The sequence below is a fragment of the Cebus imitator genome, unplaced genomic scaffold (genome assembly GCF_001604975.1).
Source record: "Cebus imitator isolate Cc_AM_T3 unplaced genomic scaffold, Cebus_imitator-1.0 Scaffold599, whole genome shotgun sequence".
In the NCBI taxonomy this organism is placed as follows: Eukaryota; Metazoa; Chordata; class Mammalia; order Primates; family Cebidae; genus Cebus; species Cebus imitator.
Genome location: NW_016107914.1, coordinates 796528 through 855716, shown reverse-complemented (window position 1 = coordinate 855716; position 59189 = coordinate 796528). Strand labels below are relative to the sequence as shown.

General features: G+C 50.7%; 2 protein-coding genes across 2 annotated transcripts; one reads left to right on the top strand and one right to left on the bottom strand.

Annotated features, from left to right (window-relative positions):
• Positions 1 to 25875: 25875 nt before the first annotated feature.
• Positions 25876 to 43143, bottom strand: LOC119469206 (paraneoplastic antigen Ma6F-like). The gene is made up of 3 exons (XM_037734292.1): positions 43106 to 43143; positions 31149 to 31360; positions 25876 to 28810 (listed from the first exon to the last, which is right to left on the bottom strand). The coding sequence occupies exon 3, from the start codon at positions 28737 to 28739 to the stop codon at positions 27075 to 27077; it is 1665 nt and encodes a 554-aa protein (XP_037590220.1). The 5' UTR covers positions 28740 to 28810; positions 31149 to 31360; positions 43106 to 43143; the 3' UTR covers positions 25876 to 27074.
• ZFP92 (ZFP92 zinc finger protein) lies at positions 41351 to 51417 on the top strand. Its single transcript, XM_017516659.2, has 6 exons — positions 41351 to 41563; positions 43373 to 43613; positions 47874 to 47924; positions 48230 to 48356; positions 49732 to 49836; positions 50134 to 51417. Exons 3-6 carry the CDS (start codon positions 47892 to 47894, stop codon positions 51123 to 51125), a joined length of 1257 nt encoding a protein of 418 aa, XP_017372148.1. The 5' UTR covers positions 41351 to 41563; positions 43373 to 43613; positions 47874 to 47891; the 3' UTR covers positions 51126 to 51417.
• The last annotated feature ends 7772 nt before the right edge of the window (positions 51418 to 59189 follow it).

Below are 59189 nucleotides of genomic sequence, written 5' to 3'. Positions count from 1 at the left end.
CCTTACATGGAAAAAATAAACTCTTCTGTGTTTAAATCACTGTTGCTGGTTGTCTGTTACTCCATTGAACACAGTTCCTAATTAATACATTGCCTGTGGAGGCAACCAGTATTACCCAGTTTTTGTTTATTCTTCTAGAGATGTTCTTTTTACTGTCATTATTTTAAGTATTTTCAACTTTTTATAATGGAAAATTTCAGACATACACAATAAATAGAAAATGATATAATGAACCTCCACGTACCCACCACCTGGCTTCAACAATTATTCATTGGCATTCTATGCGTGTACATGCGCACACACACACACACACACACACATACACACACACTCCTGTTTTATACAAATGCTAGCATACTACTCACACTGTGCTTTGCTTTTCTTTCTTAAATTACCAATGTGTGTTGGAGATGGTTTTATATCAGCATCTAATGTCTTCATTCTCTTTAATGTTCATCTAGTATTCTTTTATCTTTTCACAAAAATATATCTATAGACTCAATTCCTGCATGTGCAATTACTGGGTCAAAAGGTACACACATTTATAATTTTGATAGATTTTGCCAAATTACCACCATAGAAGCCATACCAGGTCCAACTCCCATAAGCAACATAAGACAGTGCCTATTTGCCCACACTCTTGCCAACATTGGGTGCCATCAAACTTTTCTACTTTTGCTAGTCTGATAAATGAAAGCAGGTGGTTTTGGTTTGGATTTCTCTTATTTGGAAGTCATTTGTATTTCTCTCCCGGGAACCGTATTCCTAGCTTTTGCCTGTTTTGCTATTGTGTTGTTGCCATTTTTCTTACTATTTTGTAGGAGCTATTAAATAATAGGAAAATTAGCCTCCTTGTCTCCAAAAGGAATTGCAAATAATTTTCCTGGTTTAACATTTGCCCTGGACTTTGCTGGCAGGAAGTTTTGTATTGAAGAAACTTTTTGTTTTTATGTACTGAATTAATAAAGTTTCTCTGTTTTGGCTTCTGTCATACTTTAAAAGGCCTTCTCACTTTCAACATATTTTTAATGTCCCATATTTTCCTCCAATATTTTTATAGTTTTATTTTTTTTTTATCTTTCAATACGATCCATCCAGAATTTAGTGGGTTGAATGTTATGAGGTGGGATTCAACTTCACATTTTTCCCAGATGGCCACCTACTTGTCCCTACACCATTTATTGAATAACCATCTTTCCCCAAGGAACTGAAATAACATTTCTGTCATATTCTAAATCCTTGTTTGTGTTTGGATGTATTTTAGACTTTCTGGTTTTTTCATTGCTCTGTCATTCTATTCATATATTAGTACTACATTGTTCTTTTAAATTACTGTCAATTTATGTTTTAATATAATTAGTATTACATTAAATATGTCAAACATATATTATTATGTTCTAATAAGTATTAGATCGGTAGGACTAGTACCTCTCTCATTAGTCTCCCTTTTCAGAATACTTCTGGCTAATTTTACTCCTTTAGTTTTCTACACTAATGTTAGAATCATCTTGACAAATTCCAAAAATTGCTGTGGTTGTGTGTTTGGGATCATCTTTAATTTGGAGATTGATGTAGGGAAATTTTGCATCTTTATGAAGTTGACTTTTTCTATCTGAGAACATAATAGGCCATTCCATTGATTCAGGCCTTTTTTAATGGCCCTGAGGAACATTTTAAAATTTCTTTACATAGATCTTGCACATTTCTTGTTAAATTTATTACAATGTATTTTATTGTTTTTATTAAATGGCATCTTTTGTGTTCTAATTTGCTGTTTGTCTCAATGATTTTGTACAAATACAACTTACTGAATTCTTCTTACTCTTCGTAACCTTTTTTAGTAGATTCCCTTAGGTTTTCCCAATGCAGAAACATATAATCTGCAAATAGTCATTGTTTGAATTGTGCTTTCTAATGTTCCAACTTTTCAGATTGTGGAATACAGCACAGACACAAAGGACTGTGTAAATCATATATGTTTTACATGCATTTACTGCACTTTAAAACTCTACAGTTATAAAATGAACATACTCAGCTAACTCCCTGGACCCCAGATCAAGGGCTAGAGCCTTGGCCCCTGCCCTGGCCCAGAGTGTGTCCCTTGCAATCACCTTTTCATTAAATTTTTCATAACTTTTTCCTTGCTTTGCATCAGAGTTTTGCCACTAAAGCCCACATCCACCCTTAAATCACATGATTCCACTTTGCCAGTTTTTGAGCTTTACATAAATGCAACTGTAATGTATGTTTTTTTGTGTGTCTTGTTTCTTTCATGCATCACTGTGTCTTTAAAATCCATCCTTACTGTAGCATATGTAGAGTATATTCCTTTGCATCCCGGTAGAGTATTCCATTGTACAGTGTTACCATGATGTATTTATCCATTTCACCCCTGCTGAGTATGTGGTTTATTTTCAGCCACCAAATGCTGTGATTAACCATTGTATGACTTTCCTGTGGCTTCTGTAATAAAGTACCACAAAGTGGTTGACTTACAATAACAGAAATGGATTCTCCCACAGTTCTGGAAGCCAGAAATCCAAGATCAAAGCATCAGCAGAGCAGCACTTCCCTGAGGGTTTGAGGAGAGGCTCTCTTTCTTGCTTCTTTCTCCAGCTTCTGGTGCTCCAGGCTTGAGGCCACATCACTCCACTTTCTACTTCCACATTCACACAGCCTCTTTCAAACGGCCTCGTGCCTTTATCTTATAAGGACGCTTCTCATTGGGTTTAGGGCCTACATGGATGATCTCCAGGTCCTTGACTTAATTACATCCACAAAGATCCTTTTTCCCAAATAAGATCCCATTCATGGGGCCTAGGGGTTAGGACGTGGACATATATCATTTTGCTGTGGTGGGGGGGGCACCATTCAACCTACTGCAATCGTCTACACACAAGTGTCTCCAGAGTTTGTATATATTTAGCAGTGAAACTGCTGGGTCATAGGGGAAGTGTGTCGTCAATATTACTACGGGATGCCAAGCCTTTTCCCAATGCACACCCCCATCGGCAGTGTGGGAAGTTTCCATTGCTGCACAGCCTCACTAAGTTGCGATTGTGATACTTTTTGGTTTCTACCAATTGGGTGGGTGTGTAAGAGTATCTCCTGCTATGGTTAACTTACAGTTCTGAAATGATAAATGAGGTCGAGCACTTTTCATATGTCTGTAGATCATTTCGGTTTCTTCTGTTGTGAAGAATTGTCTGTTCAAGACTTTGGCTCATTTTTCTATTGTATTCTATGTCTTTCTCTTACTTTTTGTTCCATCTTCTAGTTATGAGAACTTAGTTATATGTTTGTTTCCCTTCTGTTCTCCAAATCTCCCATTAAAATCTTTCATGTTGCCCATCTGATCAAAACCTATAGGAAAGGGAATCCTGGAAAACACAGTTCAGGCTAGCCAAGTTGACACATTACAAAGCCACATAAATCCATTTCTTGAACTCTCGTCAGATTACTCAGTCTGCATGTGACATCCATTTCCTGTCAGGCAGCTGACTGATACAGATGTGTAGCATGTTTTATCATTCAATAAAATATTTCCTAATTCCCATGTTACTGTCCTTGGGCCCTGGGTGATTTCAATGTGCATTTCTTCCTCTAAACATGTGGGGATTTTTCTAGTTATCTACAGTGGGCTTTTTCCTCTCTGTAGTCAGAGAGATGTGCACCATCTCGGAGAAAGTATGTTAGAAAAAAACCTATTCGATTTGGACTTTGGTGGGGTATTTTGAGGAGGGTCCGAGGAAGCTGGGGTTTTCTCTAACCACTGTCAGAGAGTGAGGACAAGCCTATGATTCAGCATCTTAGTAAATCTTTTCTCTGGGGAGGGCAGGCTGGAACAAAGTTAAAGCTGTAATTTGTAAAGAAGCAGCAGTCACCCACACTAGTCAAGCAAGAGGAGGACATTTGGTATTTCGTGGGTTTCACATTGACCTTGTTTTTATCTGCACTGAGACAAAATAATGAAGTGGCCTTGCTTTGTCTCATTTTCTCATGGTCTCCAAGTAACCTTGTCTAAGGTTGGTATTCTGCAAGATTGTTTATGTCCAATAGAAGAACAGCACGGCCTCACTGCGAGCGCCAGGCCAGCTTCCAAATGTCAGGGTCTGCTGTTTATTTTCCCTTTCTCGTGGGTTTCTAGCTTAATTACACTGTGGTCAGAGATCATGCTCTGAATGATTTTAACCCTTTGAAACATGGTAAGATTTGTTTTAAGTTCCAGTTTGTGGTTGGTTTTGATAAATATTCCATGTGTGCCCAAGAGAATGTGCAGCTGCAGTCGGGTGTGATGTTCCACATAAGCTCATTAGGTTAAGCTGCCAGTTGCTGTTCAAAACCGTATCCTAACGGGTATTTTGTTTGCTTGATCTACCAATTACTGACAGAGCTGTGTTAAAATCTTCCAACACTACATATGAATTAGTCTTGCTAAAAAAATAATGAACTCACATCTGATTGACCAATACAGGAAATACAGAGTTGACTACCCTACAGGGCTGCAGCCATTAATATCCAGACTGTTTTATTCAACAAATACATTACAAGCGGGAAAAAAGAGACAGAAGAAGAACTTGTAGATTAAAAGACACTTAAAACAAGGCCAGGCACAGTGGCTCACTCCTGTAATCCCAGCACTTTGGGAGATCGAGGCAGGAGGATCACTTGAGCCGAGAAGTTCAAGACCAGCCTGGGCAACATAGTGAGATTCCATCTCCAAAACAAACCAAAAAAATTTAATTAGCCAGGTGTGGTGGCACATGCCTGTGGTCCCAGCTACTCAGGAGGCTGAGGTGGGAGGATGGCTTGAGTCTGGGAGATCAAGGCTGCAGTGAGCTCTCTAATCTCCCTAAATCCTCACATAAAACAGAACCGATGGCAGAACTGAAACTCCAAAGACAACATTTACAATAGTGCAAAGTGGAAAAGTCTTTCTAATGAGCTCCAAAATACAAGTGGGTGGGTGCAAACCACCAAGAGCCACAAACCCACAGAGCAGCCTCACTGCAGAATTCTGTTTTATGTGAGGATTTGGAGAGTTAGAGAGCTACACCACTGCCATCTTCCCAGAATTTCCTGAATTATTTTGAAGCAAAGTCAAGATATCCTATGATTTCACTCATAGATTCTAAGTGTGGACCTATAAAACATACTCTATTAATATAACTACAATGCCACAATCACAATAAGCCCAGGGAACAAAAGGACAGATAACTGACCTGAGAACAGAGGACTCCAAAGTAGTCAACAGGTGCTTATTGGAAAACCAAGCAGGCCAATTTCAGAGCAGCAGCTCAATGTGGGAGGGGTTTTGCTCAAGGCAATGACAAGTGAACAAAGTGGGTCTTTAGAAAGATCTAGCCTCTGTGAGTACCTGAAACCTGTCAGACAGGGCTCCCTTCTAGGACAGAGCTCCACATAAGGAGAAACGGCTGGAGAGAAGCTGAAATCAAGGAAAACACAGATAGCAGAGCCAAAGGAAAGAGGAGATCTAATTCAAGGGTGGCCAGAGGAATTCAGCCGGAAGTTTCAGAAGGCACACCACCACATTTTTGATTATCAAAAGAAAACAATGAAAGAAAGAGGGAGATGGATGAACTTAGAAAAGCTATCCTGAGCCATGCCTCCTTCTAAAAGTTTAAGAAAAATAATTTCACATTAATAAAGAACAGATTCCTATCTATCTGAAAAGAACAGATTCTTATCTGGAAAGACAGCAAGCACACCAGAAAGCTACGTCCTCAAAACAAATCCAAACTAGAATTATGATTTCCCAAATAAGCAGAAAGAAATTAAAAGAGTAATGCAAGACATGAAAGAAAAACATAAATCAGAATTAGCAAAACTCAGAAATTAGGTGATAGGACTAAGGAAAGAATTAGAAACAAGCTTTTTAAATGTTAAAAATGAAAACTAAATTGGAAGGAACACAAAAATACAACAGATAACGTAATAAGGGACATAAAAGGTGAAAGCAAGGACTTTTTTAGCACAAGAAATAATGAAGATTAAAAGGATTTGGGACAAAGTGACAAATACCAAAGTGACCTTGTGGGTAATCAAGTAAAAATGAAATAATCAGAGTGGACCCTAATCCAATATGAGTCACATCCTTATAAGAACATTATGAGGAAATTGGGGCATAGATGATACGCCCAGAGAGAAGATGATGTGAGGAGACATGGGGAGAAGATGGCCATCTACAAGCCAAGGAGAGAGGCTTGGAACACATCCTGCTCTCACAGCCCCAGGAAGGAACCCACCTTGCCGATAACCTGGATTCATTTCTGTTGTTGAAGCTCCCAAGTATGTGGTACTTTGTTATGGCAACTGGAACAAATCCATCCCTTCCCAAATCTGAGTGAATCCCAATTTTCTGCTCTGTCCACTCTGGTGTTCCACTCATCAATTAAGATTTTATTTCAATGGGCATTTTTACTTTCTAAGATTTCACCTTGGCATTTCTTATCTGCCTTTGTTCGGTGACCTCCTGAATTTCTTCTATGGGTACTAGTCCTCCTTTCTGTCTTTGGAATTTCCCGGGAGTCTCTTTCAGGGCTCTGGACTTCTGGTGTGTTTTATGCTTGCAGTCTGAGAGTTTGTCCTCACAGGGAGAGATCTTTCACAGGGGTCCTAGGCATGGTGGGGTGAGGTGGTGGTCCCCCACTATCTGCAACTTCTCTCTCTACAGTTTCAGTTACCCACGGCCAACCCATTTCAGTTAGCCCAAAAATATTAAGTGGAAACTTACAGAAATAAACAATTCATTTTATATTGAATGAACAATTCAATTAAATAAACCATTTTAAATGGCACCCCCTTCTGAGTGGCATGATGAACGCTCAAGCCTGCTCCATCCTATCCAGAGCATGAATCCTCCCTTTTGTCCAGCCATAATTTCTGCAGCTTCAAACTAGCACAAATTTATTATTCCTTCTTCACTGTTCCATGAATGGAAGATTTGTTCTTACTGCAGCTCTTAGCAACCTCAACATGTATTTTAGGACCATTATTAAGTAAAAGAAGGGTAACTTCAACACAAAGCACTGTGATACCGGAAGAGTCAATCTGAGAACCAAGGTGGCTACTAAGTGGCTAGTGGGCAGGAGGGCATTGACAGCGTGGAGCCACTGGACAAAGGGAAGATTTACATGCTGGACAGGACAGAGTAATACTTCATCATGCTACTCAGCTTGATGCACAATTTTAAACTTTTAATTATTTCTGGATTTTTCCATTTAATATCTTTGGACCACAAGTCATTGAAATCACAGAAAGTAAAACAGAGGAGAGGAGACTATCGTCTTTGGGAAAAGGGTCTTTGCAGATGTAATCAAGGTAGGGATGTCAAAATTAGGTCATTCTGGATTAGCGTGAGCCCTAAATCCAATGACAAGGGGCCTCATAAGTGACAGAAGAAGAGAAAGACAAACCGCAGAGGATGGAGTGAGGCGGCCACAAGCCCAGGATGCCTGGAGCCTACCGGAGCTGGGAGAGGCAGGAAGGAGCCTTCCCTAGAGCCTCTGGGGGAGTGTGGCCCTGAGACACCTCGATTTTGCACTTCCGGCCTCCAGGACTGGGAAAAGATGCACTGCCTCTGTGGTGAGCCACCCGGTTTATGATGCTTTGTTCTGGCAGCCACAGGACACTAAAGCCCATGGTGTATCGGGCAGAATGGGATATCTACTTGCCAGAGCTGCCCAGCCCAGTGAGAACTTGGGGTTGGGAGAGAGGCTGATACTCTGAGGAAGGCTGCCTGGAAGAGGTAGAATCAGGCAGGATCCTGAAGGAAACGAAGGCTTTAATCAAAGAAGCATGAGCAAATGCTGAGTTAAGCAGGGGTGGCGTGTGTCCAAGGCACATATGTGTGTCATCCTGGTGGCTTCTGTGCACATGAAGGAGGTGGCAGGTGAGGCTGTGGAGGAGTCTGGAAAGCCAGGGCAGCTTTAAACCCAAGAGGGCTGGTGTGGCTCCCAGCGTCCAGGGCTCTCAGTGGCTGCAGGCAGAGGGGTTTGAAGATACTGGCAGTCAGGGTGGTCTGGAAGAGAGAGGGCTGGCCCAAATGGGAGACCTATGGCAAAGCCGAGTTGGCCAGGTGGCTGGAGAGGAGGTAGGAAAGAGGTCCTCAGGCCTGAGCCACCCAGCCTGGGGTGTGCACACAGCCCTTTGAACACCAAAGAGGGGCCTCAATTTCATATTGAAGCCAACATGGCTTAATGTGTACTCATCCAAAATAAGCAGAGAAAGCAAATAAAACAGGAAACATGGCAGTTATGAGAGCGCTCCCCTAACCCCCACCTGGCTGGGCCCCAGTGTAGCTCCTGATGGACGGATCCATCTGCCATGTCACCCCTTCTAGACAGCTGTGGCACGCCTTGCCCTCCATGGGCTCCAAATTAGGCTCAGTGGTTCCCAGCTGGGCCAGGGACTTTCCAATCCTTCCCTGTTCCCAAATAAGCATAATTAAGTCCTGGGTACATTGGACTCAACTGTTACAGGGATTAAAGCCTCTAGGAGGGCTACCTAGTTCTGACATTCCATTCAGATTGTGCTGCAACCCTACAGAGAGCAGAATTTTCCAGAGGGGACAACTCACCCCTGGCTCTGTTCTCAGGCATCTGTCCCTCATGTAAGGTTCAGGGTCCATGTGGCCAAGTTCACTGGACATGCGATGGCCTCAAAAAGATGTTCAAGTCCTCAACCCTCGAACCTGTGAATGTGACCTTCTATGGCAAAAAGAGACTTTGCATATGGGATTTAGTAAAGGACCTTGAGATGAGGAGATTAGTGTGGATTATCTGGGTGGACCCCAAAACAGTCACATGTATCCTTACAAAAGAAAGAAGACCAAGTGATGGAATACGGAGAGGTCGGAAGGTGCTGCTGGCTTTAAAGATGGAGGGAGGGTGTAATCACAACAAGCTAAAAAGCTTCTGCACAGCAAAGGAAACACTCAAGAAAGTGAAGAGACAACTCACAGAATGGGAGAAAATATTTGCAAACTACCCGTCTGACAAGGGATTAATAACCAGAATACATTAGGATCTCAAAAAACTCTGTAGGAAAAATCTAATATGTAATCAAAAATGGGCAAAAGATTTGAATAGACATTTCACAAAAGAAGACATAAAATGGCACACAGGCATATGAAAAAGTGCTCAACATCATTAGCCATTGGGGGATCAAATCAAAACTGCAGTGAGTTATCACCTCACCCTGGTTAAAATGGCTTATATCCAAAAGACAGGCAATAACAAATGCTGGTGAGAATGTGGAGAAAAGGAAACCCTCGAACACTGTTGGTATGAATGTAAATTAGTACAACTATGGAGGCCTGTTTGGAGCTTCCTCCAAAAGACGAAAAATTGAGCTACCATAGGATCCAGCAATCCCACTGCTGGGTATATACCCACAAGAAAGGAAATCAGTTTATCAAAGAGATACCTGCATACCCATGTTCATTGTAGCTCTGTTTACAATAGCCAAAATTTGGTAGCAACCTAAGGGTCCATCAACACACAAAAAAAATGGATAAAGAAAATGTGGTACACGTACACAATGGAGTACTATTTAGTCATAAAAAAGAATGAGATCCTGTCATTTGCAACAACGTGGATGGAACTGGAGGTTACCATGTTAGGTAAAATAAGCCAGGCACAGAAAGACAAACATTGCATGTTCTTACTTACTTGTAGGATCTAAAACTCAAAATAATTGAACTCATGGAGATAGAGTAGCAGGATGGCTACCAGAGGCTGGGAATGGTCAGTTTGGGGGACTAGAGGGGAAGGTGAGGATGGTTAATGGGTACAAAAAATAGAAAAAATAAATAAGACTATTTGCTAGCACAATAGGGTGACTATACTCAATAATAGACTAATTATACATTTTAAAATATCTTAAGGAATGTAATTGGATTGTTTGTAATGTGAAGGATAAATGCTTGAGGGGATGGATACCCCATTCTCCATGACATGATTATTTAACATTGCATGCCTGTATCAAAACATCACATTCACCCCATAAATATATACACCTACTCTGTATGTACCTACAAAAAATCATTTTAATTATGGAGGAAGGGGCCATGAGCCAGGGAATGCGGCTGTAGGTGCTGGAGAAGGTGTAAACTGGAGAAGGTATGAACAGGATTCTCCCCTGGAGCCTCCTGAGAGGGTGTGGCCCTGCTGGCATCTTGACTGTGACCCAGTGAAACTGATTTGGGATTTCTACTCCCACTCCACCCCACTGTATGAGCTTAGGGCCCTTCACTGCACTGACTTCTTCTCAGGGCCTTGGAGGGGTCCCAGTAATTTTGTATTTGTAATTTTATATTCTTTTCCTTAAAGAGGGCCCTCCAAATTCATAAACTTTAGGCTCCATAAAATATGGATCCACCGCTGCCCTGCCTAAACCACCTACCAGCAAATGGAATGAGACCCCCACAGGAGGCTTCTGGTGGTAGGTAGAATTCTAAGATGACCCCAATTCCCCATCCCATGGGGTGTAAGTCCCATGTGACACTGCAGCCAGTGAATCTGAGGGAACATCACCCGTATGATTGCATTATGGTACATGGCACAGGTGACTGTAAGAAAGGGAAGCTCTCTTCGGTAGGCCTGACCTAATCACATGAGCCCTGGAAATCTGGGTCTAGAGGCCAGACACAGGGAAGTCGGAAAGTCCAAGCATGAATGGGGTTCAATGAGACAGCAGCTCTCCTGCTGGCTTTGAAGATGGGGAAGCCCAGAGTGGCCCCTGCTGACAGCCAGCAAGGAATGGGACCTCAGTCGTATAGCCACAAGGAGTGGGCCAACGACCTCTATGAACTTGCAAGTGGGTGATTCCCCATGCCTCCAGATAGGAATGCAGCCTGTGAGACCCCGAACCTCGGACACAGCCACTTCACACCCAGCGCTTCTGACCCACAGAAAGGAGTGTTGGTGACAGCTGCTAAGTTTGCTGTAATCTGTCTCACAGCAATGCCTAACTAATCCCTTTACAATGGCAATTTGGCCCCTGGCTGGAGGGCTGAGCAAGTGGCCTCAAGATGGGAGCCCTGCCAGCAAGGGAGACACAAGGCGGGATAAACAGCTGCCCCAAATGTCCCTTCAGGGACACTTCTCTGGCCTCTCTCCTCCTGGATGACATCGGAACTCCTTTTCTGCCCTCAGAACACCTGGCATTTGCCTATACAACACTGTCACCATTTGTAATTGCCATGTCACTGGGAAGTTGTTTTTCAATGTCTAGATCACCGCATCCACAAGGTCAGGAAGCTGGCAGACCTGGGCTCACTGCTGTAGCCCAGCACCCAGCATAGTGCCTGGCACACAGCGGGGGCTCAGTGAATGGGGGTGGGGATGGGCGCATTCGCTTTCCTCCTCTGCTTGTAGGTCCTCAGCTGTGGTTTCGTGGAGCAGCAACGTGGAAGGCAGGGGAACAAGGGGGGGCAGAAAATGCTGAAGGGGGCAGTCCTGGAGTCCACGTGGTGAGGAAAGGAAGCCTGGAAGGGGCTGGGGCCAGGGTGGGCGGGGTCAGGGGCTGTTGGTCTCTCCCGTCAAGGTCATGGGGATGTAGAGGAAGGAGGAAGAGGCTTCCATTGAGAGAGGGTGCTTGGGAATGAGAGGTCAGGGGCAGGTCCAGGATGCACCCGTGAGAGTGGGGAACCAAAGGGGATAAACAGCAGGGACACTCCAGACAAGCATGGGGCCCGGATTCTACACACAGGGGAGGAGCGCAGTGCTGGACATGACATCACAGGGTAGGGGGCGCTGGCCCCCTTCGCTGTCCCCCTGTGGTATGTGGGGCCAAGGCCCTGGATGCATGCCAGCCTCGCCCAAGGCAGGAGGTAGAGGAGAAGGCAGATGCAAAGGCCAAGGGCAGGGGCACAGTGAGAGGCCTCGGGGAGGAGAAGAGCCCATGCAAGCATGCAGGGCCAGGAGGGAATAGTGGGGAGAGGACTGCTGAGTGCCCACCACCAAGGTGAGGCAGGGGGACCACTGGCGTCACCTGGAGGCCTGCCCAGAGGGCTCCAGGTGCAGAGGGCGGGGCCTGCAGGGAGTTTTCCATCTCCTTGGACAAACTCTGAGTTCTGTCTCTGTACCATGAGCTCCTAGACCAGGGCAGGCCCAAGTGGGCTCCATGCATGGTGGTGTCATTAAACAACACCTACTGCACTCAGGCAGGGGCTAGGGGCTGGGGGGGGGCTCAAGACAGAAAGGGATGGGCATCATGCCAGGAAAGAAGTGGGGCCTGAAGTAATCTTGCTGGTGACAGGAGCTCTGAGGACAGCAAGGAACTGTCACAAAATCCAACACGGTAGAGCCACTCATGACACTCATTAATGTGAGCCTCCGTTTCCTAGCACATCCAGCCATTTCAGTCCTGTACGAGGCTGGGGCCCATGTGTCCCTCTGCTGTGGAATACTCTCTTGCCCCACTCAGGTTTCAGATTCACGGTCGCTTGCTCAGAGCCCCTTCCTTGAGTCCAGCCCCCAGTCACCTTTGTCCTGTTGGGTAACTTCACAGCACTTCTCCCAGTCCATTCTTTTCTGATGACCACCTCTGTGTGTCCCCTGGGCTCTCTGGAACCTCACCTGCCCAGCTCACCAGTGTGTGCAGGGCCCAGCCATCGATGAATCAGTGCAGGGAATGCCTTGTAAAGAGGAAATGAAGTGAGGAGAGGAACTGAAGCAAGGTGAGGAAAAGCGCCCAGCACTGCATCTGCTACAAAGTGCTGCTGGCATTTCCTTGAACCATGAGATGCAAACAGATTGTAAGTTTAGGAAAGTTGGTAACCAAAGCAGTCGAGCTGAGAGGGTTTCCTGGCCGGCGGGCTGTAACCCCTGGCCTGCATGGCCACAGCGGCTGCCTGCAGCGCTTCCTGGGCAGCCGTGCACAGATGGCCAGAGAAGAGAGGCGTGAGCTAGGGGGCGACCAACATTGATCTTGAGCTGAGAAATTAGGAAAAAGAACAAAATTTTCTTCTAGAACCACCATTCTCCTGCCTTGGTCCACAGTGAGCTCAGATGGACTAGGAGCACCACAGGGCTATGTGCCTGCCGGGCTCTGGCTGGCCAATTCCATGTATTGAAGTGTACCAGGGGCTCTGTGTCTTTTAAGGGCAAGATTCCATATTCCACTGGAGTCAAACCTATTTCATAGTGCAGAGTCGCTGGGCAACTAGCAATCTGCATGTGGTTTTCACTGCAAATCTCATCTCACATGTCAGATGAGTAGTCTGCTGTTGCCGTGGTGAATCGGTATTATACTGTGACCTTGATTCTGGGCAAAAATGTACGTTGCCTTGACCATGATTACACAAAATACGTTGTCTAGGAAACAGCACAGTTACGAGAACAGGAAGGGCTAGATAATTCTTGGCTTTGACTGGAAGCCACACAGTGTTACCTTGTACCCAGCAGGGTCTCAGCTTTCCTCGGGGGCCTCTCTGCTGTCTGTGTGTGTGACACAGACAGAAAGACAGGACAGAGCCAGGGACAGACAGAAAGGGAGCAACACTGGAAAGTCACAGGCTAGGGTGAGCCTCTGCAGCTGCTGTATGAGAGCTGCTGGGGAGGGGGCCAGGCTTCTGGCCTCTTGCCCAGTCCCTGTCACCCAATGCAGTTCCAGGGCTGGGGAGGTGTGGCACTGGGGGAGGACATCACCCACCTCCAGGAAATGTTGGTTGCCCACAGAACGTGGCCTGGCTCCATCTATGGGAAGCTCTGCAAATACATGTACCACCCTCCACACATCCCCCACACGAACACACACACGACACATAAACACACAAACACACAACACACACATCATGCACACCCTTCACATGAACACACAAACACCCCACACACCACACATACACACACACCACACACACCACACAAACACACCACACACATCATACACACCCTACACATGAATGCACAAACACCCCACATACCACACACACCACACATGAACACACACGCCACACATGAACATGTAAACATCCCACACACACCACACATGAACACATACACACACCACACATGAACACATAAACATCCCACACACACCACACATGAACACACACACCACACATGAACACACACACACCACACATGAACACATAAACACCCCACACATGCCACACATGAACACACATACACACACCACAAACCTCACACACATGAGCACACACCCCACACACACCACACATGAACACACAGACACCACACACCCTACACAGCTCCACACACACCACACACATGAACACATACCACACAGCCCCATGCATGAACACACACACCTCACACACATCACACACACCCCACACATGAACACACACACCCTACACATACCACACACCCTACACATACCGCACACGCCATACATGAACACACAAAAACCACACACCCCGCACCACACACCACCCACACACCCCACATACACCACACATGAATACACACACCACAAACCCCACACACATGAGCATGCAGTACACATGAACACACACGCTACACAACCCACACACAAACACATCACACACACCACACACACACCACTTATGAACACACACCCACACCACACATGAACACACACAAACCACATTCACACACACCACACATGAACACACAAACAGCACACACTACACACATGAACATGCACAACACACATGAACACACACCACACATGAATATGCACACGCCACACACACATGTGAATATAGACATCACACACACAAACACACACCACACACATTACACACATGAACATACGTACCACACACCACCCAAGCCATACACACACCACACATACCACACACATGAACACACACACCACATACTGCACATGAACACACACCACACATGAATGCAAACATATATCCCACATGCACCCCACACTCACCTCACATGAACACACAAACCACAAACACCCCACAGACACCTTCACATGAACACACACAGCCCCTTTTCATAAACACATACAACACACACAACACACGTGAGCACACACCACACACAGCCCCACACATGAACACACACACCCCACATGAACACACACAATACACATGAACATGTACACACCACACATGAACATGCACACACAACACACACACCTGAACACAAACCACATGCACCCCACATGGACACACACACCACACACACACCACACATGGACACACACACACCACACACCCCACACATCCCAGGCATGAACACACACACCACACATGAACAAACACAAATCACACAGACCATGCACACCCCATACACACCACATATAAACACACAAACCACACATGAACACACAGCACATACACCCCACACATGGCACACATGAACACAAACACCCCTCACACCACATGTGAACACACATCACAAATGAACACACACACCACACACATCACACATCCTATACATAAACACACACCACACACCCCACACAGTCCCCAATGAACACACACACCACGCACACACCACACTTGAACAAACAGACCACACACATGAAAACTCACCTCACACAACCCACAGACAACACTCAGACCACACGTGAACACAAACACACCACACAAGAACACACATACCACACCCCACACAGACCACACACACCCTACATATGACATATAAAGACACACTGCATGCATGAACACACAAACAGAACATACACCCTACACATGAACACACACATCACACAACCCCCACATGTGAACACACACACCCCACACCCCTCACCTCCCTACACAGCCCACACCACACACACCCCACATGAACACACACACCACACACACTTCCACATGAACACACACACCACACACACCCCCACTTGAGCACATACAACACACATGAAAACATAATCCACATACACCACATGAACACAAACACACCACACATAAAAACACACCACATCACACACACACCACACACACATCACATGAACACATACACACTGCACAGATGAACACACATAACACACACCCTACACATGAGCAAACACATTACACAACCTCCACACATGAACACACACCCCACACCACACACATATCACACACACCCCACATACCCCATACATACCCCACATGAGCACACAAACCACACATAAACACCCATACACCACACACACCCCACATGAACACATGGAGCACACACACCCCACACACACTCCCCCATGAACACATATAGGAACACACACCCCACATGAACACACACCATAAACACACATGAACACACACCAATGCATACATCACACATGAACACAAACATGCCACACATACACCACACCCACATGCATGAACACACACAACACACATGAACATTCACATCACAGACACACTACTTATGCCCCCACATGAACACACACACCACCTACCTCACACACTCCATATGAACACACACACCACAAGCACCCCCTACACACACATGAACACACCCACCCGACACATGAACTCACGCAACACACAACACACGTAAACACACACCACACACCACACACACATGAGCACACACACCACAAACACACCACACATGAACACACACCACATAGCACACATAGCCCCACACACAAACACACACACCACACATGAACACACATACCACACACACCACACATGAACACACACAACACACACATCCCACATATGAACACACACACCACACACCACACATACCACACACATAAACACACACCCCACATAAACACACACCACACATGAACACACACACCGCACACAAACACATACACACTACCTGCACCCCCACATGAACACACAGCCACATATAAACACACATACTGTATACCTTACACACCCCACATGAACACTCACACCACAAACGTCCTCCACACACCCCCACATGAACATTCACACCCTACACATGAACACACCATACACACACACACACACTACACACCGTGCACTCATGAACACACACCACACATGAACACACACATCACACATGCCACACATGAACACACACCACACACATCACATACTCCACACATGAACACACACCACACAGCCCACATAGTCCCCACATGAACACGCACACCACATCCCCCTCACTTGAACACACACACCACATGCACCACACAGAAAAACACATCCCACACAACCCACACCACACATGAGCACAAATACACCACACACAAACACACATATCACACACACCACACAGACCACACACATCCCCCACACACCACATATGAAGACACACTCTCTACACATAAACATACACGACACAACCCCCACACATGATCACACACACCCCACACTACACAAACCCCAGATACCCCACACCACACACCCCACAAACATCCCCATGTGAATACACACACTACACACACCTCACTTGAACACACACGAAAAACACCCCACACAACCAACAGACAACACACATGAACACAAACACATCACACTCAAACACACACATCACACCCCACACACACCACATAGACCACACACAGTGCCCATGAACACACCCACACAAACACACCCTACACATGAACACACATATTATACAACCCCCATACATGAAAACTCACACACCCCACACCCTGCACCCCCACACAGCCCACACTACACACACCCCACATACAACACACACACCCCACTTGAACACAAAAACCACACACACCACACACATCCGCACTTGAACACATACACAACACACACATGAACACACACACTCTCACATGAACACTCATACCACACACACCAAACATGAACACATAGACCACACCCACACCACTCATGAACACACACAGCACACATGAATACACACACGCTACACATGAACAAACACCACACCCACACATGAACACATATACCACACATGAACACACACCACACAGACCCCCCCACATGAATACACACACACCAGACACACCACACACATGCACACATGCACCCCATGCCAGGGGCAGACTGACATGAGAGCAGCATGTGGAGCCTGGAGTCCATCTGTCTCCCCTTATAAGGCATACACTCGGTCATCACTCTCCCAGCATAGTGGCGGTAGTAAGGGCCCGAACCCAGAGGAGAAGGCTGACAAGGTAGGGCCTGTGCCTGGCAGAGGCTGCCCATGGGGGACAGGTGGCGCTCTACCTGGTTGACCTCCAGTCTAATGTCTTGCTCATACCCCCCACCATGGGTTCTTCCATGCCGGCAGCCCAGGCTGAATCCCTCAGTGTCATGCAGAACCCCACTGCCCCACCCAGCCCCTCTCTCGTTGCTCAGAAACTCCTGCTATCTGGGCTCCTCAGCAGCCCCACCCATTCACCACTCCTCTCCACACTATTGCCACCTCCTCAGCCCAGGCCCCCAGCCCCACTCACTTGCACACAGGAGGAGCATGGCAAATACTTCTTGAATCAGTAACTAAGAAGCGGAGAGAGACCACCATGAGCCAACTAGCAAGGAGAGCAAGAGAGAGAGCGCAGGCTTGCTGGGGAAGGCCGAGCTCCACAGGAAAGCCCAGAGCAGCATTGCGTCCACTCCACATCCCAGCACACAGAAATGCCACCATGAACATCACCCAGACCCAGGGCTGTGAAAGATGAACAGATTAAGAAACCAGTAGGTGGCAGAACAATTTCCCCAAAATGGGATCATCCAATGTGCTCAGTGAAAGAGGCTGGACACAAAAGGCCGCATACTGTGATTCTATCTCTATGNATCCACAGAGATGGAAACAAACAAGTCATTGCCAAGGCCTGGGGCTGGGGAAGTGGGGAGGGACTGCCGATGTGGACAGCGTCTCCTTTAGGGTGACAAAAACGTTCTGGGAGTAGATAGCAGTGATGGCTGCACAACTTTGTGAACATACTAAATACCACTGAATTGTACACTTGAAAAAGATAAATTTTATGGTATGGATATGATACATCTCAACAAAAATGGGATCATTATATGTATATACATTGTGTTTAATCAAAAGTAGTATGCTTATCTTATTTGTGCACAAAGAAGACACAAGGCCAGGTGTGGCGGCTCACATCTATAATCCCAGCACTTAGGGAGGCAGAGGCGGGAGGATCACTTGAGCCCAGGAATTCGAGACCAGCCTGAGCAAAATAGCGAGACCCTTGTCTCTAAAAAAAAATGCAAAAATGATCTGGGCATGGTGGCAAGCACCTGTAGCTCCAGCTACTCGGCAGGCTGAGGTGGGAGGATTGCTTGAGCCCAGGAGGTCAGGGCTGCAGTGAGCCGAGATTTCACCACTGCGCTCCAGCCTGGGCAACAGAGTGAGACCCCATCTCAAAAAAATTAAAAAAGAAAACAAACTGAAATAAAGATGAAAAGATTGTTGAACTTGTTTCTCCACAAGTATTAGTTCCCAAAAAATCCCACTAAAGGAATAAAACCATGAAAATGTTAAGCTCTTTGAAATATTCTGTTTATAATAATTGCATGTTCTAACACAGTGCCTAATGATTCCTTGCTGTAACAGATGAAGAAACCTCTCCTCAGCCTCAATCCTTTACCTGGGATCTTTGTTAATTTTCTATTGTGAAGGTTTCTCACCTTTACATTCTATAGGAGGTACCGATACATAATTCCACAGTTGTTTAATATTAGATCTGTATGTAAATGGATTCAGTGTTCACAATTATTTCTGCATTTGAGTTCTTTATTTCAATACATTTTTTAATTGGCTCAATTGTATCATCCAGTAGTAATTTTTCCTTTTTTGCTTTTGGACTTAAAAGCCAAGTTGGATGGCTCTAACATTCTTGAAGCAAACTGTCTGAAGAATAAACTCGCCCCACCATCTTCTGGCATTGAGAAGTGACCTGGAGAAGTTGAAGCCAACGTGATTCTTTCCAAGTCTGTTTTCTTCTGTTAATTTGTGCTGTTTTTCAGGAATGCCAAACTATGTTTGCCATGTCTATATTTCTATCTTCCATAGCCTCTCTTCTGCTTTGTATTATGTGACTTCTTCAAGTCTTGCCACTAAATCCCTGGATGACCAGTGTGTCTGTGGATGGCTTTCCTGAAATTATCATTGCTTTGCATGGGATTTTCATCCTGGTAATATTTGTATTCTTCTCTTCCACTTTTCTCCCTGAGCTCTGCGACCTCCATTTTATTTCCTTCTGTTTTCTTACCATCCTTCTCTGAACCTGCCTCTCTCCTTTTAGCTGCCTTTTGTTCTGAGAGTCAGGGTTTTGGGACTTTCTCTGAGTCTATGGAGGATTTTTTGTCTGGGGGCTTTCTGTGTTTTTGTGTAATGCTCCCTTGTGTATTTCATCTGCTCTTAGCTTCTGCTCCCTTCCACCTCCTGCTGTTTTTGCTGTTGTCGCTGTTGCCCTTTATGTGTAAAGCCCACACTGGTTTGCAAAGGTGCTGGATTTCGCCAGCATCTTCCCATCGTCTCCCTTCTCCACATCATCTGACTGGGATGTTCTGCCACAGCCATGGCCTGTGGCCTTCAATCTCATTAATCTGGCCGGAGGTTTGTTTTCAAGTGCTCTATTACTTTGGGGACAGTGACCCTTAGCTTGGGGGCGATTTGATTTCTGCTTCAGTTCTGCGGAGGCATTGCTGGCTCGGCTCAGCTTGTTCTCTACTCCCTGTCCAGACTTAGCAATGTGTGGCTGGGCCTCTGGCTAATTTGTGGTCTGAGGTCGCAGCAGCTTTCGATGGTATTTTTCTCTTTGAAGTTGTATTTGAAGCAAGGCCAGCCCGTCATTTTTCTGTATAACTAAAAAGGAAAAGTGCCAAGACCCTGAAGGAATGTTGTTTCTTTAGTCTGCATCTTCTGCAGGCAGATAACATCGGAGGCCATGCATATATATAATATATAGTGCTCAGCTCCAGCTGTTCCCCGGCCATGTCCGTCACCGGGAGGCAAATTGCCAGGAGCTCTGAACAGGAAGGGGACATCTGTAGCCCCTGCTTGGAGGCCACTCCAGGCCAGGAAGACCCAGCCCATCTAAGCTGGGCGAGATGAGGCTTCTCAGGCAACTCTGGGCTGTTCCTTAAACTGTGACCTGGGACGTTGGGTCGAGGACCTTCAATCCACTTGGGAAGACGCTGAAGAGGATGTGGTCTGGAGTAACTCCACAGGCATGGAGAGCGGGCGCCTCACTGTGAGCAGCTTGCAGGAGCCTCAGGAGCATGGAGCAGAGCAGGGGAGCTGAGGCATCCCAGGCGGGGCAGGCGGGGCAGGCAGGGGCAGCAGGCCCCTGCAGGCAGAGTGGATGAAGGTGCTCTGGGAACCAGCTGGACTCCAGCACAGGCCTGTGGGGTGCTGGCTAAAGTTCAGTAGAACTCCCACCTCAGTGACCCAGTGACATGTTGTGGGATCACAGTCATCGCAGAGCTGCAGCAGAGGACCTCAAACCTCCGCAGCCAGGGCCAGCAGGAGCTGCACCGGTCCCCATGCAGGAGAGGCAGAAGGCAGAGGTGCGGGGGCGGCAGATGCAGGTGGCGGTGCGCCTACCCCGACCTCCTGGGCATTTGGAAGAAAAACAGCTTCAGCTTCATTTCTCCTTTCCAAATCTCATGCAGATTTCTCCCGTGGCCAACCCTCACCAAGGACCACAAAGGACAGGACATTCTGAGAAGACTGGTGTCAGTGCAGCCCAGGGACGCCACACACGTGACCCTTGCTGGCCCCTCTGTATGCGCAGCTGGGGACATCAGCCTTCTCCTTCGGAGGCTCCCCAAGCCCCCACATCCTGCTTTGCTGGATGTGCCACCTGCACCGCTCAGCTGAGCCTAATGTCCAGGGATTCAGAGTTCCTGGGAGCCACTGAGCGGGGAGCAGGCCAGTGGGAACAGAGCCAGCAAGACAGTTCTGCACGTACACAACAGTGCCGAGGTATGCCCTGCCCAGGAACAAGGCTCAGGCGGCTTCTCCAGCCCCAAACCTTCAAAACGCATGGAGACATGGGCTCCAGGTCCTACAAGGTGGCCGGTGAGGTGACAGGAGGCTCACCACGCATTTCCTTCCTGGCCGCCCTGAGCCCCGAGCCCCTGCTCACCCAGAAACCTTTGGCTCCCTGGGTAGGTGGCTGCTAGGAGGGTCTTTGAAGCCCTTCTCCAGTGGACTTGTCCCCCAAAGCCCAGTGTGGCCTCTCAGTCACACTCAGGCTCCTATGCCAAACCCGTCTGAAGGAGCCACTCGAGGCCAGTTCCCGAGTGCCCCAAGGGGGAGGCACCGAGTCACTCACCAAGCAACTTCTCCACAGCAGGATCCCAACAGCCCTCTGCTGAACACCATCTTCCCCTCCACAGATGGGAGCTGGGCTGGCACCAGGATGGGCACGGGGCCAGGAGAGCACCCCAGCAGAGTATACGGGGCTTCAAGGGAGGCTGTCCACTCCACAGCAAGGTGCTTCACCCTCTCCGAGCTATGGCCCTCAACCTGCATCAGCTCTGGGACCCGACACTGTCAGTGGATTGGGGGGCTGCCGGGGGTGCAGAGGTTGCCGACGGGCGCAGGAAGGGGCCAGGCCAGCATGGATTTGGACCTCAATCCAGACGGAGGGCACAGCATGGAAACTGAGAAGGAAATATGAATGGTGCCATCGAGGCCGGCGGAGAAATCTCTTACCTTGTCCCTCAAAGCTTCTGGTGTTTTACTCATGTCCCAGAAGCTTAGGGCAGGGGCACCGAAGCTGTGCCAGGAGTCCCCCTCCGCATGGCCAGGTGCCACCTAGCTGCCAGCAGTGTCTACAGGAAGAGCCCAACTATAACTGGGGCTGGGAAGGTTTCTCCAGCAAGGCTCACACTGGACTGGGGGTTCCCCAAGGCCCTCACCTTCAGCTCCGAGAGCTTCCCCCAGACCTGCCTGCCCCACGGGTTTCTGCACTGGCACCCTGCCCCCGCCAGGTCACAGGTGAGCAGGGTTTTGCATTGGCAGCTCTGCAGCCCATGGTGGCCATGGGGTGTCTGTGGCTCTTCCAGGACAACGACAGAGGAAAGTGGGAGGGAGCCAGAGGTGTTGAGTTGCTCTTTCTTTCCCCTGAAAGGGCGAACTTGGGCACAGGTGAAGAACTCACCATTGGCGCTGTCGCAACACACCTGCCATCCCCTGGACTTGGTCACTAGCTGATCACTCTTTGGGGTTCGTGGAGCATGATGGCCCCAGTTGGGATGTGTGAGGAGCTTCTTCATTGGAAGAGGGTTAGGGCTTGGTCACCTGGGACTGCCCAGGAGGGGCTGCAAATGTCAGGGCGAGTGTGCTCAGATAGAGTCGGCCCAAGCTGGTAGAGTCATCTTCACAAACTCCCCGAAGAACCGCTGCCCCCCCACCCCATCTGGCTGTGCCCAATGCAGGGATGAGCAAGACACAGCCCTGGCCTCCAGCTGCTCCCACCTAGGAGACACTTGGAGGTTGTGCTGAGGATTTAGCAGAGCCTCAAAGCAACCACACGGCAGCATGTGCCAGTCAGTGGGCAGCTTGCACTGGGACAGCCTGTGGTTATCGGGCACAGTGGACTCTACTTGTCTGGCTCCTGGGGACTCACGGAAAAGGGCCGGAGACCAGGGACTGGGTTTGGAAAGCGGGAATTCCCCCGGGCTTCCAAAACCAGAGCAAAGGCCACGAGCAGGGACAGGCCAGCCAGCATGCTACCGCCTCCACCTGGGTCCGGGCCTCTAGCCACTCCTGCCTGGGACCTCCGGTTCAGACTCAGAGACCCAGGACAAGGCATTTGATAGCCAAGCCCAAGTCACAGGCCCACCACCTGGCTGGGCCCCAGCAGGAAGAAAAGAGCTGAGCGCTGTGCCTTCAATCACGTGACAGGGCATTACTTTCCACCAAAGCTGGAATTCCTGAGGGATTCTCCCAAAATTCCTAAGAGAACTAAGAGGAAGGGCCACTGCATTCTGGGAAGCTAACAATACTGGGACCAGAAGAATTGCCAGGCCTAGGGCACTATCCCAAGATTGGCCTGGGGAGGGCTGGAGAACCAGGCTAGGAGGCTTCGCAGAGAGGAACCAGGTTCCAAACTCCGTGAGTGCTGGGCAGGTGAGGGCTCCCCTGAGGCTCTCACCCACAACTGTGGGACTCAGGGTGCTGCCGCTAGAACCATGATCATATAGTTTGGACATTTTTCCCCTCCCAAATCACTTATGGAATTGGAATCCCTGATGTCGGAGGTGGTGCCTGGTGGGAGGTGTTTGGGTTATGGGGGCGGATCCCTCATGAATGACTTGGGCCATCCCCTTGGTGATGACTGAGCTCTCTCTCTCAATTCACACAAGATCTGGTCAGTTAAAAGTGTGCGGCACCTCCTCCCCAGCGCTCTCTCTCTCTCTCTCTCTGTGTTGCTCGCTGACTCGCTCCCTCCTGCTTCCACCATGTGAAGTGTCTGTCCCCTCTCCCCCTTCTACTGTGAGTAGATGCTTGCACCATGCTTCCTGTACAGCCCACGTGTAAACCTCTCTTCTTCATCAATTACCCAGTCTCAGGTATTTCCTTATGGCTATGCAAGAGTGGCCTAATGCAGCCACCACCGATCCTCAGGAAATGGGTGACGCAGCTCCTCCTGCCAGCAGCCCAGCCTCAGACTCGGTGGGTAGTGGGCACATCTGATTGGTGGAGCCTAGGTCACGCGTGCAAGCCCTCGCTGCAGAGGCTGGGAGAGCACCGACTTGGCATTTCCTGCTCCTCGTGGGAGGCCTAAATCGGCCAACAGCATCCTACCAGCCTGAGAAGTAAACCTGACTCCTCCCCATCCCCACAGGGCCCCAAATAGTCTCTTCCTCTGCACCCTATTTCCCCAGTTTTCAGCACAGAAATGCCAAGCTCCAGCCCTTCTGGGGGGCCAGGGTATATGCCACGCCCTTGGCCTTGTTAAAAATATATATAATTAGACCATTAGACTGAGACAGCTCCCGTGCCCTGGATCCCTACACAAGCAAACTGAAGCCAGTGTAAACAGTAAAGCAAAACACAAGTTTGGCCCAAGAGAAACTGCCGTGGAACCTCTAGCTAGGGACCTCCCACCGCACCACACCCAAAGGAGGCAAACGCCTCACCTAGCAGATCCAGGAGGCCCTTTCTCTGCCTCCTGCTCTTCACAGGGCTGCACACAGCTCTCTAAACCCCTCCCCATCTTGAATGTTGCCTGATCCATGAACCCTTTCATGCTCAAATCAACTTTGTTAAATGTATTTTGTCTAAAGGTTTTCTTTGGACAGACTGCCTGTCTTTGTCTACTCACAGCCTCCAGCTCTCAGCCTGAGTGTCACCACTTCGGAGAGCACCCAGGCTCCTGCAGGTCCCCCTTGATTCTGCACCTCCCTGGCCACTCCTCTTCCTGGAGAGCGCATCTCCCATCTCAGGTGGAGGGTGGATGAATGTTTGCACCCATCCTCCCAGAAGCCCCACTAGGCTCTAGAGATTTGAAGTTGCTCATTATTGTTCCATGGTGGAATTTTCAAGTTTTAGGATATCTCAAGTTTTCAAACATGTGGGGGTTTTAGGAACCCCTGTAACTCTCACACTGGCTTTCTCACTGTGGGTGCTATTGACCTTGTGGGCAGGACTCATCTTTCTTGCATGGCCTCAGAAACACGTGAGCCACGTTCAGAAGTCCTGGACCCTAGGGACGGAATGCCAGTGGCACCTTCCCCAGAGTCGAGTCAACAACCAGCATCATCCCCACACATTTTCAAAAGCTGCAGGGAATAGGACAACACAAATTTAAGGACTAATGAAACCCTAAAACTTGACAATTCACCAATAAAATACAAGAAAAGCCCTTGTCATGTCCTAGCCTGCTGGCCACAGTGCTTACTTACACTCTCATTGGAGATGTCCCCCAGGGGTGCTGGGTAGGGATATTTTTCCTCTCCTCCATGCCTACCCCATCCCCAGCCATGCCCATCCCATCCCCACCCCTCCCCCAGTTTCCCACAGCAGAGGCGAGACCAGCTGGAACACGGAATGAAATTTATTGAAGAGAAGCATATACTGAAACCATTGAAGAGAAGGGAACCACAATACAGAGAGAAGAAGCAAACAACCACCACAGGCCACAGGTCCCGGGCACCCCCCTCCTGGGGTTCCTGGCAAGGTGTGTCGCCTGCCTCCCCTCCCACTGTGGCCCCCGCCGCCACTTCCCTCCTTCCCGAGGGCCCCAGGTCTGCCTCTTGCCAGGACGGTGAACTCTGGCAGTGTCCACTGGCTTCAGGGAGCCCCCTCCCAAGCCCATCCCTACCCTATGGCCCTCACAGGACAGTCACAGAACACTGGAAAACAGCAGGTAACACCCCACCAGGCTGAGGAAACTGAGTCACGAGTAACAACAGGGGTGGAACACCAAAGCACAGTCCCTGGGGAGCCTCACACAGCCCTCTCTGCCACGGGTCCAGTTCTTCTTCCGCAGTCACTGTCACCATCACAGTCACTGGTACCGTGTCCTGGTACCTCCTTCCCACCATCTCCCGGGATCGTGCTGGGGACCTCTGGGGAGAAGCTGCTCAGAGAAGAACACACACAGCTCCACCAGAACAAGCAGCCCCTGGCCTAGATCTACACTGGGAAAGCAGAGGTGGTGCTCACAACTCGGGACAGACAGCAGCGAGCAGAGTGTGGGCTCGCAGGAAGCTCACAGCACGTGTCCCGGGCCCAGAGGCAGCCGCCCGGGTGAGTGCACAGCACACAACTTTGCACAGGAATGATGTCTAGCAGTGAGTGGGCGTCTGCTGGGCGCATGGGTCACTACGGGGCCTATACAGGTGAGGGTGAGCTTCCTGGAACAGGCGGCAGCCTGACCCGGGGATGGCAAATGGGGGACCCCTCTTGGGAGACCCAGGCAGCTGGCACCCTTGAGAGGGCCTGTTTCCTGCATCTCTCTTAACCCAGGACAAGGGGTGGAGGCAGACATCTTCAGGTGCCCCCACCCAGGCCACGGCTGGCCACTCAGGGATCCCTCCAGGCCAGCCCCCCATTTGGAATCAAATGTGGTCATCTGGGTCATGGTGAAGGACTGGGGGTGGTGGCCAGGGCCCCTTGCGGGAGGTGGGAGGCACTGCTCCTGATGTGGGGTGAGGAACTGGCCCTGGCCTGGCCTCCGTCTGCCTCCAGGGTGCTGCTGCCTGAGAGGAGAGGAGGCCCTGGGGCCCTCGGAGACTATTTGCCCAGGGAGGACTTGGGCTGGCCCGCCTCCCCAGCCCCATCCTCATCTTCGTTTTCAGACTCCTCCAAAATGGGCTTGAGCCCCTCCTGGGGAGGTTCCTCAGCCTTCTGTCCTCCTACCTGGACAAGGCCCTCTGGCTCCCAGCTGGGACCTCCTGGGGCCATGTCGACTGCACTGCCCATCTGGGCTGGGAGGCCACCAGGGACATTGATGGGCCCTGCCTGACCTAGGACTTTGAGGCCGGCAGGGGCATTTTCATCTTCCCCAGTGGCAGGGGTGCCCCTGGCGGCCTCTTTGGTGGCAGAAGGGGCCTTGGCATCATCTTCTCCGCTGGGATCAGCGTTGCTGGCATCCCCATGGGCTGGGGAGGCCTGGGCGACATCTCCTCGGGCAGGGGCCATCTGGGAGGCAGCTGGGTCTTCACTCTCCACTGGGGCCTCTGGCCAGGCTGCACCCTGCTGGCTCCTCGCTGGGGAGGCCGCCCACACCTCCATCTCCCGGATGAGCCGAAGCAGCCCCAGGAAGCCGGGCGGCCTCCTATCCAGCTGCAACCGCTTCAGGGTATCCTGGAGAGCCTCGCTGGGGCGGGCCCGAGACAGCACCTGCCGCAGTCGAAAATGGTTGGCCATGGCTGGGTGGAAGGCCCCCTTCTCCATGGCCTTCTGCAGCAGGCCTTCCAGGCGCACCACGAAGGCAAACAGCCCCTCCTGGGGCCCCTGCGTGCAGGTCAGGAACTTCAGCCGTGTGGTCACCCATGTGTCCCGGTTCCTAAAGGCGTGCCCCAGCGCCGCCAGGCAGTCCAGCGTGGAGAAGCTGGGCTCTTCCTCCAGGAGGCCATTCACGATCTCCAGGGCTGCCCCGCGCAAGCTGCTCAGCACCCGCCTCCTCCTCTCCCTTTCCGATGCGTCGCACCACAGCTGCAGCATGTCGTTGACATGCTCCAGCCAGCTCTCAAAGGAGTCTTCCATGCAGTCTGGCTGCACCATCCCGGAAAAGCGTCTCAGTTCCTGGCGGCCCACAGTTTTCAGCAGAGGCCACAGCGCCCTGTTACATGACTGGGTCCAGGTCTCGACCTCACCTGCGCCTCCTGCCTCACCTGCGCCTCCTGCCTCACCTGCGCCTCCTGCCTCACCTGCGCCTCCTGCCTCGTCTTCACCTCCTGCTTCGTCTTCACCTCCTGCTTCGTCTTCACTTCCTGCTTCGTCTTCACTTCCTGCCTCATCTGCACCTCCTGCCTCATCTTCACCTCCTGCCTCATCTTCATCTCCTGCCTCATCTTCATCTCCTGCCTCACCTGCACCTCTGGCCACTGCTTGACCCTGCAGCCGTGCAGGGAAACTGGCCATATCCTGAAACTCAGCACCAGGAGCCTGGGACAGGGAGATCACATTCCAGGGTCCCCCTTTGCCTGGTATTTGGCGGGGAATCAAGCTTCGGTTTAAACCCTCAGCGAACTCCACCAAGGCTGCCCTGGCCCCGAGCCCCCTTCTGAAGACCTTGGTGAGCACTCGGTACCTGCCCAGGGGTGACAGGGCAGCCCGCACAGCCTCCTGGAACTCATGTTCCTCGCAGTCATCAGGGATATCCAGGATGAGCAGGGAGCGCTCTGCGTTCGCACCTATCCACCTGCACCAGTCCTGAAGCATTGCCCGAGCCATCGCGGAGGACTTGAGAGAGGGAGCTTGATCAGACAGGAGTGTGTGATGACTGTTGCAGTCTCTGACACAGCCTGTGAGTGCAAAGAGAGAAGCTTGTTTGTGCCACTCACTGCCACCACTCATCTGACCCTACATGTGGGAGGGGGACAGGGCTGGAGCTCTTCTGCCTCCTCATTTTAACTCTTTGATTTCAGTGAAATTTTGATGGCAAACTAAATTTATTTGCAAGATACAGGGCTAGTCACATTTTCTATGTTACCTGGTGCCATTTGTAGTAAGTTACTTTTTTCTCCACAAAGGAATTGGGAAGTTTATCTAACTTTTCAAAAGTTTTGATAAAAACTTGTTCACAATATTCCCTCGTTATGTTTTTAATGTCTACATGGTATGTAACAATATCCTGTCCTTCATTCCTGACATTGATTAGTGTTCATTCTCTCGTGTGTGTGTGTGTGTGTGTGTGTGTGTGTGTGTGTGTGTGTGTGTGTTTTGCGACAGGGTCTCTCTCTGTTGCCCAGGCTGTAGTGCAGTAGCTCAATCTCAGCTCAGTGCAGCCTTGACCTCCTGAGCTCAAGCAATACTCCCAGCTTAGCCTCCTGGGTACCTCGGACTACAGGCGCATGCTAACACACCTGGCTAATTTTTTGTATTTTTTGTGGAGAAGGGGTGTCACTATGTTGCCTAGGCCAGTGTTGAACTCCTGGGAGAAGGCAATTCCCCCATATCAACCTCCCAAAGTGCTAGGATTACAGGCATAAGCCACTGTGCCCAGCCCTCTCTCATCTTAATTAGTCTTGCTATGATTCGTTAATTTTGGTACTCTTTAAAAAGCCCAATGTCAGGGTTTACCAATTGTCCTTCATATCTCTATTATTTCTTTATTTGACTCAGTCTGTGTTTACTTTTCTCTTCTTTTTCGCACTTCTTTAAATGGACTCTTTGGCCACTGATTTTATGCTTTCTTTTTTTCTGTTATGAGCGCTGAAAGCAAGAAATTTTCCTCTGACCACTTCCTTCCTTCCAAATGTCTAGGAATTTGGAAAAGTTGTACGTTTTGTGCAGTTTGAAGTATCTTGTAAGTTTCCTGTGTGATTTCATTTTTGACCAATGGATTTCCAAACATTTAGACATATGTTATTGTTATTAATTTCAAATAGAATTCCACTGTGATCAGAGAACTTATTATGTAAACATGCGATCCTTTTCAGTTTCTGAAGATTTTTAAATGGCTCAACATACGATCTATCTAAGTGAATGTACAATTTGCACTTGTAATGAATCCGTATTTTCTAAAGAGGCCAAGGTCTGCCCTCTCCAGCCATTGCAACTCCTGTCGCCATTCCCAACGAAAGAGGCTACCTGAAGCCTTTCCAATTCCACCTGTAGGGGGCCACGCTCCTAACGGCACTGCCACGTCTGACAACCTCCAGGGGGCGCTCACGGTCGTATGTACCAGCGGCCGCTAGGTGGCTTCCGGCTCTGCATCCCGAGCACCCACAGGCATTGGCCCTCCTTCCAGCCCATCCCCCACCGCGCACAGGAGACTGTCTCCTCCTGCCACCAACGTGCCCTTCCCCACCTGGCTCCCCTAAGCGCAGCTGGCAGGACTCCAGTCTAGTCCCTGGCAGCAGGGCGTTACACATGCTTAGACACGAGCCTCTGTCTGTGGCCTCCCCACAGCCGGGAGCCCAAAACTCCCGCCCGCACCCCCAAGTCAGGAGACCCCATAGACCGCAGTGGCACGGCACCCTCTGCTCCATTCGGCCCTCCACCAGGCTTAGGGATCATCTCTGCCCTCACACAGCTGCCCCTGGGACCTGCGCACGGCGCCCGCCAGCGGACCTCCTGTCCAGTGCCTCAGACCCAGGCTGGGCCGCCCTCCATTACTGCCACCCCATGCTGGGAGACTGCCACAGAGCTCTCACACGCGGCACTCCACGGCTCCCTCACCCTCCCGCCCTGGGGAGCCCCCTCTGGATCTCCAGCCCCGCCGCCGGAAGCCCTTGACGCCCCCTTGCCCCAGCACTGGGCGGGTCGCCCTACCTCTTGCCTTCTCTACCCCACGTGCTTGGAGACCCCCTCTGCCCAGGCCCTGTACTGAGCCCTCAGTCCCACTATCTCCAGGACCTAGCGGTCCTTCTCCGGCCACCCCACGATTGGGACCCCCTCCCATTAGCCCTCCTTCCAACCGCCCTCCCCAGAGGACCTTCCTTGGCTGGAAGCCCACAGAAGCACTCACACTGTGCCCAAAAAACGCCAGGCAGGACCGCCGGCCCCCAGCTCCACAGACCACTCCTCACCACCTGCTGCCCCCTCCCCCCCGCCCGGGTAGCTTCCTGTGCCTCCACCCCGGACTCCACTGACACCTCCCAGGCCTGGGTCCTAGCAAAGCCCCCGCAATCTACTCACTTTCTCAAACTCTGGGCAACTCCAGGTCTCTCAGTGGGAAGTCAGATGCCTGGGTCTCTCTGAAGGCTCTGAAGAGATCGCCTCAGCTCCACAGCACGAAAGCGTGTGGCTCTCTGAGGCACTTGGCGCCAACAGCCACCCGGGCTCCCAGAAACCCCTGGTTCTCCCAGAAGCCACAGGGAATTCCGAAACAAAGTTTTAGGCCAGTGTCGCTATACAGGGCAAATGATTGGGTGGGGAGAGCACGTGGGAATGCACTGTTGTTACCATGGCGACCACACCGAAAGGTGAAAAAGCTCGAAGCCCAGAAGCGGCAGGCACACTGATTGACCCTCCTCCATGGAAAGGCCTGCCCACGAGGGTCAGGGGAGTACATTTGCAAAGCGAAAGTTCGTTGTGGTAAATCGGTCCAATTTGCTCCCCTGTTTGCTTTCCAATATGATCGTTAATGTCATAAAGAGATCCTATGTTTTTATTGATCCCTTTTATAGTAGTATCAATGACTGGGGCAGGAGTGTTAAAATACTCAACTGTAATTGTGAAAATGCCAATTTCTCTCTTTATTCTACCAACTTTTGTTTTATAAGCTCTGAAGCTCTGTTATTGGGTGCAAACATATGTATGAATTCCATGTGTCCTGATTAATTGATCCTTGTATCATTATTACCTTTTATTATACCTTTTCAGCAATAACTCTTTGCACTGTTTTCTAGTGGTGGCTCTGGAGATTCCTATATAATTTTTTAACTTTTCACTCTCTAATTATAGTTTACATTGTACCACTTCACCTAAATTTAAGACCATTTTCATTATGTAGATTACTCCACCTGCACCCCATTCTTTATGCTATACTTGTCATATATATGATACCTACATGTTATAAACCCTGAAATACATTATTTATAATTTTACCTTAAACTGTCATGTATTATAAATAACTTACAAAGAGAAAATAAATATCACTTAATATGTACCCACATATTTTGTTATTCATTTCTACCAAAGGATCAAGGGTTCCCTCTTTTCCTTCAGATCAAGAGACTTCCTGTAGCATTTAAGTCTCTTGATGAATTCTCTTAGCTTTCATGTATCTCAGAACATCCTTGTTTCACCTTCATTCTTGAGGGGTATTTTCCCTGGATATAGATACAGAGCTCTGGATTAAAACGATTGTTTTTTTCTCTCACCACTTTAAAAGTCCTGTTCCATTGTCTCCTGGTTTCCATGGCTTCTGATGATAATTCACTAGAGCTTGTGAATATTCTCCTCTTTTTTTAGTTAGTTCCATTTTACTGTTTTCACAATTCACTCGCTACTCTGAGTTTTCAGTACTTTGACTACAAATGTGCCTACACATGGTTTTTCTTTGTATTTATCTTCCTTGGAATTCACTGAGCTCCTTGAATCTTTAAATTATGTCTATCTTCAAATTTTGGAAATTTCAATCATTATTTCTTTGAGTAGTTTTTCTTCCCCATTCTCTCCCTTCTCTCCTAAGAGGCCTCTACACATTCGTTAGACCTCTATATATTGTCCCAGAGCTCACTGAGATGCCCTTTTCATTTTTTGAAAACTGTTTTTCCTCTTCGTTTTTCAGGATGGATTATTTCTATTTATCTGTAAGTTTGCGACTCATATGTCATCTACAATGTTATTAAGATCATCCAGTGAAGATTTTACTTCCGATACCATTTTTCAGTTTTAGAACTTACACTTGGTACTTTTTAATATAGACAGTCCTTGATTTATGATGGTTTGACTTATGATTTTTCAACTTTACACTGGCTTTACTGGGACATCACTCCATCCTAAGTCAAGGGGCATCTGGGTTTACTGGGATATTAAATGCATTTTCAAATTACCATATTTTTCACTTACTACTGGTTTGTCAGGACTTAATCACACTAAGTCAAGGAGCATCTACAGTTCCTATTTCTCTTCTGAAATTTCCTATTTTAAAAAATTCATAATCAGTGAGCAATGAGATGGGAGTCATGGCACCAAAAAAAAATTGGCAGGTAGCTGGGCATGGTGGTTCACACCTGTAATCCCAGCACTTTAGGAGGCTGAAGGGGACATATGGCTTGAGGTCAGGAGTTTGAGATCAGCCTGGATAACATGGGGAAACCCCCCTCTACAAAAAATACAAAAATTAGCTGGGTGTGGTGGCATATGCCTATAGTCCCAGCTACCTGGGAAGCTGAAGTGAGAGGATTGCTTGAGACCCAAAGGGGAAGGCTGCAGTGAGCCATGATCACACCACTGCACTCCAGCCTGGGTAACAGAGCAAGACTCTGCCTCTGAAAAAATAATAAATAAAGTGTTGGGAGCATGTTTCTTATTTTATTTATTTATTTATTTTTTAGACAGTGACATGCTGTTGCCCAGGCTGGAGTGCAGTGGTGTGATCATGGCTCACTGCATCCTCCACTTCCCAGACTCAAAGCAATCCTCCCACCTCAGCCTCCCACGTAGCTGGGACTACAGGTGCATGCCACAATGCCCAGCTAAATTTTTTGTATCTTTTGTAGAGACAGTTTCACCAGGTGGCCCAGGCTGGCCTCGAACTCCTAGTCTCAAGCAATTCACTCACCTCAGCCTCCCAAAGTGCTGGAATTACAGGCAGAAGTGTGCTTTATGTCCTTAAGAATTTTTTTTTATATTGTGAATTACTAGGGTCATCTCAGGGGTTGGTTTCTCTTGAATGCTTTTTTCCTTGAGTATCAGGACAATTCTTGTTTCTTTTGGTAACCTAGCATTATATCCTAGACACTGCCCATGAGTTCTAGTAGCTTTGACTTCACGATTTCTGTTACATTTCTCCAAAGATGGGTCGTTGTTTGTTGTCGTCGTGGTGGGGGTGGTAGTTTGTTGTCTTAGTAGGCAGTTAAGCTAGCTTAACTCACTCTAAGTCTCCCCAGTGTTGGGTACCCGCTGCAAGCTCCAGACTCCGTTTCCACGGTATTGAGTATCAGCTGAAACCTCTGCTCGGTTCTCTTCTTGGACTCTGCCCCATGCATGCATAGCTCTGGGGTCAACCAGAGATTTGGGCAGAGTGTACAGGCCAAACACAGGGCTCCTCCACACGGTGCTTCTCTGCTCCCAGGTGTTGCCCCTCCTGCTTTCCCTCTGCCATGGCCACCCCAAACTCTGCTCTCTGGGTCTCTGAGTTTTGGTCACCCAGCATGGCGTCCTCTATGGCCCATGCTCACATGCAGATATGCAAGAAAGTCACCTAGTGCCGGTCCCTTCGGTTAACCCCCCTATGGTATCTGCCTCTACCACTTAGTCCCTCACACCATCAGAAGGTTTTGTGGTTAGTATTTCATCCTGGTTTCATAGGAGTCATCTGCAGGAGAGTTGGTCTGATCGGAGTGACTCCACCATTGCTGAAGACAGAACCTGACTGAAGGTTTACCGATATTCCTGAGGCCGACACTATGGCAAGGGCCTCTAATCCACCCTTCACTTCAAGTGTTGTCGCCTCTCCAACCCATCTTCTCATTCATGGAACCTGATGCAGTTATCAAAGGTGTCTAAAAAGAGAATTTGAAGAATGCATCCACAAACTCTGTGATACTCCCTTTCCAGAGGTGTAGCTGGATCCCTGCCCCCTTGAGTGGAGTCTAGACTTAGTGACATAGAGTTCAGCAGAATCCATGGCCTGTAACCAGCAAGCGTGGCTTCTCGGAGAAGGCAGCATGTGTCTTGGGTGCTCTCTCTTACCCTCTTGCACTTGCTTCCCCCACCTTTTCTCCCTCCCTCTCCCTTTCCCCACCCCTCCCTCTGTCTCCCCGCACACACACAGATCCCCCTGCCTCTCTCTCTCTCTCCCTCACCCCGTAAAATAGATCATTGTTTTGCAGGAAGCCCTGCTATCAGCAGCCCTATGGAGAGACCCATGTGGTGAGGAAGTGAGCCATGTAGCCAAGTGAGTAAGCCTGGAAGTGGATCCCTCAGCCCCAGTTAAGTCTCAGAGGCTGCTGCCCTGGATGGCAGTTTCACTGTGGCCTCGTGAGTGACCCTAAGTCATCCGGAGTAATTTGTTACGTAATGACAGATAACTAAGACTACAATATCCCCTAATGCCCAGCAGTCTACAACAGCACGACGAGTTTTCCTCCAAGCCTACTCTTTTGAGCAGCATTGTCTTAGTAAATGGCATCAAAAGTCACCCAGGGAGGCACTGTCAGGTGGGCCATCAGTCCCACAAGTAATATGAAGCCTCTAAATATTCATAACCAGGAACAGACACCAATCTTAGAGGAAGGATGGAGTAAGAAGAGTCAACAAATGACTCTGCAGAGAGCGGCTCGAGTTCTGAGGAGCAAACCAATGGCCAATGTCGTCCTGAGCCCAGGGAGGGGAGCATTTAAAACAGCGGGAGATCCCACGGCATCAGCGGAGAGCTGGCCCCTCGGGGTTCTTAGTTGCACACAACAGAAACAGACTGGCTGATGGAAGCCCAGAGGGAACCAGCTAGAGGGGGTCCCATAGGCACTTGGGGAGGGCTGGACAACCAGGCTGGGTGGCTTTGCAGAGAGGAACAAGGTTCCAAACCCCACCACTGTACTAAGTGGTGAGGGCTCCCCTGTGGCTCCCACTCACTACTGGGCAGGCACTGTGAGACTCGGAATGCTACCACAAGAACCACAGCTTCCAGTGCTTCTCAGAAAATGGGCGGCATGGCCCCTGCCACCAGCAGCCCAGCTACAGTGAAATCTGTGGGGACCCTGCTTCTTCCCACCTCGGGCCCCAGACTCAGCAGTAGTGGGTGCATGTGATTGGTGGAGCCTGGGTTAGGTGCCCATGCCATAACTACGAGGAAAACTGGGAAAGCCCAGACATTTTTCACTTCTCTTTTGGGAGGTGAGCTCCCCATCAGGTGAGAGAATTGCATGCACAGAGGTCCTGGGGCTGGAAGGGACATGGAGAGTATTGGGCTGAAAGAAGGTCAGTGTGACTGCAGGGATGGGGGGTGCCACGCACCAATGCTGCAGAGGCCAGACGGTGCAGGCCTCATGGACCTTGGAGGAGTTTCGTCTTCATCCTGAAAGAGCTGAGCACTCACTGACAGATGTGAAGCCGGGCCTGCATGTGCACACACACACATGTATTTGCATAAGTGACAGGATCTCATTGCATTTTAAGGAATTATCTCTGGTTTCATTGTGGAGAAATTATGTGGAGAGCAGAGTTGATGCAGTAAGACTAGCGAAGGGTAGCTGGGGTTGTCCCGTGAGAGATGACTGTAGCCTAGATGACAGCAAGGGCAGTGTCATGGAGCAAACAGACAGAGTCCATGTAACAGATCTAAAATGTGCAGAGAACTAGCAACACACCAGGAATGATGGGATGTGGAGGGTGAGCAGTGGACATAGCCCCACTGTCTGGCCTTTGACATGGGTGTGTTCCAGTCACTACAGCTGGGGACTCAGTAAGAGCTCTAGACCTGGCGCAAGGTCACAAGCTCAGTTGGACGTCTGCATTGGCACATCGAAGTGCAAATAACAAAAAAGCAGGTGCATTCAGGTCGGGGGATGCCATGCACTGAGGCTGCAGAGACCAACCAAGAGGCGTGCATGGCCATGCTCCAGCTCAGCCTCTGGGCCAGGAAGCCTTGGCAAGGCTGGGTGACTCTTCAGCTCCTTACCTTTGGTGATCCTCCTGGCTTTGGTCCGTCACCTGAAGGAATGTCTGGAGACTGGACATTGTTGGCTGCCCTCCCAGCAGCCATTCCCTATCTTTCTTGTTCACCATCAGGGTCTCACTCTGCTGTCCAGGCTGGAGCGCAGTGGGGACACAACAGCCCCAGCGACCCAAGCTTAAGCTTCCCAAGTAGCTGGACTACAGGTGCATGCCACTGTGCCCAGCTAAAATTTTTTTTTATGTTTTGTAGAGATGGGGTCTCACTGTTTTGCCCAGGCTGGTCTCAAACTCCTGATCTCAAGCAGTCCTCCTGCCTCAGCCTGCCAAAGTGGTGAGATTACAGATGTGAGCTCCCATGCCCAGCTAGAAGCTCCTTTTTGTTCCAGCCTCCATCACTCCCCCATGTGGCTCAGGGCAAGGTGACTCCCGTCCCCAAATCAAGAGGCGGCTCCTGATTCGTTTAAATGCAGCTGCACACGTGTTCCTGGGGCAACTGTTAGTAATTAAAGCAGTCCATGGCCCAAATGGCCCAGTCAGACCGAAGGGAAGGATTCAGATTTTAACCACAGAGGAGGGGCCTCTCTTTCCTTGAGCAGGAACAAGGAAGCACATGGTCCCAGCAGACACTGACGGACACTCTCCAGCACACAGGCAGCAGCCTGAAGCCAGAGCCAAGAGCTGAGGGCAGAAAGAGGCTGGGGCCTGGGTGACAGCTTGGGACAGTGAAGCCACTAGAGGGGGCACAATTGGGTTAGCTGTGGCCATACTGGGAGGGACAGTTGAGAGACAGTTGTGATCAGACTGGGAGTGTCAGTGAAGGGAGAGGAGGCCATCCTGGAAGGGACAGTGAGGATGGTAGTGGCCACGTAGAAGAGTCAGCAGGAGCTCCCCTCTGGAACATTCAGAAACCAGATCCACAGCTGCACCCATGAGAGAAGCTGTCACTTAGGCAGCAAGTGGAGGGCCACCTCCTGGGGCAGGTGCCCAGGTGAGCTGCAGGCCCTCTGGCTTCTGAAGGCCAAGGCATCCTGCTCTGAGGCCTGGCCACTGCTCCCTCCTGGCACCCAGGCCTGATGCTATTGTGCCTACCAGCCTCACCATGAGGGTCCCATCAAGCCTAGGGGTCCCAAGGGTGGACGAACTGCCCCATGTGACACAAGACATTCTCCATGCCATGAGCCATGCAGTACTCTGACCCTTCTGCAGGCTCAAGGAGCAGCATGCGGGACCTGAGGTGTTGCCGAATGCATTTCATCCCCGACTTCCCCAGAGCCACCGTCTCCTAGGACGGCAGCATGGACATCCCCCTCCTCCACTCGCTGGCTGCACCCCATCTTCAGCACCTTTCTGGCAGGGCGCAGGGTCAGGAGTTGCACAGAAACAGCTCACCCGGTCCAGACACGCAGCCTATCCCCACAGGAGCCCACAGTCGCTATCATCCCCAACGGGTATCTGAGGCTGGCAGCACATTCTCAAGGCTCTGCACGCAGCCCCAGACCACCTCCCTCCAAGGGCATGCCCGCAGAACAGTCAGCCACAGCCTGACTGACCCCTGGGAGAGTGCCGCCCTGACCTCTGCCCCGCTGTGAAGGTGGCTTTCCCCCACTTGTGTGCTCACTTCCCACAGACAGCTTGGCTTCACCCTGGACCTCCCTGTTGGGCCCCCGGGCACCTGTCAAAGCTTGGGGGAACTGCTGCCAACCTGCCCCCAGGAGAGGGCTGCCTGTGGCTTGGTAGGTGCCCACAGTACAGAGTGCAGCACCACAGCTGTGGGACAGTGCCCACTCCCCTGTGCCCCGCCCGGCTACCTTGCCTGCCTATCCTGGGCCAGCCTGGGCCAAGGGGGGAATGGAAGACCGGAGCTGGGGAGCAGCCAGACTGGGAAAGGGCTAGGGGTGGCGGGGAACCATGGAGGAGAGGGGACCTCCCAGCTCCCAAACCCACACCTTCCTCCCAGGTTGGGAATCCAGGTTTGCTGCCTGAGAGGCTCCATCCCTGCTGAAGTCAGAGGGGGATGCCTCTCTCAGGAGGCCCCAGGCCTCCCAATCACAGTAAGAGGAGGCAGAGGGAGGAGACAGGGCCGTGAGAGGACCTCTGGCGGGGCGGCAGGCGGGTGTGTGCCCTGTCATCCTCTCTAGTTTGGGTGTGTGTTTGAAATTCTTTACAGTAAAAAACCGAAAACATGCTAGAAGGGAGATTGATCTCCCGACGGAATCGGGGGCTTGTCAAGGTCCCCTTCACCTGCTCTAGGTGTGAGGCTCTGACAGCGGTGCCCCGCCACCACCAATGTGTCATCCCACACGCTGCAGACAATGGCGCACACGGCAGCCCCTGCGCCCCCATTTCTAGGCTGGTGTGGAACCCGCAGCCCAGGGCACACAGCCCCTCCTCCTGCAGTGGAAGTGGGGCACACTCCCAGGGGTCCCCGGCCCGAGGCACGCACTCTCCAGCCTCCGTGCAGGTTGGCTGCTCACGATTTCCATGTGGGCAGATGCCTGCAGGGATGGCTCGTGGGCATGTGGGCAGATGCCTTTCCGCTCACGCTGGAAACGACCCAAGGACAATGGGGGCTGCCTTCCCACGGTCGCCGGAGCCCCCACCAGGTTACTGGATGAGGTAGGTGCAAAGGTCCCCCCGCCCCTCGCCTTCACGGCCCAGGAGGACTCGGGGCTAGGCCCATTCCCTCGCGCGTCGGAGTGGCCTGGGCTGTCTCGGCATGACCACAAACGGCGTGGCTTCAACCAACGGGAGTTGATTCTCCCAGTTGCGGAGGCCGGCGTCCCACACCGAGCGCTTCCTCCCGGGGCTCTGGGGCAGGATCCTTCCGCCTCTTCCAGCTTCTGGGGACCCCGTACGTTCCCCGCCTCCGCCTCCACATGGCCTTCTCCGTGTCTCTCTCTCCTGTCTCTTCTAAGGGAGCCGTCCGTGGGACCCCCTGGATGATCTAGGTTGCCCTTATCTCCACATCCTCAATGTAATGACATCTGCAGATACCCTTTTTTCGCATATAAGGCCGTGCTCACAGGGCCCGGGCGTTAAGAAGCGGATGTATCTTTCAGGGGTCACCAACCAGTCACCCCACAGCGTCTCAACAGCCCAGGCCCCAGCCTGCCCAGCCAGAGCCCCGGTGAAGGGACAAGCTTGGGCACCAGGACCCACAGCCGAGGGCCACCGGGCGCCTCCCTGCCTCTGCTCCGGGAAAGGGGCACCGAAGCTGTGTCTGCACTGGGCCCCCTGGGGGCCCTGCTTCCTGCAGCGGGAGCTTCCCTGAGCAGCGCCCCGCCCTTCCTCTAGGTCCAGGATGGACGGCTTTCCTCCTGGGAGCACAGGCCTGCCGAGGGCTCCTTGCTGCGAGCCAAGTGCTCCTGGCCAGGGCCCTGGGTCTCGGAAGAAAAGAAACCCCTGAGCTCTGGTTTCTCAGCGGCCAAGGGGGCGCCTGCCTCGTGCCCAGCTCCCAGCGGCCAGGGCTGGGACACCCGGTGTGACTGATTTTTCCGTTGCTTTTCTTTTACGGTCTTTTTCATATGCTTCACTACTTGTCAAGGATCTCACAATTGTCAACAGAGAAATATCCAAGCAGCCTTGGATTTCAATCCCAGCTCTGCCACGTGGAGCATGACCCATTGGAAAATGACAAACTACAGGCGGATCCCCTCCGGGAACCTGAGGGAAAGCCAGATGCACCCAGCAGGCCTTGCCTTCTTGCACTTCCGTGACCTCCTCTTTCTCCTCCTCCGGTCTCCACACCACCCTTCCCAAGTCACCTTTCACCTCTCCCCCACTTTCTGATCCTTGCAATCCTGAGTCACCGGAGATGCTCCCTTACTGGTGACCATGGCTGGGCCACTTGGTGCTAGCTGCCCCGCAGATGTCCTGTGGACCCCAGCGTGATGAGTAGCTGAATGAATGGACGTAATACCCAGGGGTCTAGCCCATGGGAGGTGTTCTGCCAACGTGGATCCCTCCCCTGTCCCCTTCGGGGACATCGGTGTGCTGACTATTTCGACCCCAGCCTTCGGAGCAGCCCAGACAAAAAGCGGAAGTGCCCTGGGGCGCGTAGGGAGCGAGGCCAGACGCCCCTGTGGGGCGGGCGCGAGGCGGGCCGCCTCCCGGCGCGCCGCGCATGCTCCGTGCCCCCCCTCCGCGCCCCGTTCCCACGCCGCCGCCGCCCCGGCCCCGCCCGCTCCCGTCCCGCTCGTCGGCGCACCGGACGGACAGACTGCCCTCAGGACGTGCCTCGCGAGCGGTACCCAGAGGCGAGGTCGACACCCGGCCGGGAGTCCCCCGATCCCCCCGGCCCAGTCTCCTGGGGACACCGCCTCGGAGGGCTTCTCGGAGGTGGCGGCGGCCTCGGCCTCGGCCTCGGTGCTGCAGAGGGCGGGAAGGGAGGTCGACTCCCTCGGCTACCCGCTGAGCCCAGGTAGAAGGGCTAAGCTGAGCCGCCGCTGAGCCCAGATAGAAGGGCCTAGCTGAGCCGCGGGTAAGGGGGTAAAGAGGTAAGGGGCCCGTCTGGGCAGGGTGCAGGTGGGGAGGGGGACGAAGGAGCAGCGGCTACGGCGAAAGACAGGGACGCCCTGGGAGGCGGGCTAGCGCTGAGTGGCGGGATCAGCCCTCGGAGCCGCCCCCTACCAGGGGCGTTAGGGGAGAGCAGCCTTCCAGGGCTGGGCGCTGGGAGCCTCCGCCAGTGTTTGTCAATTTCTGTCCTGATTGGTTTCCAGCCACCGGTCCCGGGGCTGGCTAAAGAGCATCCCGTAGCTCATCGCCTGGTGAGTTTGGATTTTGCACCTCTGGGTTTGAGAGTGCCAGGCAGATTGGCATTGTGAGGTTGTGGCACTGCTACCCAGCCACCGGCCCTGAGGGTCCCCAGATGGGGTCAGGATGCCCAAAATTGTGCTCCAGAGGGTATCAGGTATGTGCTGGTGCCTCGTGGTGGCGCAGGGTGTTGACTGGGTGACTGGCATGCCACGGAAAAGCAGAAGCTTAAGCAAGCTTAGGAGGAAGGGAACAGCCAATGGAAGGTGGTGGGCAAGGGTGAGAGAGGAACCCAGCGAGCTGGGCAGAAAGCAGCACCCAGCACTTCCCTGCCAGCCTAGTTGTGACTGGTTCAATCCCACAACTCCTGAGAACTCTCCAGGGGCCACGCTGCTGCAATCGTTCAAGATCTGCCAGTGACAGCGGCAGAAAGCCCTGCCCTGGGGTTCTCGTTCTAGTGGCTGAGCGCAGAGAATAAACAGAAACTGTTTTCCATTAGTAATTACCGAGTCTGTTAAAAGGCAGTAAAAGCCAGGAAGGGAGGTCTGGTTGCAAGTTTAGGTGGTGTGGTTAGAGTAAGTCTCATTTCAAAGCAACATTTCTATGAAAACTCGAAGGCGGTGAGAGAGCGAGGCATGTGGTCATGTTTTGGAAGAGCATTCTAGGCAGAGGGAATCCCCCGTGCAAAGGCCCTGGGGTGAGAGTGGCCTTGCTCTCCGGAGCAAGAGTGTGGCAGCAGTGGAGGGAAGCGCAGAGGTGGCAGGAGGGCTGGGCAAGGTCAGGAAGGGCTGGGTGGGTTTACTCTGAGTGACACAGGCATCCCAGGGATAACTGTGAGCAGAAAAGGACAGGACCCGACCCACCTCTTCGAAGGATCCCTCAGCAAGCAGCCTGGGTGGCCGCCTTTTGGGTGGGTTAGACTCTGCCCCCAGAGGGAAAGGCCTGCCAGCTGCAAGGAAGTTCCTCAGAGGAGCTTGCCAGGCTAGGCTGCAGGCAGGGCCCCGGTCAGCCCACGCAGCACCCAGGCTGAGCCTTGGCTCTAGTTTCTCCAGTTTCCCTCCCCGGCCGTTCTGCCAGGTGGGCAGCAGGTGACTAGGGCCTCAGGCCAGGGAAAGCTGGTGGGGCTGAGAGAAGCAAGATCCCCCAGGACAGAAGAAACCCAACCACAGTGGCGATGCCTGTCCCTTGCTGTGAATGAAAAAGCCCAAATTGCTGCACCCCACGAATGGGACTGCTGGATGCGTCTCTCAATGTTGTTTGTGTGGGTTCTTTTTTCTTTTTCTGGGAATATCTCCCCATCTAGTGGTCGCCTTAAGGCATCCTGCTGCTGCCGGCTCTCCCCTTGGTTGGCCAGGCTTCCTTGTAGGCAGTGGCCCTGCTGTCACCCCTTTCCTGGCCCTCCCCGCGTGGACCACCCTGCATACTCAGTTCCACCCATAGGCTAAGATCCGCAAGCAAGGGTCCCAAGTCCGAGGCCCCTCGCAGAAGTGGAGCAGCCCTGGAGGGGCTGCTAGTGGCACCAGTCACCCAGGTTGATGGGCTCCCTGGCTTCTTACCTGAGGTGCCAAGGTCTAGTGGAACCCTTGCCTTCGAGCCCAATGCCGTGCCTCAGGGAAGCCTGGCTTCAGAGCGCAACTTTATCCTTCCACTTGGCCTCTGCTCTGCTGGTCCCCAAAGTTCTTGCCGGTCCAGCTGGAAGAAGCTGCTCTCTAGTTCTGCCAGGCACCTTCCAGGTTCTCCTGTCCTCAGATGCACGGAGCGGTGCTCAACTGGAGATTACTTGAGTTCTATGGGCACAAAGTTTGTTGTGTCTTTCTTTCCAGGAGTTGAAATTGGAGATGATTTTCGAGAACCTGGCCCTCAAGGATAGGCACTGCTCTGGGTGACAGCTCGGTGTGGCCAGCACCTCCGCTGAGTCTTCCGATGCTGCACTTGAGTGTGGGTCTCCGTCTCTGGGTGGACTCCAGCTGATGGGGTGTTCACTCGGGGGTCACCACTCAACAGTGCTCTGCTCCCTTGGGGCTCAGACCTGCATCAGCACATCTTGGGGTGGAAGGACTAGAGATAACTCCTCCCCCTTTCAACTTGCCCAAAATGGGTAGTGAATGAAATTTCAGTACTGTTATGGTAGGGGAAAAAATGAGCTTATGCTGCTTTCCAAAACAATCATTTCATACTAGTCTGAAAGCCCTGGCAAATTATCAGTAACACCTCCTCACTCACCTTTAGTTTTGCAGGGCTCCCAGTCACTGACAGTGTGTGCTAATGAAGTCAGGTGAGGCCTGCGGACATCAGGTGATTACCTTACAGGATCACTTCTTTTCCCCTCCTTTTTGATTGAAGTGAGACTCACACAACATAAAACTTAATTTTTTTGAGACAGAATCTCGCTCTGTCACCCAGGCTGCAGTGCAGTGGCGCAATCACGGCTTGCTGCCGCCTCGACCTTCCCAGCTCAAGCCATCGTCCTGCCTCAGCCTCCCAAGTATCTGGGACTACAGACACATGCCCCCATGCCCAGCTAATTTTTTGTATTTTTGTAGAGATGGGGTCTCACTATGTTGGCCAGGCTGGTCTCGAACTCCTGACCTCAAGTGGTCCACCCACCTTGGCCTCCCGAAGTGCCGGGATTACAGGTGTGAGCCACCACACCCAGCGAAATTAACTATTTTAAAGAGAACAATTCACAGGTCATTTAGTATAGTCACCATGTTGTGCAGTCACCACCTCTGTTTAGTTACAGAACATTCTCATCACCCCATAAGGAAACCTCCAGACCCATTAGCAGTCCCTCCCCATCCCCTCAGCCCCTGGCACCCACCAATCTGCCTTCTGACACAATGGATTGGCCTGTTCTGGACAGACATGTTTTATGAGAGTTAAAGGTTCTTTGGATGGCAGGACCCTGGGATAGATGAAAGGCACAGCTTTTTGTTCTGTATCGCTCTGAACAAGAGAAGACTGCCCGGCAGGGCCACACGGGGGTTAGACCCGGCAGGGACAGGGAAACAGCACCTGGGGTGAGAGGCCAGTAGAGGCGGGTGGCTTGGTTTCTCGGGCTTCCTGTGGATTGATTGAGTTGCATAAGGTTTCAGGCTCCAGAGCATAGGGGCTGTCCCCAGTTGTCTGGTGCCTGGCCCCAGAGTGTGGGGGCTCAATGAGGCAGGGGCAGTTGGGGTGTGTGTTTGGTGACCCCAGAGAAAGGGACCTTGTAAGAAAAGTGGTGGGAGTGGGGACCTATCAAACTGCCCTCGAAGGGCAGAGGGATGAGAGATTTTAGCCACTGTTTCAAAACGAGGTCAAGACAGCTCTTGGGAAGTGTGATGTTACATCACAAAATGGAATCAGACAATATGTGGCCTTTCAAGTCTGTGTCTGGCTTCTCTCACTGAACAGTGTCCTCGGGGCTCATCCACATGGTAGCACGTGGCAGAATTTCCTTTCTTTCTATGGCCAAATACTATTCCGTTGTATATATAGATTTACGGCGTTGGTCCACCCATCTGTCGATGGACATTTGGGCTGCTTCCACCTTTGGCTGTATGATTAACGCTGCTGTGAACGCAGGTGTGCAAGGGTTTGTGTGAACCACTTGTCTGCAATTCTTTGGGGGTATATACCCAGAAGTGGAATTGCCAAATCATACGGTAACTATGTTTAACTTATTGACAAGCCACCAGTCTGTTTTCCATAGTTCTATTTTCTTTTCTTTTTAATTTTGTGCACAGACAAAAAAGAGGGACTGGTCTGAGGACACACAGGTCACCTACCGTGCAGGTTTGGCAGTGATCACCATCTTGCCTTATTTGCATCAGCTTTTCTCTCTTTCTCATTCTGAAAGGTTTTAAACTAACTTGCATGCCATTTCCTCCCCCAAAGGCTGCAATGTGCATTTATTTAAATGGGGACATTTTCTTTCATGACCCAGTGCCACTATCCATCCAACACCTGAGCAGTAATGATCCCCTCCTGTCTTCTGAGGGCCACCCCATAGCCACCCCCTCACATAATCCCCAATCCCTTTGACAACTCTCATTTATGCCAGCATCTCATCAACGACCCCTCTTGCACTTGGGTGTTGGGCCCCTTAAATCTCTGTTCATCTAGAACAGTCTCTACGCCCAGTCTCCTTTTCCCCTCATGACACGGATTTGCAGAGGACACTGGACCGGCTCTATGGAACGGCCCACTTCCTGGGTCGGGCAGGTTGCTTTCTTGTGGTGTCATCTGTTCCTGAGGGCCTCAGGACACTGGACATTGAGTGCCAAGGCTGCATTCAAATCCAGTCATATGGCTTTGGTAGGATACCTTCCTACTGCATCCTGGCAGCAGGACTGTCCCCTCCCCTGTGTCCCACTGCTAGGTTAGATTACTCTCATGCAGCCAGCAAATAATCACAGGATGACGTTTTGATATGTGATATCCCTTTCTCCCTCAGTCTTTAACCTAATGGTTCTAGCACCCATTCCACCCTCAGGGATTCAGAACATGAGCTTATGTATCGTGGACCAATGTTGGCTGGCAGGTCATCATAGATGATAAGGGACTTTGGGGCAAGCTAAATGCTAGGCAAATACTATGGCTGTCTTTCTCTATGCTCCCTCTCCCTCTCTCCTGCGGCCTTGTTGTTGCCACAGACAAACCGTAGTCACCTATTGGAACATCAATAAAAGCTTGGAGACCAACAAAATGAAAGTCCCAGGCAGAGAAGCAGAGAAAGCAGGCAGTGGCCGGTGTGCTGAGAAAGGAGCAGCCTTTGACCTGCCTGTGCTAGACAGCCTGTGTTGCTGGGAAATTCATAAAGAGAAAATGTTTCTTTAGTTCAGGATTTTGCTGGCTAGAAAGTTCAAGACTGGGGACCTGCATCTAATGAGAGCCTCAAGCTGCTTCCACTCAGGGTGGGAGTCCAAGGGGAGCTGGTGGCCAGAGGGGACACAAGATGGGGGGAAAGGCCTTTTAACAACCAGCTCTCACAGAGCAAGGACTCACTCACTCCTCAGGGAGAGCATTAATCTGTTCGTGAGGGACTCACCCCCATGACCCAAACACCTCCCATGAGGCCCCACCTCCAACATTGGGGACCAAATTGCAACGCCACGTTTGGAGGCTCAGATACCCAAACCACAGCGCTGGCTGTCTTCTAGCACTGAGAACTGATGTGGAGAAGAAGTCCTGAGGCCAAGGTGCATTTTGTCCACTTGGTCAATTTCATGTTCCCCACTCTTAGCCTGAAACTAGCTTCCTGCTGTCCCCCCAGGATCCCACATGGTGTCATCCTCTGCACCTGTTCCCTAATTTTCAGCACCACAACTGCCAAGCTCATGACCATTCGAGGGCCAAGGTGTGCCATTGGCTGCTCTCTTTGCCGCTTGCAGCCTCTAGCTCTCTGCCTGAATGTCACCCCTTCAGAGAGCACCCCTGCTACTGTAGGTCTCCTTGATTCTGAACTACCCTCACCTCTCTTCTCTTCTTTGAGAGCAAGTCCTCATGTCGCAAGCGGAGGTTGTACGTGTGTATTTGGAGTTTCCTTAAGAATCCTGACCTGAGGGAAGGGGATTTGCAGTGGAGCTTCCAGGAACGGCTGGAAAGCTGGGGTCAGGGGGTGCTGGCCACATGGGGAGAGAGCTAAGAAAACAGCAAAAGAAGAAAAGAAAGGAAAGAAGAAATGGGCTCCCTTGACAGCCCTAGCTCATGGCCCACTGCACAGGGGAGGAGGCATGGCAGCTCAGTTGCAGAAAGTGTCCTGGGTTTGAATTGTGTCCCCCAAAAAGACATATTGAAGTCTCAACTCCTGGTATCTGTGACTGTGACCTCATTTGGAAAGAGAGCTTTGCAGCTGTAATCAAGGTAAGATGGAGTCATCGCTGTAGGAGCAGGTGGGCCCTAATCCAGTGACTGGTGTCAGACCAGGGACTAGTGACTGGCATCCTCAGCAGACCAGGGACATGTGAACGCAGACACAGACACAGAGAGGATGGCCGCACAAAGACAGAGGCAGAGAAGGATTGCTGGCAGCCATCAGAAGTCGGAAGAGGCAAGGAAGGGGTTTGACAGAGTGGGGGCCCGCCGGCACCTGGATCTCAGATTTCTGGCCTCCAGAACTGGGGGAGAAAAATGCATGTTGCTTGAAGGCCCCAATTTGTAGTACTTGCTATGGAAGCCATACAGACGGTCTGATGGTCAGGGGCCCTTGGTGAAGCTGCAGGAGTGAGAACACCACAGGTGGGCACTGCGCTGCTTATTTCACAAGAAAAACTAAGCGGGTCGCAGGTCGGCTGCTCCAGGCTGACCTGAGCTCACAGGGGCTCTTTGCATTTCCCTCAGCTCCTCCACGCCCTGGAGATGGCAGCCATTCTCCTGACCACGAGACCCAAGGTGAGTGGGGGACCTCTCCCTGGCCTCTCCCCCCGCCAGCCCCCATGTGCTACCTCCTCAGGCCCAGACCTCTCCAGCTGGGCTGAGCTTAGGCTGCCCTTACCATTGTTCTCCTTTCCTGAGGTCCACAATCTGGGCTTCCTGCCTCTGTTGGCTGTGCCTCCTGTTTTTCTGTCTTACAACTCATGCAACTCCAAGCCTTTCCACCCTCCAGGGCTCCCCCCACCTCACATTTTGTTTCTGTAGCTCCTCCAGGGGCCCAGGGGGTTGAAGTCCCCTGTGGCCACAAGAATGGCTTGTTTTAGGTGCCAGTATCTTTTGAGGACGTGTCTGTGTACTTCACAAAGACAGAATGGAAGCTTCTGGACCTCAGACAAAAGGTCCTCTACAAGCGGGTGATGCTGGAAAACTATAGCCATTTGGTGTCACTGGGTAAGTGACCCCCCATGACATACACACACTCAGTCCACCTACTCTGTCTCTGGGCTAAATTTGTTTCTGACTGTCCTGTTTGTTGGTTGCAACGAGCCCAAGAATACCACTAATCCATTGCAGGCCAGCTCTGCCATCTCAGTAGGATAGTTTTTAGCTAAGTGGCCTGGACCCATAAATGTTTTAGGTAAATGCATTGGCCTGTGAGTTTCAGTGTCAGACTTATCTTGTGTATAAAATCATGAATCGACTAAATGTCTTTCTATTAAAAAGAGATGCAAATTATACTGGAATATTTATGTGAACTATTTTAGACTTAATTCATTTCTATGATGGCTGCATTTTGCATCTGTTCCACTTTATAAAATTTAGCAACATCTTTTGCTTCCATCGACCAGGGAGGTCCCACGTAAGGACAAATTGTACACTTGGATTTCAAGCCTTGAGAAGTCTTGGAAGGAGCTGGGGCAGCTTGGAGCAGGCTGCTCTCCCCCTTCCCTGACCGTGCACCCCCACTGCCGGAAGGGGCAACAACTTTGCCAATTAAAGGACAAACGCAGGATTAACAGGCTAGATAGATGAGGGCCAGAGCACTCAGGAGCTTTCAGGTGAGGCGCAGAACCTCTGAGGGTGCCAGTGACTTGCCCCGCCTCACACAGCTGATGAAAAATGCATGTGTGAGACAGAGCGGGACCCAGCCTCTGGCATTTCCCCCAGTGCACCCAGCAAGGTTGGCTGCTGCAGCTTAGCTTGGACACTCCACTTTCCAGTGGAGATGGAAACACTCCATTTCCCCTCGCTGCCAGAGGGGAAATCCAGAGGGGCTTCAATATTGTACCCTACTGCCTTCGGGGTTGTGGGGGTCTGACTGCACAGATTTTGCCTTTGTAATCTACCCCATACAGGGGAAGCAGCTTCATCCCCTGCTTCCTTCTGACCCTCACCAGGCAGACCTGGGGTTCCAGGGAGGTGTCTGGGATCCTCAGTGGAGTTTGATGATGAAACAGGGCACTTCAGCTTTTGGGCCACATGGCTGTCGGCCTCCCAACACTCCCTGCTTCTGTCCCTCAGGGTCCCCACACACATGTCCAAGTTCTCATGAGTTTCTCAGCCTCCCTGCAGGCCAGGTGACAAACACAGTTGTCCTCATGGCCCAGATTGCCAGACACAAGCTCTCCACGCCCACCTGGCCCTGGACTCGCAGGAGCCCTTGCCTTCATAGAGAGACTCTGCGCTTTCTCTGGACCTTCCCGGTGGTGCTTTTTAGAGAGTTCTTTATTCTCTGTTACCTGAAGATATTGAGAATGACCTGAGTTCAGGAGCGGCCATGTCCTTAGCCATAGTGGTCCTGACCCGCTTTGTATTCCCTGCCCAGGGTTTTCCTTCTCCAAGCCTCACCTGATCTCCCAATTGGAGCGAGGGGAAGGACCCTGGGTAGCAGACATCCCCAGAACCTGGGCCACCAAAGGATTGCTCATAGGTGAGTGAGAGGTGCTCAGCCGGCTCCCCATCTGGGGAAAAGAAATAGCAAAGGGGTGGGGGGCGCTGCCATTTTGGATGGAAACTTCTCTTTGGAGGCAGACATCAGTCTCCAGGTGTCACAGCAGCCCGGCTGTCTGCAGCCCATTCTCCCACCCCTTCATCTCCCCCGTCTGCCTGTGTGATCACTTTCTGCTCTGTGGTCACCTTGTTCCGTCCCACTGCGTCCTCACCTCCTGCTCGTTCACCTCTCCGCCTTGGCATGAGGGTGACACTGCCTGGTGCTCTGCCTTTCCAGGTGACAGGACACACAGCACGACATCAACTTCAATGCAGAAGCATTCTGGACGACAGCTCCCCGGGGCCGATCCACAAGGTGGCAAGGAGGGGCAGGCAGCAAGGTCGTCTGTGCTGCAGAGAGGTGCCCAAGGGTTGAGGCCGAGCTCAGCCACAGGGTCGCAAGGCCACAAAGGTGCAGAGAAGCGGTACCTGTGCCAGCAGTGCGGGAAGGCCTTCAGCCGCAGCTCCAACCTCATCAAGCACCTCATCATCCACAGTGGCGAGAAGCCCTACGCGTGCCCCGAGTGCGGCAAGCTCTTCCGCCGCAGCTTCGCGCTCCTGGAGCACCAGCGCATCCACAGCGGCGAGAAGCCCTACGCCTGCCCCGAGTGCAGCAAGACCTTCACGCGCAGCTCCAACCTCATCAAGCACCAGGTCATCCACAGCGGCGAGTGGCCCTTCTCCTGCGGCGACTGCGGCAAACTGTTCCGCCGCAGCTTCGCCCTCCTGGAGCACGAGCGCGTGCACAGCGGCGAGCGGCCCTACGCGTGCCCCGAGTGCGGCAAGGCCTTCAGCCGCAGCTCCAACCTCATCGAGCACCAGCGCACGCACCGCGGCGAGAAGCCCTACTCCTGCGGCCAGTGCGCCAAGGCCTTCAAGGGCGTCTCGCAGCTCATCCACCACCAGCGCAGCCACAGCGGCGAGCGGCCCTTCGAGTGTGGCGAGTGCGGCAAGGCCTTCCGCGGCCGCTCGGGCCTCAGCCAGCACCGGCGCGTGCACAGCGGGGAGAAGCCCTATGAGTGCAGTGACTGCGGCAAGGCCTTCGGCCGGCGCGCCAACCTCTTCAAGCACCAGGCAGTGCACGGCGCCAGGCGCCCAGCGAAGGCAAAAGCAGAGGCGGCGCGGCGGCGAGCGGGCTCCAGGAGCGCCAGTCCTGGGAGAGCAGTAGCGGCCAGTAGCCCCCCCAGGGTGAGCGCGGCTTCCAAGCCTTCCAGGCCCAGCCGCCGCTGACTCCCCGCCAGCGCACCCAGGGCGCGGCAGGCCGCCGTAGGGGGCCTTCCAGGGAACGTAGAGACTCAGCCCCCTTCAGGCGGGAAGAGTGCTCTCCCAGGGCCGCGACAGCAGCCACAGCCCTGACCTCTTTGGCCATCAGAAAACCCCAGGCAGAGCCTCACCCTGAGGCTGAGAAACGCGGGAGGAACTCAGAACAGAGGAACGCACCCTTCCCCCGGGGCCGCCTGCCCTGGCTCCTCCGCCGAGGACAGTGCGGACCGCCGACAGAGGCCCTCTACTCCCTCCAGACTCCTGGGCCTTGCAACTCAGGCACAGAGGCGGCACCTGGGGCACTCGTCCCCGAGCCACAAGCACTATGGTGTGTGCACAGTCGTGCGTGGAGGGGATGCGCAAGCCGTCTCTCGGATTTGCATCAGCATCGCCTGCTGCGGGTAAGGACAAGGCCGCGTGAGGCCAGTGAAGCCAGCCAGCCGGGGCACACTGGCTTTGGGTTAAGAGGAGTGGTCCATTTCCTCCCTGGGGGTCGTTCCCCTCGCCCTAAAAGTTGTTAGTGTTCCCAGGTAGAAGATACTGAAAGCACTTTAATCCTTTAAGAGCTTATATTGTGGGTGGGTGAGACTCTAAAGTTGGCACAGAAGCAAGAGGCTCCCTGAATGTGGGCACAGATGGAGGACTGTGCCGGAAAACTCATACCTTGTCTGGGTGCCCCCAGCTGCTTCTGGGAGTAGGAGCAGTGCCTAGGCCTCGTCATCCCTGAGCACCGTGACTCTAGGAATGGCTGGCCCAGGACCCGCAGAAAGGATAAGACCCGGGGACTCTCAGCATCCCCTCTCTGGGAGAGGAGCCCTTCCCTTCTGGTCACTCACATTTGGACATTTGCAGCTAGCCACCCTGCTGGCTTCGGTTTCCCCCCCTGCCCACCCACTGCCTTCTGCCCCCCAGACCCCACCAGCAAAGGCCACCCTGGCCTCTCTGTCCCTTGTTCCCTGCCCTGCCCCACCACCAGTGCCTAAATCTTCACACTTACCTGCTCCTCCCCATCAGGCAGCCTCTCTTTTGGCTGGTGATGATTAGGAGAAAAGCCAGATGGGTTAGGAATTTGCACTTAGGCAACAGAGCAAGCCCAGGAACGGATCTTTGATTGAATGTCTTTTGGGTGACATTTTGTAGAATATTGGACGTTCTGTTGCTTTGAATGTTTTTTGTATTCAGGGGTAATGTACATTGAAAATAGAGATTTTGCCATATCAGAGTGTCAGGGAATCACTCCCTAAATAAGAGTCCCCCCAACCCTCTGAGAAGGAAGACCTCAGGCAGGAGAAAGGGGGCCCCGATGAGTATGGTGGCAAGCCTGGCCCCTCTTCTCCCTACAACAATGCAGTTTGCCCTTCTTCCCCTTAGCCCTGCAGAGACAGGGCAGACCCTTCAAATGTCACTTTACTGAAAGCCAAGGGGAATTCTCAAGGAAGACTCAGGGCTGGCAGACGTAGCTGCTGGCAGACCTTGTCCTAGCCCCCCAGCCCTGTCCCCAAATCTGGGCCCAGGATCTCTGCCCTTTGGTGCTCTCAGCCCAGTGTCCTGGTCAGCGGCCACCCCCTTCCAGCCCTGTCCCCTCCCAGGGAAGAGGGGATTTGTCATCTACAAGGACCAAGGGCAGGCGGTTGGTAGGTGCGGTGGAGGGTGCTGTTCAGAGACAGCTGCCTCCAATCAGGAGAGTGCGGGAAGACCTGAAAACACAGGATTCCCTCAGAGAATGCTGCTTGGAGTGCAACTCCAGAAATATTACACACACACACACACACACACACACACACACGTCAGCGCACAAGCACATATGTTTTATATATATATAAATATATGAATTCTTTGGTGCAAACTTCTAGAGTTCTTGTAAGCTGCGCTTGTTCCGTTGCCTCCCTCAGTGGGTCCCTATCTCCGTCCTATGATTGTGTGCTCGTCTACGAGCCTGCCTCATAAGCCTGCAAGTGTGTGTCACGCCTGTCGCCATGCCCTCCATGCCAAGCCCAGTGCTGTCAATCAGTAAGCGTGAATGAAATGGGTCTTGTAGTCCTAGCACCTCAGACTCAGGCCTGGGACCATCATCGGCTCCAGCGTTGCCTTGAGGCAATCCGAAGCATCTACAACTTTGGGTTTTCCGGAAAAAGAAGTATTAGGAATGGTGTATTTGAAGTCCCTGGTGACGCCATTGGGAAGTCTGGGTTTTTCTGACATGCAGTCTTTGCAAGGGCTGGCATGGGTCCAGAAACGCAGTCCTCATGTGGAGCAGGTGCCCATTGTTCATTCAACTGAACCAGAAAAGAAACATATCCATGCAGTCTCATGCCCATTTCCGTCACTCTAGGAAGTAAATGATTCCATTCCTACAAGCCAGACAGTAGCTACTTTCACTAAAGGAGAGTTGACTCCTTAGTAACATGTCATGCCATTGGTTCTGATGCATAAGCGAACTCTGTTTTTAAAGGAAGTTCCTTTTTCTTGCCTTGAGACCTACGCCCAGTCAAGACTGACTAGACACAGGCAGGACAAGGTACATGAGTTGTCGGCAGAAAGTGGAGTTGCCAAGAGAGAGGCTGGGCAGACTGCCCGGAAAAGCTCCAGGGTCCCCAGTGCTTTCTTAGATAAATGACATTTAAAATAGTGTAGCCTTTTGTCACTGCTTGGTCTAATTTAGCTCCTCTTAATGGCATTCTCACTGCAAAGTCGTCATTGCTATCATTTTCTTTGGGTGTGGCAATTAGGTATGCCATGGAATCAAAGTCAGAATGTCCGAAAAGGACATTTGTGTTTTTCCTTCAAAGGTGCCTTTAAGTTGGGCTCCCTCCCTCTTGCTGTGTGGGGAACTCGGAGGGTAGTCTATGCCTACTTTGTGATGGACACAGCTAACATGTAAAAGCTTAAGCTATGGGGAAAGTGGGGAAAGCCTCCACCCCACCACCCAAGAATTTTCCTGGATAACAACCTGGGACCTCTTTGCCTTTGGGCTTCTGCCCTTTGAAACTGTGAACACTTCAAGAGCCACGTAAATGCTCTGGCAGTGTCTCCCTATAACTAGTAACATGTCTTGGATGGATTCATTGTGAAATGGAATTGTTCCCATTTATTCTGGTTGCAAATAAGGAAGGTCTATGAGCATTGGCCTGGAAATGAGCCCTCTAGTGCAGAGGGGCTATTCTGAGGGTTTAAACTATATGGATTAGGTTCAAGGTTACAGGAAAGGTGTAAGGCTGGGATTGTGGGAAATGGCCAGAGCTGGTGCTTGGGTGTTCTTCGGGGGGTCCTTGTGAAGGTGAGACAGAAAGGCCTTGTGGGATCACAGGCAGCCACCGGAGGCCGCTCAGACACCGTGACTCTGAGACCAGAGGGAAGGGAGGCTGCACCTGGTCCCATGTGTTCCCCAGCAAAGTGCCATCTCAGTCTCCTGAGAACACAGACGTGTTTTTTTCCAGTCCTTCCTGTTCCCAGACTTCAGGCAACACGGCAGCTCCCACACTTGCCAGACAGGAAGTGGAGGCAGAGGGACTTCCTACAAGGGAAAGGAAGTGCTTGGGTTACGACAGGTAGGGGAAGAACAGAAAGGATGAGGTGTGTTCGGGGAAGCCTAGAAGGGCAGAGAGATTGTGGTAGGACAGGTATGCGCTAAAGGGTCAGTTAGAACCAGAGTGTGGAGACTCTGGGATGCCATATGCAAAAGTTTGGGCTCTAACGGGTTCCTGATAAGGAGCAACTTTCCAAAAACATGAAAGAATTATTGTAAGATTGACAAAGGGAAGTTAATGTAAATTATTACTACCACAGGGTTTGAATTTACACACTGACCACCGCAAATTTTGTGACTGTAGTCATCTCTATGATTGTGATGCCCATGAGGTGTTGGGCAGGGGGCATGATGAGAATGAGGCAGCATGAGAGGGGACAGCTTTGACACAAGGCCGCCAGCCATGCATCTCAGGGGCTCGTACTCGCCATGGGACTTGCAGCTGGTTCCATCTAATGCCAGCGCCAGTGCATCTGTCACTGTCTTCAGAAAACGGGGGTCCTCCAGGAGTTCTGGACAGCTGCTCTGCAGATTCTTATATTGCATTGGAAGTACCTTCAATTCAAGGCCTTGAACTTTTGAAAGGAGCACAGTGCCCTCCTTTTGTGTTCAGGAAGGCCAAACTAGGTCCTTCTCCACCACCGGGCCGTATTCACGTGGGAAATGGAGGCCTGCCACAGACATGAAGGTCGGTGATTGTTTAATCTTCCTTTGACAGCTTTATGAAGGTATAATAGGCATACGAGAAACCGCACATCTTTAAAGTGTACATTTGGAGAGTTTTTGGCATGTGTGTACACCCATGAAACCTCCCCCACAATCGACACAGTGAATTTATCCACCACTCCCAAAAGTGGCCTCGTGCCCCCAGCAACCCCTCTTTCCTGCCCCTCACTGTCCCCCTTCCCCACCGCCACTGCTTGGCTTGCTGTCTCTGTAGACTAATTTTCATTTTCTAGAGTTCCATAGAAATGGACTCATAGTGTATGTCTGGCCTCTTTCATTCAGCACAATTATTTTTTCATCAGGTGTTTTTGCGCATATCAATACTTCACTTTTTTTATTCTTGGTAGGATCCCATTTTATGGGTGGACCACAATACCTGTTGAATGCCTGTTGATGGACATTTGGGTTGTTACCAGGTTTTGGCCATGACAAATAAAGCTACTGTGAACATTTGTGTACCAGTTTCTGCATGGACATATGTTTTCATTTCTCCTGGATATACTGCTAGGAGTGGAATTGCTGGGTCATGTGGTAATTCGAACTGTGTGACGAACTGCCAAGCTATTCCACAGCAGCTGCACCATTTTATGTTCCCAATAGCAGTGTACAAGCGTTCCCATTTCTCCACATCGCACCGACTGATACAGTTTGGATCCGGGCCCCTGCCCAGATCTCATGTTGGAGGTGGAGCCTGGTGGGAGGTTACTGGATCATGGGGGCAGGGTTCTTACGAATGGTTTAGTACCATCCTCTTGGTGGTGTCCTCGTGATAGTGATTGAGTTCTCGCGAGATCTGGGCCTTTAAAAATGTATGGCACCTCTCCCTTCTCTCTCTTGCTCCTGCTCTGGCAGTGTGACTTGCCTGCTTCTGCTTTGACTTCCACTATGAGTAAAAGCCCCCTGAGGCTTCCCCAGAAGCAGATGTTGCCATGCTTCCTGAACAGCCTACAAAACTGAGTGAATTGAACCTCTTTTCTTTATAAATTACCCAGTCTCAGGTACTTCTTCATAGCAATGCAAGAACTGACTAATACATCAACACTTGTTATTGTCTGTCTTTTCATTATAGCCATTCCAGTAGGTATGAGGTGGTATTCATTGTGGTTTTGATTTGCATTTCCCTGATAACAAATGATGTTGAGCATCTTTTCATGTGTCCATTGGCCATGCATATGTCTTCTTTGAGGAAGTGTCTGTCCAAGTCTTTTCCCCATTTTTAAATGAGGTTGTTTGTCTTATTAGGTTGTAAGAGCTCTAGACACAAGTTCTTTGTCAGATATGTGTTTTGCAATATTTTTCTTCCAGACTCTGGCTTGCCTTTCTATTTTCATAACAGTGCATTTTAAAGAAGAGAAGTTGTGTTATCTTGATGGAGTCTAAGGTATGGAATTTTAAATTTTATAGTTTGTGCTTTTTGTGTCATAGTTAAGAAAGCTTTGCAAAACTCAAGTCACTAAGACTACATCCAGTGTCTTCTTATAAAAACATAGATATGTTTCCTTATTGAAGTTGTGTAATCTTAGCTCTAATGTTTAGGTCTATAATCCATTTGGTATATGGTATAAGGCGAATTCACAATTCATTTTTTCCTATATGGATACCCAGTTTTTCTAGTGACAGTTGAGTTGCCTTGGCCCCTTGTCACATGTGTGCGAGTCTACTTCTGGATTCTTCATGGTGCCCCATCAGTCAGCACTATGGACCAAATGTTTATGCCTCCCGAAAATTCATCTGTGGAAGCCCTGATCCCCAATGGTGGATTAGTCCATTTTCATGCCACTAATAAAGACATACTGAGACTGGGTAATTTATAAAGAAAAAGAAGTTTAATTGACTCACAGTTCCATATGGCTAGGGAGGTCTCACAATCATGGTGGGAGGCAAGGAGGAGCAAAGTCACACCTTACGTAGTGTCAGGGAAGAGAGAGCTTGTGCAGGGGAACTGCCCATTGTAAAACCATCAGATCTTATGAGACTTATTCACGATCAAGAGAACAGCACAGGAAAGACCCACCCCCATGATTCAATAACCTCCCACTAGGTCCCTCCTACGACATATGAGAATTGGGGGAGCTACAATTCAAGATGAGCTTTGGGTGGGGACACAGCCAAATCAAATCACATGGCATTAGGAGGTGGGGCCTTTTGGAGCTGATTAGGTTTAGATGAGGTCATGAGGGTGGGATCCTCATGATGGGATTAGTTCCGTAACAACAAGAGGAAGAGACATCAGAGCTTCCTTTCTCCACTGTGTGTGAGGATACAGCAAGAAGGCAGCTGTATCCAAGCCAAAGAGAACCATCACCAAGAACCAAATCTGTTGGCACCTGGACATTAGACTTTTAGCCTGCAGAACAGTGAGAAATAAATGCCTGTTGTTTAAGCCACCCAGGCTGTGGTATTTTGTTATGGCAGCCCAAGCAAACCGAGACAATGACTATCTTGATGCCAATGCCACACTCTCTTGCCTACTGCAGCTTTACAACACGTCTTGAAATCAGGCCATGTGTTTTTCATTTTCAAAATTGTTTTGTCTATTCAAAGTTTGTCACACTTTCACACGAGTTTTAGAATACCTTGCCAATTTCTATGGGGGAAAGAAACCCTACTGGGGCTTTTTATTGGATTGCATTGAGTCTATAAATCATTTGAGGGAGGATTAATATATTTAACAATATTGACCCTTTCAATCTATAAGCATGGTATATCTCTCCATGTTGGGAGCCTTCTTTAATTTCTCTCAACGATGGGTTGTAGTTTCAATGTCTAGACCTTGGATATGGGTTGCTAGAGAGCTTACTGTAGTGGATTAAATAATTAGTAGATCCCTACATATGGTTATTGATTTTAAGGGTTTTTTTTTTCAACCCTTCCTAGTAACCCTGCATGTGCATTTAGTATTCATTTATCTAACAGATATATACTGAACATTTAACTGTGTGCTGTGATGTGAGGATGAGGATGACAGAATCAGGTGAGCTTGTTTGTTTCTGTTTGTTTCTTGTTTGTTTCTATGATGTTTTTGTTTAACCCAGCCCATATTTGACAGCAGCCTTGATCACAATATAAAACAGAGCCGTTTTTTGTTTTGTTTTGTTTTGTTTTGTTTTGTTGTTGAGACGAGTCTCACTCTGTTGCCCAGGCTGGAGTACAGTGGCACAATCTTGGCTCACTGCAACCTCTGCCTCCTGAGTTCAAGCACTTCTCCTGCCTCAGCCTCCCAAGTAGCCACAACCGGCTAATTTTGTGTTTTAAGTAGAAACAGGGTTTCACCATATTGATCAGGCTGGTCTCAAACTCCTGACCTCAGGTGATCTGCCTGCCTCAGCCTCCCAAAGTTCTAATTATAGACTTGAGCCACCTTACCTGGCCACCTGGCTAATTTTTAAATTATTTTTTGTAGACATGGGGTCTCACTATGTTGTCCAGGCTCCAAGATTTTTTAAATACTATTTTCTGGAAAAGGCTTCTAACAGAACCTCATCAAGAATCAGATCTGCTGGCACCTTGGCCTTAAACTTTTAGCCTCCAGAACTGTGAGAATGCAAATCAAATCAAAATAAGAAAGTAAGAATCAAATTGATTTTTTTGTTATTTTCAATGAAAATATTCCTCACCTACTATATAATGTAGTTTCCTTCCATATTCTAACTAGCTACATGAGGTGAGAGGAGGTAGAGAAAGACAAAACAGGAAGGAGGAAAGCACAGGTGAGAAGGAGAGCATAGGTGAGGAGAAGAGCACAGGTGAGGAGAAGGAGAGCACAGGTGAGGAGAAGA

Coding starts and splice junctions, on each gene's coding strand:
- ZFP92 (XM_017516659.2), top strand. CDS start 47,892: ATGGCAGCCATTCTCCTGACCACGAGACCCAAG. Junction 47,925..48,229: donor TCCTGACCACGAGACCCAAG/GTGAGTGGGGGA, acceptor GGCTTGTTTTAG/GTGCCAGTATCTTTTGAGGA. Junction 48,357..49,731: donor TAGCCATTTGGTGTCACTGG/GTAAGTGACCCC, acceptor TTCCCTGCCCAG/GGTTTTCCTTCTCCAAGCCT.
- LOC119469206 (XM_037734292.1), bottom strand. CDS start 28,739: ATGGCTCGGGCAATGCTTCAGGACTGGTGCAGGTGGATAGGTGCGAAC.